At 39.0% G+C, this 69182-nt stretch overlaps 7 protein-coding genes and 1 non-coding gene across 13 annotated transcripts; 2 read left to right on the top strand and 6 right to left on the bottom strand.

Moving 5' to 3' along the window:
* Window positions 1-2599: 2599 nt before the first annotated feature.
* LOC135672461 (beta-galactosidase 11-like) lies at window positions 2600-7090 on the bottom strand. Of its 2 annotated transcripts, XM_065180943.1 has the most exons (19): window positions 6646-7089; window positions 6464-6559; window positions 6271-6383; window positions 6133-6199; window positions 5963-6055; window positions 5701-5841; window positions 5506-5600; window positions 5328-5433; window positions 5169-5253; window positions 4975-5093; window positions 4728-4895; window positions 4466-4647; window positions 4261-4370; window positions 4054-4163; window positions 3870-3977; window positions 3695-3796; window positions 3486-3631; window positions 3057-3402; window positions 2601-2979 (listed from the first exon to the last, which is right to left on the bottom strand). In XM_065180943.1, exons 1-19 carry the CDS (start codon window positions 6838-6840, stop codon window positions 2857-2859), a joined length of 2505 nt encoding a protein of 834 aa, XP_065037015.1. In that variant the 5' UTR covers window positions 6841-7089; the 3' UTR covers window positions 2601-2856. The 2 variants fall into 2 exon arrangements, with proteins under 2 accessions (XP_065037013.1, XP_065037015.1); XM_065180941.1 differs by having other exon boundaries at window positions 2600-2979; window positions 4975-5253; window positions 6646-7090.
* A 1946-nt stretch (window positions 7091-9036) lies between these two features.
* LOC135650140 (synaptotagmin-2-like) lies at window positions 9037-15660 on the top strand. Of its 3 annotated transcripts, XR_010501468.1 has the most exons (14): window positions 9037-9181; window positions 9345-9465; window positions 10682-10780; window positions 10886-10936; window positions 11032-11155; window positions 11377-11495; window positions 11623-11724; window positions 11830-11904; window positions 13342-13418; window positions 13526-13772; window positions 13878-14231; window positions 14327-14455; window positions 15130-15329; window positions 15426-15660. XR_010501468.1 is itself a non-coding variant. In XM_065169310.1 (13 exons), exons 2-13 carry the CDS (start codon window positions 9355-9357, stop codon window positions 15256-15258), a joined length of 1617 nt encoding a protein of 538 aa, XP_065025382.1. In that variant the 5' UTR covers window positions 9037-9181; window positions 9345-9354; the 3' UTR covers window positions 15259-15412. The 3 variants fall into 3 exon arrangements, 2 of the variants coding, with proteins under 2 accessions (XP_065025382.1, XP_065025387.1); XM_065169310.1 differs by lacking the exon at window positions 15426-15660 and having other exon boundaries at window positions 15130-15412; XM_065169315.1 differs by lacking the exon at window positions 15426-15660 and having other exon boundaries at window positions 9039-9186; window positions 15130-15412.
* A 746-nt stretch (window positions 15661-16406) lies between these two features.
* LOC135586882 (grpE protein homolog 2, mitochondrial-like) lies at window positions 16407-21729 on the bottom strand. Its single transcript, XM_065169326.1, has 5 exons — window positions 21510-21729; window positions 20274-20765; window positions 19993-20160; window positions 17420-17548; window positions 16407-16774 (listed from the first exon to the last, which is right to left on the bottom strand). Exons 1-5 carry the CDS (start codon window positions 21654-21656, stop codon window positions 16679-16681), a joined length of 1032 nt encoding a protein of 343 aa, XP_065025398.1. The 5' UTR covers window positions 21657-21729; the 3' UTR covers window positions 16407-16678.
* A 215-nt stretch (window positions 21730-21944) lies between these two features.
* LOC103973824 (replication protein A 14 kDa subunit) lies at window positions 21945-24237 on the top strand. Its single transcript, XM_009388486.3, has 3 exons — window positions 21945-22103; window positions 22941-23199; window positions 23974-24237. The coding sequence occupies exons 2-3, from the start codon at window positions 22944-22946 to the stop codon at window positions 24036-24038; spliced, it is 321 nt and encodes a 106-aa protein (XP_009386761.2). The 5' UTR covers window positions 21945-22103; window positions 22941-22943; the 3' UTR covers window positions 24039-24237.
* Window positions 24238-24342: 105 nt separating this feature from the next.
* On the bottom strand, window positions 24343-30661 carry LOC135586398 (uncharacterized). Of its 3 annotated transcripts, none has more exons than XM_065169293.1 (7): window positions 30527-30661; window positions 29632-29785; window positions 29120-29287; window positions 28964-29022; window positions 27393-28895; window positions 25133-25241; window positions 24343-25054 (listed from the first exon to the last, which is right to left on the bottom strand). In XM_065169293.1, exons 3-7 carry the CDS (start codon window positions 29220-29222, stop codon window positions 24447-24449), a joined length of 2382 nt encoding a protein of 793 aa, XP_065025365.1. In that variant the 5' UTR covers window positions 29223-29287; window positions 29632-29785; window positions 30527-30661; the 3' UTR covers window positions 24343-24446. The 3 variants fall into 3 exon arrangements, with proteins under 3 accessions (XP_065025365.1, XP_065025361.1, XP_065025356.1); XM_065169289.1 differs by having other exon boundaries at window positions 29120-29308; XM_065169284.1 differs by having other exon boundaries at window positions 29120-29551.
* LOC135650132 (ATP-dependent DNA helicase Q-like 1) lies at window positions 30417-38817 on the bottom strand. The gene is made up of 10 exons (XM_065169299.1): window positions 38540-38817; window positions 35724-36106; window positions 34920-35180; window positions 33800-33963; window positions 32847-32943; window positions 32688-32731; window positions 32464-32578; window positions 32034-32387; window positions 31695-31919; window positions 30417-30934 (listed from the first exon to the last, which is right to left on the bottom strand). Exons 1-10 carry the CDS (start codon window positions 38637-38639, stop codon window positions 30818-30820), a joined length of 1860 nt encoding a protein of 619 aa, XP_065025371.1. The 5' UTR covers window positions 38640-38817; the 3' UTR covers window positions 30417-30817.
* Window positions 38818-40575: 1758 nt separating this feature from the next.
* Window positions 40576-40735, bottom strand: LOC135672716 (U1 spliceosomal RNA). The gene has a single exon (XR_010513073.1). It is a non-coding gene; the product is annotated as a U1 spliceosomal RNA (small nuclear RNA).
* Window positions 40736-41183: 448 nt separating this feature from the next.
* LOC135650156 (protein DEHYDRATION-INDUCED 19 homolog 2-like) lies at window positions 41184-55620 on the bottom strand. The gene is made up of 5 exons (XM_065169346.1): window positions 55444-55620; window positions 55208-55353; window positions 53951-54028; window positions 53504-53760; window positions 41184-41590 (listed from the first exon to the last, which is right to left on the bottom strand). Exons 1-5 carry the CDS (start codon window positions 55514-55516, stop codon window positions 41485-41487), a joined length of 660 nt encoding a protein of 219 aa, XP_065025418.1. The 5' UTR covers window positions 55517-55620; the 3' UTR covers window positions 41184-41484.
* Window positions 55621-69182: the final 13562 nt, after the last annotated feature.

A 69182-nucleotide genomic window follows, 5' to 3' on the forward strand; every position in this document is an offset into this window, starting at 1 on the left:
ATTCGCTATGCTTTCCATAGTGATATCTCTATCTATCTACTCCTTATATTTTAGTGCAGATTTAATTTCCTGATACGAAATTATTTCTTTTCCATAAATCATAGTATCACGGAAATGCTTAAAAGATTAGGGAAGAGAACACAAAAGTAACAAGGCCTTATCCTCATCATCAATTTTTACATCTATATTCTCCAAATTTATAACCAAGGAATCAACTTTATCAAGATGTGAGAGTATAGATATACTTTCAATCATTCGAAACATATACAAACTCTGCTTTAAGTAGAGACGATTTTTTACTGTCCTCTTCATATATAAGACTTTAAGCTTGTCCCACATGCTCTTAGTCGTAGTGTCCGTAGCTACCTCCCGTAAAACATTGTCAGAGAGATTTAGAATAATGTTGGATCGGGCCTTTTTATCCATACCCGCAAGATCTTCCTTTGACGTACCATCTAGAATGTTCTTAGCTCCCTATAGTGCCAAATCAACTCCGTCTTGAACCAGAATAGTCTCCATCTTGAGTTGCCACATGCCGTAGTTAACATTTCTGTCGAATTTCTCGACAACAATCTTTGTTATTGTCATCGTTGCCAAAAGATCCCGAAACCAGGCTCTGATACTAGTTTGTTAGAGCTAACCCTAGGAAATTTACCAAATGATAATTTTGGCAACCCAACAAAGACAATAAAGCGAAAAGAATAAAAGCGACAAGAACACCAGATTTATGTGGTTCGGTCAATTGACTTTGACCTACATCCACGGACGAAAGAGGAACAAATCACTACTATAAAACGGACAATTACAAATGCCTTAGGAAGATGTTTGTAAGCCATAAAACACCCGAAAATACTAAATAAGAAAAAACCCAAACTATAAGCCCAAACTATTTAACTGAGTGTGGACTTAAACCCAAAGCAAATACTTTAAGTTTTTCTTGTAGGCATCTGACTTCAAAGCTCAGACCCTTATTTATAATTCTATTAGGAGATAACAAACCTGATTTTCCTGATGTGGGACTATTGGACTTGCCAAACTAACAAAATAAATTATCTTTTGATTATAGGAAAATGTTATTTTTATTTTCTAAGATATCAGTTTAGCTTTGATATGTTAAACGTAAGAATTAATCGATGTGAGTTCAGTTTGAAAAGCACCATAATAAGAGTGCCACACACACACACATCTACGTAAAGATTGGCATATCCGAAAAGAGTATCATATATGCATTAGAGCATCTGTCATTTCGTCCTTGTTGAGGATGGAAACTTACGTTTGTCTTGTATTTTCAGTTCACTTCACTCTCGTTCTTAATCATGTGATATGACTTACCGTGAGCTCGATACTTGACATTCTATTATGTAGTTTCTTAAATTTCTAGCTAGTCTGTTTTTGTGTATATAATTTGGTAGAAACTTCTAAGAAATAGATTATGTGTAAATATTAGACTTTGTTTCTTCTCGACAGCATCAGCAGAAGCATGTAATATAACACATGCTGTGTGAGGAGGAAGCTACAGAAAATGTTCAACATTAGGGTAACTTTGATTGTTCTTGTTTCTAGAATGCTCTCTTATTTGGTAGTTAATAATTTTACTTTTTTTAATCTATTTTTTGAACTTGGAAAACCAACATACGCTTTACTGATTTTATTTTATGGGTGGGTGCCTGTGGACACCTTAAACAAGTGACTTCACATTTGTTTTTCCGATGTTTCATGTTTTTGTGCTTGTCTGTAGCTTATTAGCTAGATCAAGTAAATGTGGCAGTATCTGCTTGAATGTAAATTGATATATAAGAAAGTAACAAAATTGATCAAATTTGTTTCGTATATTTGATAAAGAGATTTTTCCAACTGCATAGCATATGAGATTTTCCTAACTGCACGAGATTGGTGTGCATTTTTTGTCTTTACAATTTCATTCTTCATTCTATCAATATCAAATTATAAATGATAAAAGAAACTATAGAAACTATAAAAGTTGTAAATAGTATATTTTTACTAGCTAGCTTGTGGAACTAGATTTATAAAAAAAATATCCTTCAAGCTTTTAAGGGTTTTGTGTCCTTATTTAACGGACATAGGATCGATTCTCATATATCTTCCTAATTTAGAAAAGTCTGTTTAAAAGTAAAAGTTTGTCCATTAATTTGTGTGCACCAAAAGGTATTGGCATCTATGGGTACGCAAGTGGTTGACAGGGTTTATTTCTGTCATCTTTTCTTGAATAGTATTGGCATTTTTGTTTTTTGTTCCATTTTCCAGTCAGCTTTTTGTAATTTAGCGCTTTCTTTTTTTTTTTCTAATCCTCAAAGAGCTCACTGTACAACTGTCACAAAAATTTGATTCATTCCAAACTATCTTTTTGGTTTTTGGAGTTTGCTGATTTATTGCTCCTTTTCCTGTACAACTTCTCTGACTTCCTTCGACTTACTTGGGTCTTTCAGATCATTGATACTACCTGAGTCAATAAGAGTTACTCGCGCATGTTGTGTCCAACATCCACACGCTATTTATTGAGCATTTAACTTGACATCAGCTTGAGATTTCTGTGCAAAATGCTCAAAGAAGAACAGTGATGATGTTCCGAGTCTACAGTGTCAACAACAAAAGTGGAGATCCATCCAGAAATGCCATTATCTACGTCACTGGATGCAGATTTCATTTCTCACAAAATCATCAGATCCATTATTAAAAACGAAGGTAAGATAAGATTGCGTACATCCATTCTCCTCCTCGTACAAATCAACCTCGTCCTCCTTCCTTTTTTCTATATCTAGTGCTCGAGGAGAGATTCAACTCAATCCCCTTCCAACATCTGGTCTAACGAAGAACGAATCAAACTCAAGCCGCGTACTACTTCTTCGGGACGCACTTGGCCTGCACTGCAAGAGTGGCCATCGTCTCCGGACACCCAACGTCAGCACCGTATGCCTCCGGCGCCACCGGCAACACGCAGGACTCCTTCCCCAAGCAGGCCTACCATGGCAGAACAAGATGAGTCAGCTCGGCATCGCAGAAGCCGTGCAGGTATCAATGTCAGCAGAGAGCCTTACCTTCTCGGCTACAGCCTTGGCCTGCGGCGTATGGCAGCTCCCTGTGGTGAAGTTGCCGCACATGCCGCCGGGGTTCCCAAAGCTTGCGAAATCAATGGACTGGATCACCTTCTTCCCCGTGCACTTCAACCGAGCCTCCGGCTTCGCGTCGTCATCGACGCTTCGGATCTTGCTGTTCTCCCTCGACCATGACCTGACGTGTGCGGGGTGGAGATCGGAGACGACGGTGCAGATGTCGTCCCTCTTCACCGTCATGATCTGTATGTCCTCCGGCTTCCCGCCGTGCTCCTCGAAGACGACCATGAGGTTGTCCTTCGGCTTCAAGAAGGACCGCGGCACGTGATACCTGAAACCTTGGATGCAAAGTTCTCAGAACTGCACTCTTCCAAGGCGGCCGCAGTTTTAGGACGACACTGCCACATTACTCACACTGATTGAGAAGCCTTCCCGAGAGGATTGAGGTAGGAGATCCAGTAACGACCGATGCTTTCGCCGTTGATCCACACCAGTCCTTTCCCCATCGAGTTCATTTCCAAAGCAACTGGATCATGTCCGGATGGAGCATCGAAGTATCTCTGGAACGAAGCTTATTGCAATCAGCATCAGAACACATGGAACAAAGATGACTTCCTCCTCACCTTGTACCACATGACTGGGGTATCACTCTTAGCCTCCTCCCACTTGACAGCATTCACTCCCTTCTCAGAGAAGATGCCCAACGTCTCCCCGGTCAATCCAACCTGTGGGGATGAGAAATGTTCTTAAGTCGTTACAGGACCGTCCAGTTCTTCTCTGTGACAAAACAACAAGCACCTGGTGCCCCCACACGCTGTGCGACAAATCCAACGTTCCGGCGTTGAGACCTTGGATGACGACGGTATGAACGCCGGCAAGTCTGTGTTCCAAGTACGCTCCACTATCCTTCATGGCGGAAGGATCAAAGTTGAATCATTATAACACACGGGAGTACAATCTCTACGGCGATTCAAGTTCTTACCGGCAATCCAACAGTCAAGCCTAAGATTGCGATGTGGTTGGTTCCTGCATTTAGATCCATTGGCTTCTGGAAGACAAAACTTTTCTCGATCTTAGTTCCATGCCCGGATCCTGCAGCAAGTACCGGACACGAACACCACTGGGACGCATCATGCTGTGGCTTCGGATGAACCAACCAGTGGAATCGAACACTGTAAAGATAAGATACCTATGTATTTGCCATTGACGAACGCATGCATTGCATGGCCGAGGTTTGAAACTTGAAGCACAGGTCGGATGTCCTGTCGCCGAGGTAGATCGTCAGCATCCAACTTGAAGCTTCATTTGCATGGAAAGGGGAAGCAACAATGAGTGCCAATTCAAGTAGAATTTAGCCAGCAATCAAGCCCGACGGCATTTCATCAAACACCTACCTTGTTGTGTACCACAGATAGTCCGTGGTGTCCTTGGTCAAGTTCATCAACTCCAGGGGCCCTTTGGATATAACCGAGGCATGGCGAAGCGTCGGGATGAGGTCGCTCGTCATCTGCCATTGGTTCTTCATGCTGGATTCCTTCGCTACATCGAACGTCCTCGCATTGTGCTGAGCGTTGACCTGTGGCAAACGAGCACGAGTTACAACACCTGCAACATCCTCTGTTCTCCAACGAAGAAGGGGTAGAAGTTATACTTAACTCTCTGGCTATTGAACACCACAGTCTTACAGTCCGGCAGAATGCTGATGGAGCGGCGGGGGAGATAGTACTCCTCGCCTCGGAAGCTCACCGTGCCGTCTTCTTTCCTGTTGGTGTTGGTCAAGAAGGCAACGCATACATGGCTCTCCGGTATCTCATACAATCTGGCCTGCAACTCCACAAACTTATCTCATCTTCGAAGGTGATCTCTTGAACTGGATGCTGACAGTGTTTGATCTTCTTCTTACCTCAAAACCCTTGTCAAAGGCTTGGACGGACGGCGTCCCCCAGAGCAGACCCTTCCTGCACAGCTTCAGTGCATGGTGCAGGTCCCTCAGATGCCCCCATTTGGGCTCCTTCTCCATCCCTGGATCAGCATGAAGAACGGATGTCAGTGCGATGACGAGAAACCCAGATCGAAGCTTCCGAGGAGTCTGCCTACCGTATTCATCCAGGGGAGCTTCGTCGTAGTATCTCGTCATCATAAAAGCCGCGCCGGTTCTTCCAAAGTTGGTTCCTCCGTGATACTGAACAGGAGAAGCGAAGGTTAGAAGATCGCGCTGCCTTCCGACATGTCCTCAGGGAAGCAGCAGTTCCATACCATGTAGTAGTTCGTGAGGGTGCCGTTCTTTGAGAAGAAGCGTGCTACGGAGTATGCAATATCCTCTGCTGACCTCTGAGATGGTGGATCACCGAAGACCCTGTACCTGAAACAACCAGAGAGCGTTTGGTAGTGCCAAGAAAGCCTCAAACTTCCAAAGGGACGATTTGCTACTCACTGAGCAGTCCAGTTCTCAGTCCACAGGGAAGGCTTGCTCGGATGGTTCGGCCCTGTAAAGGTATCGCCGCAGTTCCTCCCGTTGCATGCATTGATCTACGTGTGAAACAATGGCGATCGGATCAGCATATTATGACTGTTGTTGTCCGGTATCAATCTAATAAGTTTCATGCAGCTGAATCCAACGTAACAATACCACGGGACCGGGAGCGTCGTTCTGCTTGCACATCACCCACGGCACGCCGGCGCCGAGCCCCACGGCCATGTTGCCTGCCCACTGAATGTATTTTGAGCCGCCCTCGAATGCTCGCGCCACGTTGTTGTACTCGTTCTCGATCTGTCGCAAGAACAGCAAGGTTAGCACTTTGAGGCAAAGAGACACGAGCTTCTTCTTCTTCTTCTTCTTCTTCCTGATATGATATATGCAGCAGGGACTGCAGGGAACAAGATGGGTGAACCTGTAATAGGATGATGGGACCTCCTTGAGAGGCAAATAGCTTCTCGTCCTTCATCATCTGCACAATCGTCCTGGCAAACCTTTCCATATGATGCTGCATGAACCCACAAAACTACCACATTAAGTGTCTTGCTGGAGCAGAAGAGACCATGACCAGGGTTTCCAGTCTACCTTGAAGGGTTCGTTGTCTGTTCGGAAGGTGATGTTGGCGACCTCCCGAAGCCAGAACGGGAACCCTCTGCCATGATCAGAGAAGCACGTCAAAAAACCAGATGCGGAAAACCAGAGCTAGAGCTCCCTGTTACACACCCATGATTCCATTCCGCTTGGATGAAGGGACCGAGTCGGAGGGTCACATACATCCCATTCTTCTGCACCAGCTTTATGAACCCCACCAAGTCATATCTCCCTTGGAAATTGAACTGTGGTAAGCAGCATTCAACTCTCAGCGCTTCCCTTCGATGTTTGAAACCTTCTTTTTGCTACAGGAACGACACCTTACCTGCCCGTAGAGAGGCTCGTGGATGTTCCAGAAGACGTAGGTTTGGATCACGTTCAGTCCCCCATGCTGAGCCTTCTGGATGATGTCCGGCCACATCTGGTCACCAAAAGATCAAGAGAAGAACGAACTCTCGTCAGCGCTTCAAAGTTAACCCATGCGAGTCGATGCAGACGGTTCGTCACCTCGGGTGTGCTTCGAGGGTAATGGACCGACCCCGAGAAGAGAAGCTCTCTCCTTCCGTTTATGATCAGTGACCGGCTATCATAAGTCACTCCTTGTACGCTGCCGCCGCCGTGGGCCGCGCCGGTGCTGGCGATGGCGGCGAGGAGGAAGAGACTGACGAGAGTCCGCGCCGTGGTCTCCGGCGACACCGCCATGGTTCTTCAGCTCTTCTTTCTGCTCCAGGAATGGGATCGATGGTGTAACCCGATCTCTGACCGACGCAGATGCAGATGCAGATGCGATGACAGACTGATAGCTGGATGGGCGTGCTCCTCGTGTTGCTGTTGAGTGTGAGAGGGATGAGATCAAGAGACACGGTTTCCCACTCCAGGGAGAGAGGGGGAGCGGATATTATAGAAGGTTTCGGTTGCCTGTGGCCATGGGGAGCCCCCGAGAAGGCAGGCAAAGGCTTACAGGAATAGCCATTTGCCATTGCATGGGCGTGTTTCGGTCCGAGGGAGAGGGGAGGAGGGTGCGGTGGTGCATTCCGCTGCCTCCTCTTTTCTCTCCCGCCCGCTCCTCTCTCTCTCTCTCTCCCCCCATCTTCTTGCAGAGGGAAGGCGACGGATTTGTCAACGCATTGGGATGAGCTGGAACTTTTGTTGACCAAGTCTCAAATCCTCTCGTCTCTTTTAAGTTAACTCAAGACAAACCATGATTAAATCCTTGCATCTTACAAAAATTAAAAACAATTGTTTTTATATGAGTACATAAACAAGTCATAGTGCAAACAAGAAATGAAAACAAATAGATAAAAGCATTTGCATCTAGACACCCTTTGTTATATATAAATCTTTCTTAGTAATCCATCATCTAGAGAATATAAATATAAATATATATTAATATTATAAAAAAATCCATGCTTAAGTTGTTATCTAATTTGATAGATTAAACAAAAAAGTAAAGATAAGAAGAAAAAACTATATCCAAGAGGTATCAATGGACTTACCAGAGTTTCTGAATGCATGATTTTAATTCGATAATAGTTTCTGAATGCATGATTTTAATTCTATCGAATTTAGAATCGGAATCGAATCGATCCAAAACAGTTATAGTTCTAGTTTCAAAATCAATAATTATGATTATGGATATGGTTTTGAACCAAAATTACTTATTTTAAATTTTTAAATATTTTTAAATTCACTCTAATTAATCATTTATTAAACTATTATAAAAGAGAAATTCGTCAACAAGGGTATTTAGGATTTTTAAATTATTTTTGATCGGTTCATAACTCAATTGAAACCATTGGTTCTAGTTTCGATTTCAAATTCTAATCGTTATAACCTAATTTTTGCTTGGATCAAAACCTTTGATTTGAATCGGAATCGCGGTAGTATCATTATTCTTTGATGATCTATTTATACTAAATTTGCTTTCTTTTTCTATTTAGATCCGAGAATAGAACTTGAAGAATTATAAGGTTAGATCAATGTTAAGATTTATTGATAAAATTATTTTAAAACATAAAATGAGGAAAAAAAGAAAAAGTACATAAGCTTCATCTTAAGACTTGTTCTCCACTCATAACCCCAAGAAATGAACTTGAAGAGACTAACTTCTTTCGGCCTAAACAGCAGCTGAAGAAAGAGAAAAAAATAAAAAAGAACAGATCGATAGATAAAGAAAGGTTGGTTTTAGCAGCCAACCTTTTTTTGAATAGAGAGAGAGAGAGCAAGAGAACCAATTTATTTTCCCTTTTTTTGCATGCTAATTAAAAGTTTTAAATGTTAAAGAAACAAATCAATATATAAGAAAAGAAAAAAAAAAAAAGAAGACAAACATATTCCATAGCATTTAGCTAATTACCTAACAAATAGTTGAGAAAAGTAGGAAAGATAAAAGACTCTAAATCAGTTTCCATCCATGTAGAAAATAATAAAAAATACTTTGCATTTCACAATTCCAAATCAATAATTCTTTTCAACAATAAAGTGATCAGAAAATTTGCAACAGGAACATGTTTTTAGTCTATCACATGCCACGTGGCAAACGATCCTTGCTTCTTACATTTTTCGAAAAAATAAATATTAGACTTTAAAGACAAAGCAAAAAAACACAACAGATACAGTAGTCAATGCAGTAGATAGTAGATTTTATGAGCTCAGACGACGCACTCCGTTTTCACCCTCTCAAGCGTAACGTGGTGACTCTACAGAGACCATCCAATCACAGTGGCGGTAGAGTTTGAGGGTATGAATAGTTATTTGTTTTCGGCATCTGAAACTTCGGGGACGTGTCCCGACGAGACATCGAGACACGTCGTCGTCACGATCAACGTTTTTTTGCTTGGACGGTGATCTCGACGCTCCCCCGTTCTTATTATTCTCCCTCCCTCTTCCTTCCTCTCGAGTCCTAAACAAGTGGAAGACGAGCCGAGCACTCGATCCCATCTTCCAAACCCAAACAAACGCGTCGCATCATTCCACCCAACTCTCTCAATTAGCAGGAAGTAAAGAACACCTCAAGGTCAAGACAGGAATCCGCGCTTTCCAGGTAAGGTAATCTTCGCTCTCTCTTTCTATTAATTTCCCATCTTAATCTCATCTTAACCCTTTATTCCGTCAGGAAGACTGCTTGTAAGAAATCTATTGTGATTGTTATTATTGCTACGGATATCTTTTTGGTATTTGATGATGTGGTTGTTTTTGATGTGAAGGGGGTGGGGGATGGGGTTTGTGAGCACGGCGTTGGGGCTCTGTGGGTTCGGCGTGGGGCTGTCGGCGGGGATCGTCATCGGATACTTCCTCTTCATCTACTTCCAGCCCTCCGATGTCAAGGTATGGCGCCGCTTGGCTGATCTTGTGTCTGGTGGTGGCCTGTTTGATCTAGGTTTTTACCTGCTCTTGCTGTGAGACTTGGTCTTGTTGTTCGTGATGCTGCATTTGACTTGGCATGACTTGCATTGAGATCTTGTTTTGCTGAGTTTCGAGGATTTGAGAAGTTAGTGGGACTTGTTGATCCGTTGTTCTGACTGCAGTCAAGTGTTCTTTAGTTAATTTAATGGAAGGAATGTTCGACGATCAATTTGTGTTGAAGTTTTCTGAATGTAGGAAGCAAAAGTTGGATCTGACATTTCTATGTATCTTAGTTGATTATGGCATGCTCGTCAAACATCTGCATAAACAATACCAGCTATTTCTGTTGGGCGAGAGTATCTTGACATCAAAACTTTACGATGATGATTTGGGTTTATGATGTTTTTTTCTTGAAGGTTTAGAAATTGCTGTGATGTTAAATCAAGGTTGTTATTGACAGGACAGTGTAGAAAAACAAGGATCAACTTTAGGACCCCAATTAACTTTTGGACCAAGTCACATGGACGATAAGTGTGTTTGCCGTTTGCAAGATATAAATATATATAATATCTTTTGTTATCTCATTGTGGATTTTGCATGCATAAACAGTGAGGAACTTTAGAATTGGAAGCTGGATGTTGCAAATTAGTTAAAAGTTATTAACTAAACTTATTATGAAAAGGAGAGAAGAAAGGAGAAGTTATCATCCTCTATTGCTAGATATTTTTCTGTCAATGGTGGTTTTTACTGCCCAATGTCAATGCATTTATTTTCTCATTCTTCCCAACTGCTACTTCTTCATGTCAATAAAGACAAGATTGTAGTTGATTACCTCCAGGCAAGTATCTAGGTGTATAACATCTCAGTCTCTTGTATATATTGGGTTATGTCATGGATATTGGAGAACCTGGTCCACCGTCTGACTAAACAGTTCGACAGATCACCTAGATCTTGCATATAGTGTTTAATCTTCACACTGTCTCAGTTGTGAAGGGGGCTACCTGTCTCAGGTGACTGTCCAGTTAATCTAGGCAGCTGATGTTCAAAGATAATGGTTCTATGCTTCCTTGCTTATTAAAACGTGAAGTTTTTGTAATTCACTTTGATGCCTTCTACATTTTTATTGGTTCTAAATACAATTTAGAAATCAAAATCTGATGACGTGTGGTTACTCTCTTACAAAATTTTGCTTGATCAGGATCCTAAAATCCGTCCACTTGTTGAACATGATTCGAAATCATTGGAACAGATGCTTCCTGAAATTCCCCTGTGGGTGAAGAATCCAGACTATGATCGAGTAACGTATCGTGCTTATTTTAACTGATACTGTGGACTCGAGTACTAGAAACTGTAGTTCTTATTTTTACCTCTTAATAAATAACTTTTATTTTGCTGTTTGAAGATTGATTGGTTAAATAAGTTTCTAGAAATGATGTGGCCTTATCTCAATAAGGTATGTCTTCATTCTGAGTCCTGATTGATGTCCGAGAATGAAGTACCAAACAGTGCCTTTTTTTGCTGCCATATTAATGTTTTTTGCTCTACAAGGCTATCTGCAGAACTGCAAAACAAATTGCAGATCCAATAATTGCTGACAATACCGTAAAGTATAAACTCGATTCAGTTGAATTTGAAACCTTCACTCTTGGTTCACTGCCACCTACTTTTCAAGGTAAGCACTTGTGTGAATCTTATATATGATTTTGGTACATCTATTTGCTGATGAATTTTGTGATGCACATTATTTATTGAGATTTCCAATATTTTTCTCTTTTATGCTCTCCAATAGTTTTTGCTTACTGCATGATTCAAGTTGTATTCCTGGTTTTGTGCATCTACTGATTTTCTGTAATGTTGTCCAATAATGTGCATCTACGTTTGAACCTGTGCCAGGAATGAAAGTGTACATTACAGAAGAGAAGGAGCTCATTATGGAACCATCACTGAAGTGGGCTGGGAACCCTAATGTCATCGTTGTTGTGAAAGCCTATGGATTAAAATTGACTGCACAGGTCATTAATGTATACCTTTTTGTTGGTAGATCCATCATGCAGTTTATGTTTTGCAACAGAGGGTGATGTTGAAGTCACAAGCACAGTTAGCCAATTTGTTAACATTTTGGCAGTTTGAGATTTTCAGGTGGTGGATTTGCAAATCTTTGCCACTCCACGCATTACATTAAAGCCGTTGGTCCCTAGCTTTCCTTGTTTTGCAAAAATCTTGGTGTCTCTCATGGACAAGGTGTGTGAAAATAAAAACAAACTTTTCACTTGACGTACTTAATGAATCTCTCATTGGTAAGCTATTGGCAAGATGTGTAACCATTCAGAATGTTTTCTTTTGCAGCCACATGTTGACTTTGGTCTAAAACTTTTGGGGGCTGATCTTATGGCAATTCCTGGCCTTTATAGATTTGTTCAGGTTGTTTACACCTTACACTTTCTTTTTTTCTTGAGCATTCATGACATGATAACTTTTTGGCTTTAGAAATTGTCAATATGCATATTTGTTTGAGGCTGTTTGGAATAAACTTTAAAATAACCTATTAACTTTATAGAACAGTTTAAAAACTGAATGAAAATTTCATTGCATTTGAGATCAAGATAACATGAGTTAAGAGGTTAGTCCCACATTGCTAAGGAACGAAAGAGTCGGGAGACATCTATTGGTTTTTGCCCACAACTTGAGCCTTTGGGTTGTCTACTCACATTTATGGTAACCCTGACCTGGTTCTACTAAAAGAATTCCAACAACAATGTCTTTGTAGGTAGTCATCCACCACCAAGGGCAGGAGGAAACAAGTGCTTCCAATGCCATAGGGTTTTCAAACTAGCAACCTGTCAACCACCCAAGCTATTGGGCATTAGCGGATCTTTCTTATTTTATCTGCAATTGCATATGATATGACACAAGGTAAGCAATACCGTATTATATATATATATTAATAATATTAATATATATATATATATATATATATATATATATATATATAATAGAAAAAGGCTCGGCGATGTCACCGAGGCGATGCAACATTGCCGAGGCGATTATATTATATATATATATATATATATATATATATATATATATATATATATATATATATAATTTAAATAAATGAGGCGACGTCGCCCCACATGGGGAAGGAAAAGGCGACGTCGCCGAGGCGATGCGACGTCGGCTTTTAAATAAATAATATATATATATATATATATATAATCTTATATATATATATATATATATATATATATATATATATATATATATATATATATATTATTTAAATAAACGAGGCGACGTCGCCCCGCGTGGGGAAGGAAAAGGCGACGTCGCCGAGGCGATGCGACGTCGGCTTTTAAATTATATATATATATATATATATATATATATATATATATATACCGAACGGTATACCACTCAGTATACCGAGCGGTATACCGTACCGTACCGTATCGAGCGATCGTCGAAACTTCGGTACAGTACGAAATTTCAGACCTTGATATGACATGCCATTGAAGATTTTGGATTCACATCCGCTGTATGCCTAGCCACAGATGTCCAAGAATACATGTGGTACATACGTATTTGAAAACACTTCTATTGTGGAGTTAGAAAAAGGGTCTTGGTATGATGATTGTTTTTCTTTGAATTTGTTATCTTTTTTTAGTATTTTTTTTAATATCATACGCTGCCAAAAGCGCCTAGGAATTTCTTGGTTCAGAATTCATTTGAACTCATAGTTTTTATGATCCGATCATCATCTCTTGTTTGACTACTTACTTACCAGAAACAGTGAAGCACTTTGTACGGTTTAAATTCTCAATTCTTTTCCTCTAATGCTGTATGATGGACTATCTGCAGGAAACAATAAAAAATCAGGTTGCAAATATGTACCTGTGGCCTAAAACACTAGAAGTGCCAGTTCTGGATGTTTCAAAGTAATTTGATGCCTATATGTAACATTTAAGAAGCATAATTTTTTTATTCCGAAAAAAGGGGATACCAACTCCAGCATCTGTATCAATGATCCTGTTTATTATTGCAGAGCCTCAAGGAAGCCTGTTGGAATTCTTCATTTGAAGGTTATCAGAGCATATAAGCTAAAAAAGAAAGACCTATTGGGGAAATCAGACCCATATGTCAAACTGAAGCTTGGAGACGATAAGCTTCCATCAAAAAAGACAAGAGTGAAGCATAGCAATCTTAATCCTGAGTGGAACGAGGAATTTAAGTTTGTTATCAGAGATCCAGAAAATCAATTTGTTGAACTTAATGTCTATGACTGGGAACAGGCATGTGATTTTCTGGGTACAATTATTTCCTTTCACATCAGTCATATGGTCTTTGTTGTTTGCTAGTTTTTCCTTCATTGAATGTCTATTATGCTTACTATGTAGGTGGGGAAACATGAAAAGATGGGCATGAACGTCATTCGACTGAATGAACTTGCCCCCGATGAGCCAAAAACTCTGACACTCGACTTGCTTAAGAATCTTGAGAGTAGAGATGTTCAGAGTGACAAATCACGTGGACAGATTGTTGTGGAAGCGTTGTACAAACCTTTCAAGGAAAAAGAGGTACCAAAAGATGTCGGTGAGAATGCAGATGAAGTAGAAAAAGCTCCTGATGGTACACCATCAGGCGGCGGTTTGCTTGTTGTTATTGTTCATGAAGCTAAAGATCTTGAGGGCAAGCACCATACAAACCCTTACGTGCGTGTCACCTTTCGAGGAGAGGAGAAGAAAACTAAAGTATCTTGTGAACTAAATATTGATTTCCGCTGCATTCTGTAAAGTTTCTTTTACATATGACCCACTAATGGATTCTTATTAATTTATGGATGCAGCACATAAAGAAAAACAGAGATCCAAGATGGGAGGAAGAGTTTCAGTTTGTATGTGAGGAGCCTCCTATCAATGATAAAATGCATGTGGAAGTACTCAGTAGGGCACCAAGTATTGGCATACACCCTAAGGTACTCCTTGACATGGCATTTTTGCAAGAAATCTGTTAGTATGTAAATAGGCCAACTAGGAGAGATTCTTAGTGATTAGTGGTGCCTGATTCAAGTTTGCTTAGTTAAGTGTGCTCATCTGCATTTTATAGACACTTGGATTAAGTCTGATGATTGAATTACAGTTCTTAATTTGACTGTCGTTCCTTGAAAAATATACATGTATCTTTGAATTTGATAGGTTTGAGCTGTTGTATCAGGCATGCTCATATTATGCTTAAATCTTTTGTTCAAAGTCCATAAACAGGTTTCACTCTGAAAAGCTAAGGAAATGATCTAATATATTTCTGTGTGTTTCATCTGTTATGATTCATCCTGCTTGCTCAGAAGGCATCGACTATGCAGGTTGATAACTTAGTCTGATAAACAATTTGATAAACCTTTGTAATTTACTGGTTTGGTAACACCTGCTACTGCAAAGACACACACGCCATAAGTACAAGCATCACAAAAAAAGAAGGTTTGTTTTAGATGTAATTAATTGGGCATCATGTTGTAATTTGGATGTGATGTTGATTTCCTTATTTATTTATTGGTTTACAATGATTGAAATTAGTGATATCGTGTTGGTCGTTTTGTACAAATCAGTAGTTTCGAGGTCTTTACATTAGCTGAGACATTCCTTTTTCTTTCAGGAAAGTTTGGGATATGTTACCATTAGCCTCACAGATGTGGTGAACAACAAGAGAACCAATGAGACATATCATCTCATCGACTCCAAAAATGGTCGAATTCAAATAGAACTGCAGTGGAGGACTTCTTAGAGCTATCTAATGAACGAATCCCAGCATGGGAAGAGATTGTACTTACTGAATCAGATGCAACAATGATAAAGGTGGAAACCTGTTTGATATTTCATAAAAGAATCTCTGATCTTACAAAGTTCCTTTCTTTTCAATACATAATAATGTTTGAATTTTTGTGGTATAAGATTTAAAGATAGAAAATCATCTTTGGATTATATGGAGGAAGAAGAAGAAGAAGAAGAAGAAAAATCATCTTTACAGGTAGAAAGTGTTTTTCAATTTTCCTTCTTCTTTCTTTGCCTCTTTCTGAAGTGAGGTTTCATAGATTTTACCGGTTAAATGTAAGTTCCGAGTCTCAACTGGAATTATGAGCAAGCTTACAAGTTCTAATAAATGTAAGTTACCGAGTCTCAACTGGAATTATGAGCAAGCTTACAAGTTCTAAGGCATGTATCACTGCTTAGATCCTCTTGCTTCGTTTCCCATGGATAGAGTAAACTTTTTGCACTTGTGAATATAAAAATTACCAGAGGGAGATTATTTTTCTTGTACTGAAGTGAGAACACTAATTGGTTAAAAAAGACATTCTGGCAACTGTAAGAGAGGATTTTTTTTTTTTTTTTTTGACTTGGTAACCATTTAGGAGGAGGGAGGTCCAAACACTCGTTCGCGTGGTTTATTATTTGTACCACGTGTGGCTTTTGATTAAGACTTAGATTATCTTAATTACACGTGTTAATTATTTTTTGATGGGTGTCAACAGTGTTCCAATTTTTTGATGTTTGTATCAGAGAGTGATGATGGATTTCACACAAAGTTCAAAGCAGAATGGTGTTGAGGAGCTGTCGTGCAGATTTGTGACTTTGGGAATCCTGTGGGTGGGTGTCTTTTTTTTTTTTTTTTTTTTTCTTTTTGTTGTCTGTTTTGACTGCCTACACATTTCGTTGGCGTGTGGTTTCCGCCGTCGAACTCGCCTTTCGTTTTCGAACTGGATGGGAAGGAAAGGGACCTTTTTTTTTTTTAGTGTGTCGATTAAGTTGTCGTCATGATCCTCGACGTGACCAGGGAATCTTTAGTTTTTCCTCGTCGAGATTCGTGCAGATTTATGATCATACAATAAATTATTATATATATATATATACTAGTGTTAGCTCCAACACCTAAAATCCTCTAAATAATGAATGGATCGGATTGACAAACCAACGTCCCAAATACATTTTCTAATCATCTTACCACCAAAGGATATCTATTTCTATTTCGGTAGCTCTCAGATGAAGAACAAGAGTTACAAATGCATCATCGGAATGACAGAACAAGTTCTTCTACGCAAAACTGAACTGTATTAGTCTAATTATTGAAATCAGCTTTATACTATGTAGAGTGTAGCTCGTACAGATTCAGGCATACCAGGTAAAATTTTGCATGGAGCAGCCACAACTCATTTGCTGGTGCTTTGATCTGTACCATTGTCCAAAGCTTCGGTTACACCCACTTCAGCTGGACGAATGACTCGATCATATAACAAGTATCCCGACTGCAACCACATGCAAAATAAAACGAACCCAATTACACCAACTAAAAAGCAAAGACCCATCATCATCACCAGGATTTCAATGATGAGTTCGCCAAACTGATGCAGGCAAAACAATTCCCGACAATAATGGTGGCATCACTTGTTAAAAAGGTAAAATTGAAGGCACAGAATCCCAACAACATTTACATTCTTCATTACATGACGCACAGAGTGGTTAATAATGTTAAATCATCAAAATTAATATATATTTAGCTATATTTAGCTTCATCAAAATTAATATATGTCAGATATCTAGATGAAGAACAAATTTTATAGTATGTCTTTGGTAAGTAGAGATATATAAATGTCTCACTCATGATCACTTCTATTCAAGCCCATCCCATCTAATTAATGAACGCTGAACATACAAGACAAATCTTTAGGCAAAATGACTGTATCATATCAGCTTCACTTATGCTACAAACTTTTTGCTCCATCCTAGTAAGGCAAACTTGGACAAGTGCTTTGCATAGAAACCTAAGAGTAATCGTATTGAACTACGCTTCTGCTTCTTGGCAATAAACTACAGCCTTCTGTCCATTTGTAGAAACTAATTACTAGAATGATATCCCGATGAAAATGAATCTATATACTGCTACTGCATACCTTGAGAACAACAGCCACAGTGCCTGGTGGTTTGGAAGAGTCCGGTATTTGGAAAGCTGCAAGATGCCTGTGTGGATCAAACTGCTCATCCAAAGGATCAAACTTCTCGACTCCAAATTTCCTGAACACCTAAAAGCCAAAACAGTTGTCTTTTCAGCAACAAACCATGCATGTATGCCAAGAAAATCACATTAAAAATAGTGAAGCAAGGAAAATTGAGTACTAGTTATACAAGTTACAGTCAGATATACATTTTAGTACAAAAGATGTGTGGCTATCACTTTGTCAATCCATAACCATTAGTAGTAAAAACATAATTTAGCCGAAGCTAGCACAAACAAATACAGAAAGGTGTTGAGTATACACAAGATCAAAAGGATGACACAAAGGACCTATTTTTGTGAATCGAACCCCCAGTCCAAAATCTCACCATCCAACCCAGAAGAAAATTTTGATCCTAATATCTGATTTTAATACAAGTAACAAATTTGTACATATAATTCTGGCAGTACAAATCCAGACAACAAATGATCCCTCTGTACTGTACTAACAAGTTGCAATCTTGCCCAACGGTCGTGTCCCAGAACTTCTCCAATTTACCTAACTCCCATGAGACTAGTGTACAAGGTTACAAGGCAGAACTTGGAGCAAGCCTTGCATGGAGACAGGCTACCTCTTCAATATGTTCACTAAATTGTGAAATGCAGGTTCCTAACAGTATTGGCCAAAAGATTGCTGCATTCATCGGAATGCCAAGATTCTGAAAATGAAAATTTTGTCCATGAGATCAATATCTACAGACATGTTGTAAGAGAATGTAGTCATCAAAGGGTATTACTGCTGAAAACTCCCACATCAAATCTAAATGACCAAAAAACAGTTAGAAAATTCTTTATTACATGTCAATAACCCTTAACTTTTAGACCCTCTAGCCATTCATGCAAGAAAGGATGGTATAACCATGGTTGCAGCAAATGAAAAAAAAAAAGCATTTGGTTAACAGTGACAGTTACTTGCTCACAGTTTTGCATTTTAGTTCTTGTTCTTTTTAACTTGTAAATCAAGGTTTGTCTGAAATTTTTCCTTCTTTTTGATACATGATTTAATTATCTAGACTTACTTCACAAAAGAAAGTCAACGCCCTGCTTTACTCCATATTTCCAATATGATCGCCAAAAGCAACTATTATATATTCTACACAAATTAGCCCACCACATCTAGTCCCAGTACATCTTCGTCTCTTATTTCAGTATAACTTGTTACCTTTGATGCACTAGGCAAACACTCTTTGCTTTGTGTACCATTGTGCTTTGTCAAAAATCAATTAGTCCAGAGTCAGCTTGCTTCCATCATGTCTTGCTCTCAACATAAAGCAATACCTTGTTCCATAGAAAAAGAAAGGAAAAGTAGGCATACATTTAGCCTACTCCTCTATAGACAGCTTAATATATATATGTGTGTGTGTGTGTGTGTGTGTGTGTGTGTATGTATATATATATGTGTATATACATATGTATATATACATATGTATATACATATGTATATACACATATGTATATACATATGTATATACACATATGTATATACATATGTATATACACATATGTATATACATATGTATATACACATATGTATATACATATGTATATACACATATGTATATACATATATATATACACATATATATATATATATATATATATATATGCTTATTTTTCTATCATATGAGCTGTAACCTTAATTTGATAAGTAAAAGCAAATATGGCAGAAGGGCCACCGTATAAGAGTAAGATTTTTTCAAAAATACATTAGAAAATCCTACTTCAAGCTCAATCTCCCCTCCTGACCAATCTAGTAATAGAGGATCTCAAGACTTGTGGTCATAAGAAAGAGGAACTTCACCAAAACAGAAAAGATGCCCAACTCATTTTCATTAAACTGGGACCTCATTGGCCAAAAGAGGAAAATACAATCTATTGTTTAACCACCGAATACGAAACTATGGAGTAAGACATAGATTTCTTAATACAATCAATTATGTTCATTCTGAGTCAACCAGTCAATTTGCTTTCACTCTCTTTCACTTAATAGGGAAGTCAGAAAGCCAAACATCCAATCTCACTAGCACAGAATTTTTCAGTTTAGCTAGTTGGGTCCTATTATCCTTCACATTCACTTATCAGACAGAATACCCACAGACAGAATGACTTGCACAACTTTTAAAAGGCATATGATCACCCCCAGAACCATCAACAAAACAAGCATCTTAGTTCCTAGACATGCCAAAAGCTCACACATCTGTCTTTCACAACCCCAGATACAAAGACATGCAATGCCTTAAAATGAGACTTTCCTGAGTCAACTACAAAAGAAAGCTCTATCAATTTTAGACAGGATATTACATTTTCATATCACATTAGCAAATGCAAGTTAAAATTTTGTGATCCAAAAGATTTACCAATAAATTACCACTATTGCAAAACGATTGGGACTTGTCTGTTTCTACAAACATTTCACAAAGCCAGAGAGTCAAATATGAAGCATAATTAACTGAGGTCAGTCATGCAATTTACCTCTACAAGTTGTTTATCAGTCATTTCAACACCCTCAAGCAAGGTTTTTATAAGTGGCACAGCTCCAACAGAGTCTTTGGATTCATCTATCTTTGAAAAGCTTTCTTTGACAACAGATGAAGCCCTTCCAAGATTGTCAGCAACATCTAGTAGGCTCTTGGCAAAACTCTGCACAAAATCATATCATATACATAAATTTTAAGATCCAAATTCACCAAAAAGGTCCTGTGCACTGCCAAAGGAAGAATCAGGGAAAAAAGAAGAGGGGAGGGGTGGGGAACCTGTATTGCAAATTTTTTTGAGTTTTCTGCCTCACGTTTTGTCCTGTCAATAACATTTTCAACTTCAGCACAACTGCGAAGAACTTTATCTTGCATTTTTTCAATCTCCTTGTGCTTCAATTTCAGCAACTCTTCCTTCTCTGCAACAAGCTTGACTAGATCATCAATTGATAAATCAGCCTCTGCATCCGAATCAGAAAATTCAGTTCTTCTTGGACTCTTCATTCTTTTACTAGATTGAGACTTGGAATCTAAACTAAAATCTGCTTCATGTGACTGTCCTGTTATAGTAGAACCACTGCCAGTTTTCTCAGCCTCATTACTATTTCTAACTTCCGATGAACTTCCTGGAACATCATCATTGTTCCCAGATTGATTTGCCTCCTTATCAGTATGATTAGGGGACACAGAAGATGAGAAGCTAAAACGATGAGACCTCGCAGTCAAAAAAGCTGAATGCCGTGGCAACAGATCCATTTGGCAAGGAGACCACTGGAAAGTGAAATGCATTATGAGTTGCTAACACAGGAATGACAATGTTTTCCATCAATAAACTTTGCGCATGAAACGCATTACATAAATAAAAACACTGATGCATGAACCATAAAAGTCTACAAAATACATCATCTTGTTTCTTGTCTAAAATATCGATCCATCCATGACATAGACGTCTTTATCATGACCATATCATATCCCAATCCAAGAAGAGAATCAGATACTCCGAGACACTGACGTTAAGATCCTGACAACATTGACATAGCAATAGTTATGGAAACAGATGGAGGTGGGGATGGTGGAAGTGATGAGCAACAGTGATGGTGGCCGTTTAGGAAGGATGAAGATGGCAGTGGTGGCGGAAACGGCAGAAACAGCGGCATAATGATGGCGGCAACAGTGGTAACGAGGAGGTGCCAAACAAGAACAGTATCGACATGGGATCAAGCTGTAATGCTGATGCGACGGAGGTAATGCTGAACGGTGGCGGTGGCTCTAGATTTGTCGCTCGACAAAAAGGATCAGAAGAACATACAGAAGCCCAACTCTTAAAGCCCGCAGCCAAAGAAAGATCAAAGCATTCGACGGTTCACGATACGAGTGAATCAGAACAACCGTCTGACTGAAACCCTTCGATCCATCATCGCCAAAGGATTACAACAAAGCAAGACAAGAAACACTACGAACGCATCTACATAAAACCATATGTGTCTGAGTTCGAGAGCATGTAGAAATCTCCACCTTCACCAACGAGATCGTGGCGGGATCCGCAGGCGACTCCCTCAGGGAACGGAAGCCATCGCCGACCGGCTGCCACCGACAGGACACTGACATCAACCGGTGGGCGATTCCGCTCCTAGCGACACGAGATAAAACCCTAGAAGCCATCGTCACGAGACCACCACCGGGGATCGAGGAAACGAGTTTTCTGGAAGCGGGCGTTGAGCCAAGCGATCGGAGAAGAAGATAGCTTTCGTTGAGGATATTTCCCGTGTTGACTATTATACCCCTGACGCTGGTTTGGATTTTACGAAGAATTGCTCGGCATTGTAGTGTAATTTATGGTAAGTTCAAAGGGTTCATCTGTCTAAATGAAATTTGGGGGTGGGGGGTTGGGGGTGGGCATTGGACTTTGGTCCGGATTTAGCCCAACCAATTAATTGGGCCGAGCCAGAGATCGCGACGGTCGAGCCGCAAAAAGACGCTCGAAGAATCCACATCTTCCCGCGCCAAGGCCGAATCCCTAAAGCAGTGAACCCTAATAAGAACGGCTCCGCCTCTTCGACTCTTCGGATCGCCCAACCCATCTCTTCCCCTGCCGCCCTCGTCCCGAAGGTTTGCCCCGCCGTGGATCGATCATGCTTTTCCATTCCAGTAGTTGTGGGAAATTCTACTTTATCCGAATCAATTATTTCTTCGTCATTTTACTACTTGTGTAATCCATCGAAATGATGTTTTACCGGAACTATCGGGGCAGTGCCTTGATCTTTCCCGTGCTATTTACATCCCCGCTTTTCTCTTTCTGCGAGCCTTGGGTGTTTGATGATTGTACTGGTCCTCAGCGATCTTTTAGTTGGAGCGGATAAGGAGATGCTCACCACATACTTCGATCACGACACTTATTGAAATGAAGTAGCGACTGACTACTAGATCTTAAGTTTCATCTGCTCTGCAACAATCGAGAGCAGCATGTGTGTCATCTCATGATGCGTATAACCTAATTTTTTGTGCTTCTAAATGGTTTGTCTAAGGAGCTTCTCTTAGCATAGCCTCATCGAGGAACAATGATTTGAACAGGAACAACTACTACTCTTAATCGTCTCTTTTTCGCATGGCTGGTTGTCTGGGTAGTGTATACTGGACTTAGATAACAATAAATTTTCTTTTATCCTATGATTTGGACATAATAAAGGATGCCATTGATTCATATTTCACTACCTACGTGTTGGATTTTGTTATTCCTAGCTTAATTGTTGTTGTTTCATCACCACCTTGTTCGAGTAGACAGCAGGTCTGCTTTCTATTATTGATTTGATGATGATGGTATGTGAAGAATGTGAATCAAACTCTAAATTCATGCAAGTATTTGTTATGTTGCAGAAGGATTAGGTTTTCAGCACATGATCATGGAATATTAACTGATTATTGAAACATTTACACATGGTTGTGCAGATAATGGATACATCGAGTCCTGCAGTTTTTGTTAATGCCGAGATTCTGAAAATGTATCTGGGAAGGAGAGTTCGGGCGGTGATTCAAGTGATGCGAAATGACGCTGGGGTTATTGTGGGACAATCAACTGATGGGAATCAAATAACCGTTAAGGGCGCTCAGGCCGTCCCTCCGTCTCATTTTGTGGAGGTCATTGGAATTGCTGATGGAAGTCAGTCGATTAGAGCTGAAATTTGTACCGACTTTGGCCAATCATTTGGTAACTTTGACCTCAGTTTTGGACTTATATCGTAATGATTTACTTCCGTGGTCCCTTCTCTGTTTTTGCATTGCCAGATGTTGTTTATAATCCTATATATATATATATATATTCATTAATCCTGAGAAGAGATTTTTTTCTTTCTTTAGTTATTTGCAGATCATGAAACCCTGGTTAAAGCTGCTGCCTAATTATCACCTATATTTGTAGTTTATACTTTACACATTGACCTTTGTTTTAGATAAGCAAACTTAACAATCTTCCATTGTCTAGTATTGGTCTTCGACATGTATGGATTTTCTTCACATTAACTTTCCACTTGATGTTAGACGATACAAATTCTTATTTGTTGTTGGTGCTCAGACCGATGATATTTGTTCAGCTGGTTTATTCTTTATCAGATTATCTTGAATGGATTTTCTTCTGCTAGATGTATGTCATTGGTAAATCGGTCGGTCTCTGAGCTAACGTATAAGGAGACCGACAAGGTTCCTTTTTCTTTTTTTTTTTCTCAACGTTTTATTTGCATTACGTTCTGTTTCTTTGTATTAATTAGATTGGTCTGAGCTTGAAAGTACAAAAATCTTCTTACTTCCCTCTACTTCATCAGTGAACTACTTATGTGCATGCTTTTATGAAGAGTGAGTTTATAGTGCATGTAATCTTGCTGTGGAAATAGAAACAAACAAATTCAACGCGGATTCATCCTCTACATTTGTCTTGTAATTTCCTTGTGCTGTTTTCACTTATCCTGTAAAAGTTTCTTTCCCACAGATATGTCAGCTTACAATGGGCTCTGCCAGCTTGCAAATGGCAAATTCAAGAATCTATTCCTTTAGTGCAGTGCTGGATGTTATTCAACTGTGCTGCAAACCCAAATTGATCGACTTGTTAGGAAGGATCAGATCCTTTTATGTTGATGCTTCTTTCTTGTAATGTAGGCTCTGTCATCAGAACCTATTGTGAAGAACTCCTATTGTCTTGTGAATTTGGAGAGTTGAGTATTCATACTTTTGCAGTAACATATTCTTCATCTTAGGGATCAAAGGTTGTCTGGTGAGAGTAGTTTGTGGTCAATGAAACGTTATGCTAATGCATTGCACTCAAAAATCTTTTGCAACTTCAAAGTGCCAACATCTGCACTGCAGAAGCCACTGTGATTTTAGTGGACATATGTGTGGATACAGAAAGACGAAAACCCTGTGCAGGCTACATATATCGTAATGGAGATAACCATTCAAGTGTGTTCACGAGAAATCGACAACTACTTCATCAACTAGGGAATTAAAGACCCTTCGTTCCATCTCAACTCCGGCTTCGAATGCTTCAATTTCAAAGCGAGTCCAGCAACCTAGATGAGTGTTCATGCTTTCATTCACTAGTTCATCCACAATCCCATCTCCAGTGCCATTCCATCCTGAAATCTCCTTGTACAGTTCCTCGGCCAACTCTTTCATGGCAACAACCACCCCTTGTGCCCATGAATGATATCCTGCCCGGAAGTAGCGGCTGCACTTGCTGTCCAAACATTCATTCACGGAATCAAACAGCATCTTCCTTCTCATCTTGAGCTTTTTCACCTCTCCTACATTGTGTGCAGTGGAGGTTCTAGTCTCTTCCAACTTGTCGAAAAGAATAGGATCAAGTATCTCGAATGAATGGTCGATCGCACAAGGTATCAAATCCTGGAATGTAAAGCCTGTGTTGGTTAGTATCTCCCTCACATACCCAAGTTCCTGGCTGCATGCATTAGAATGACAACTTATGCCAATTTCTGTGACCATTTGTCCATCTCCATTATGAACAAATGGTGACACCAAGTTGGATAATTTCGAACTGGAGCCCATCTTGCTTCCTGCAGAGTATCAGATTGCATAAATGTTAGGGCAGAAAAATCAAAACGTAAAGTGCTTGTAAAGCAATCTGATCCTACCATGAGCATTATCCCAGCTCTCAGTTGAGTAGCAGGAAAGAGGACTCTGATCTTGATGACAACACTTTTCATCCACACCGCTACTATTACAGTCCACCATTTTCACTTCCTAATAAAATGATAAAACAAGGGTCACTTGGTTAGCAAAAAACTGATTCTGTATAAAAAAAGACTTGAGGTAGGTAGACATGTAGAAGATTATTATTCAGAAATCTTACATACTGAGACTTGCAAATCTACCCCCAGTAGATATCGTTGCATTATCAACATAAGAGTTTCATATTTTCTCTTGAAAGGAGCTGCATGCAATTTATGAACTCTGCCCCAGGAGTTATTCATTCCATATCTTTCTTGCTTAATGTGCTCTATACATATCTAGTCATTTATGATACAGTTGCAACATATGCAATCAGCTTGTAGTGGCCAATGATAATAATCCCATCGAGTACGTATGAACTTCTACAACCATTATGTTTATACATGATAGCATCATAATCAGAAACATGAAAAAAGGAATAGGTTTGAGTATGCTGTTTTTTCTTTTCTATTTTAATTTCAAAAGTAGTGTACAACAGGCACAGCTTTGCCACTAATTCAATCCTGCACAATTTCCTAATTCTCCGAAAGGACAACTGATAATGAGACAACACAAAATAGACTCCAAAAGTATGCTTAAAAATGATGCCACCCAAAAGGATCTAGCAGTGGAAGTATCTGATGTGAAGTTCATACAACTCACTGCAGATTGAGATACAGTCAGAGAAATCCTAAACTTTGACCATTTCATATAACTCATAACAGACAGCAAACATCTGAACAAGCTTTATAATGTTTTTTTTTAAATGATTCTAATAAAAACTGGTAGTTAAAACTTCAAACAAGAAAGCTAATCAATTATAAAGCCTCACTAGGTTTCTTACTCTGAATAAGTGGAAGCCAATTGTTGCCAAATTACAAGCTACTATGTTTTGTATGTATCTGTAGTGTGTATAAATTATTCTACATCGCACCCATGAACTTCAAGGCTGCGGTGGTTTTTGTCAAAACATTGCAATCGTACCATTCTGTCACAATAATTGTTAGCCCATCTTCATGTTCAAACGCAATGAGCATTTCTGATCAAATTATTGCCAAGAGACTAATAGTGCACTCTTTGTTGTCTTTAAGTGTTTGAACAACATTTATATAGTTTGTAGAGATCACGATGTACAGTACCATCTCTCAGCAAGCCCAGACAGTGAAAAGAGCAACAGGTGGAGAATGAAGACATTACAAAACATAAAGGTACCACTTAACGTATGCAGTTAAAGTGGGAAACCTATTTAATATTTATCATGATTTCATACTTCTGTTTGTAGATGACAAGCACACTGGCAAAATGTTTATTGACAAAAATATGATGACTCCAAATTAACTTGTTCCATGGAAACAAAGGATATAATTGTCAACTTTGAAATCTATTAGAAGCCTCTACTTCCTCCATGTAAAATATTGATGCCACAGAATGAAAAGGCCATCCCATCTTCATATAATTTTACCACATGCATACTGAAAAATAACGTTGTGTAGCTGTAACAACAACATAAGAACCTCTCAAGGTATCAAAAGCTGTAGACTACCTCTGTTGCATTAGAATAACAACATGCACAACTTTTAAATGACAAACCCTTCATCATGTCATAAACTGACGAATACTTATGACCTAATGTGACAAAGACAACAGCTATCCTTCATAGGAAATAACTTTTAGCTAACAAGTGATTGTCATTCTTTATATGAAGTTACTGTAGCTGATGAGAATGCCGAGGTGGACATCCAAGGTTCCTAAAAGAATGAAAAATGTTTTCACTGATGAACAATAGGTAATAAGCCCTAACAGAAGATAAAATGACAGGGAAGTGCTTTAAAAAGTATGGAGATGTTCGAAGGAGAGATCTGTAAATACCCCAGTTAGACATGATGAGCCAACTAGAATTAGTAATGATAGGAAAAGTATAGCGAGGCCTAAAAAAAATTTCTAGAAAAAAAAAGAGATTTAATTGTTCTTAGTTATTATCCTATACTGGACTCCACTATGAGAAAAGGTTTTCGTACTCAACCCAAAAGGGCAGGACATTGCAGTTTGCTGTTGTTTTGTTATGATAGTTATTGTCCTTTCAGGCCATGCATTGATAATTTTGCTGAAGTTACTACAGGAACAAATTTGGAGATTGCATGAAATTGAAGCACTCCAACAAGAACATAGGTAAGAACAAACTACCTGCAGCTTATAGCTAATGCTTTCTGCCTGATCACTAGATAATGAGTCTGATTCAAAGCTACCAGATAGTTCATCATCATAGGACCTCAATAATAAATCCATTTTGTGTTCGGCAGGTGCAATACTTGGTTCAGTAAAAGCAGAAATTGAATCACCCAAAACAGATGCATACGCTGGAACACCACCTCCATTAACTAATTTACAATAAGGTGACTGAACCCTTGATGTTAATTCCCACATCTTTCTTTCTAAAATAATACCCAAACAATCAACATCTGCCTCATTCAGTTTGAGATGGGACGATGTCTCCCTGTCTGAACATTCAGCAGCATCACAAGGATTCTCGGAATGGCCATAATTTTTGTCCTGCATCTCCACCTCAAGACTGGAAGCCTGTGATGCAGGCATTGGCTTTCTTATAGGAGCTGTAAATGTAAAGGATACAACATCCACAGAGTTTTGTGTGTTGTCATAGTGCCATCTTAAATGTTCATCCATCACAACATTATGCTGAACCTGTTTTCCATGTCTATCTAGCGATATGTCATGATAGAACATGTTCCTTTGGGAGCAGGAGCTCTGCTTTACCAAACTTTTTTTTCGTGTAATGTTCTTGTAACCTGCTGGCAATCTATCCTTGTTAATGTCAGGAAGTTCTGTATCTTTCTTTGGGTAGCCAACTTTAGCATTGCCAGAATGTTCATTTGCAATCTTATTCTTTTTAAAAGAGGCATCTCCAGGGACAGATTTCGTCCCATTTAGCATGCCTTTAGCAGCAAAAGGATGGGCTTCATTAGTATTTGGAAAGGCTTGACCAATTGTACTATCTTTTAACCCCTTCAAACTTCTTCTCAAGGCCCATTCTTGAAGAGATCCAGGAGCATCTGGCTCGGTAATTCCTTCAGATGATTCTGTAGACATCAATATCTTTCTAGGTAGTGCTATGATCCCATTCAAATTATAATCTTTAGAAGGATTCAAAGGTGCCTTGAAAGACTGAATGCCACCCATGCTACCACCATGAAGTTCTGACTCAAGAACATTTGCTGCTGCTTCAATTATGTAAGATGCACTATCAGAAGAGATGAAACTAGGATTTTTAACAGGAGAAAGCAATTTTTGGTGAGTGATTGCAACAGTTTTAGCTACTCTGCAAGGCATCAAATCTGTTTGGAATTCCTCGATCGGGCCGCCTGGCATATTTTGGGACTTCAACTCTGGTCTTCCAGAACAGATAACCCTTCTTGTAACCTCATGGTAGAAATCATCATTACCATACATTACAGTTCTACTATTGTCATCCCGAATCGAGCTCAAGTCGTGTAAGGGTGTAGAATAAGGCTCAGAAATGCCTGAAGCTGGTATATAATCCAAACCCATAAGCCTGGCTATAACCCCAGGAGTTCTTAATCCACTTCCCTCTTCATTAGTTACCGAAGAAGCACCAGCAGAGCGACTGCCTGCCTTAGTGCTTGCTACTCTCTCAAACTGATTCTGGTCAATCTGCAAAACCAAAAATGTGAGCATCAAAATATAGGAAATTGACACGAAAGTGAGGGTTAAGGAGGTACCAGATGAAACCGTGAGGTTGGCATATTATCATCATGCTTATTCCCTTGGATTGTTTTCTCTGTAACAGAGAGGGTTTACTAAGTCATAACAATTTAACTTCACCAGAAGAAAGGAATAGGATAGATCGATGAGGAGGAAGAAAGAAAAGGGCTTACCAGACGAAGCATTTCCATCAGGGAACAATTTCTTGCGTGACTTCCGGTTCCAACCAAACAGATGAAACAAACCTCCACCTCCACCTCCACCCTCAGAACCCATTTTGCATCATGAGATCAGCATGGTTCCAAAGCTAGAACAGCAACTCACTTCCTGTTCACATCAAGCTGCACCCCGTGGTCCACAGTCTAAATCAAGAGTAATCGTCATCTAACCCCAAAAGGGTGTTCGATAATGCACAAAACAGACACATATATCCGAAACAACAGAGTCAAATTATACGCATCATCCAAATGGTATAGAAGAAGACAGACGAATTGGACAGATGAAACCTCGATCGAACTACCACGGTAACCAATAGCTTGCAAAAGGGCATTGCCAGAAAGGAACACGCAAGAAAGCCACCCGGTCGCAGAGGAAGAATCTACATTCTGCTCTCGTCGAAAGAATCACCGGATTGTAGAGTAAAACCATCTCGGGAACCGAGTGGGAGGGGAGAGAGAACACGGACCGTGAATCGCGAGTGAAGTAAGCGAGAGAGATGCGAGGCTCCGAAATCCCGTCGACCTTTCTCTTGGAGTTCGCCTTATCCTTAGGGCTTGGGGAGGAGCAGAGGAAGGAGAGAAGGGCGAGGAAGAAGCGAGCGGGACGTCATTAATGGGGGACTGCAATGAAGACAGACGGGGGACTATAAATGAGTCGAGTGGACGTCATAAATGTAGCAGTAGCAGAAATGGATTACGCTACCTAAAAATAAGAAATTAAGCTTAACCTTGTGTAAATTTTAATAATAATATGGTAAAATTAATAATAATAATAATAATAATAATAATAATAATAATAATAATAATAAAGACCATAAACGGCTCTTTATAATTGCTATGGTGTGTGTTCTTTGAGTGCAATCCCCAATAATGTTAAACAATAATTGAAACTTGACAAGTTAAATGATTGGAATATTAACTTTGCGAGAGATAACTAAGACTCCTCTTTTTATAATTAATTAGATTGCGGCACAAACTAATTAATTATAAGTTTACTTCAAGCACGTGATACTTGTTTTTATACTAAACTACAACGATGAGATTGACCAAGTCCAATGCATTGCTTGGTATAATGATTGTTTCAGGTTGGAAGTCAATGGTTCGGACACTAGCTAAGACTAAATGCAGCAATGTAATACACATGGTCACATAATTAAGTGGGAAAAAATCCAACCTATTCTTTAGTGGTGGAGACTGCTATGGATTTAATCTGATAAAGCTGGGTCATGTGGCTTCAACAACCTCAAACAGATGATCGAATAAAAGATGAGACTCATGTATTATAATATCAACAAAGGGTACTATGAGAACTATAATATCATTATCTAACAGGAGATTGATTATAGGGTGCAGGATTCAGACCTCGTCATTCAACCTCAAAATGGACTGCTTCAAATCACAGCTCCATTCATGACTCCAGGATTCAATATATAGAATTGTCAGCAACAAAGACTCGTAGATGCTTTATTTGTAGGATAACTTTCAGGAAAATAGAAGATCTATCTGGATGTTTCACTTTGTAGTGAATATTTCACTTCCCTGGCCCTCTGGCCCTGGCTCTGGCATAATAGCTGTTCTAAGGACAAATCCCTTGTAAAGGCACTTTGAAGGCCAAATCAATTCAATCTCCTGACCGGACCAAAGTAGATTTATTTACTCAGATTCATAACATTTTAAGCAGTTATCACAGGGACTCGGACCAGTCATGCAGCCATCCCTGCTAAAAGTCTCTCCGAAATGTTCCAAAAGTGTTTGCCTCCTGCATTCCTTCTAAAACATCCACAATTATTTCATATAGTTAGCTTCACAGACCAATATTATCAGCGCTGCTATACAATAAAGAAATTAATTATTGAGTGCACAATATGGAGTAAGACCGGAAACAAGCACCCACAAATCAGTCTGATTTCAAAATAAGACAATGTCTAAATAATTAGCATAGATATACAAATAAGAATCTTAACAAATTAAATGATCTAACCATCTAAATGCCAAACTCACAAGTACAAGGATGTATCTGATTTCACATTCTTATCAAGTAAGTAAGATGAACATAACAACTAAGCTTTCTCCTATCAAGGTGAGGTTAATCTAAACACAGGACATAAATCTAAGAAATGATTAAAGATTGGTATGAGTGTGCTTGTAGGATGCAACTCGATCTCAACATAAAATTTTCCTACTCTGTAAAGAACTGAAGGACAGAAGATGCCAAGTAATGACAGTGGAAACTACAGTTGGGAAACAAATGATAAGCTAAGGGTTGAACAGAAAGTTTCTAAATAAATGTTCTAAACAAATGATAAGCTAAGAAAATGAATTTCTCATTAAAAGTTCATCAGCTTTTAGCTTCTTGGCTTGTCAGCTATGTATAGTTCATCAGAGATTATGATAAAGTCTGCTAACATCAAATGGAAAACAAATATTTCCAACATGCAAACCAAATTCAGGACCAAATCAGGGGCAAATGTTTTATTCTCTTATGCAGCTTCCTGGAAAAATCATGACAAACTTGGGAGAATAAAAATACCTTCAGTTCACAATATTCTCGCATTTTCTTTGCTTGAGCCATTGCTGTCTTAAACCTTTCACTCTTAAAACCTTCTCCACTTCGCAACATGCACACAACTCGACTGAAGTCCTTTTTTTGGTAAAAAGCAATGCATGTTGCTCGAAGATTATCTCGTCCTGCCCTACCTGATTCCTGGTAGTAACTTTCAATTGATTTTGACATGGTATGGTGAATTACAAAACGCTGCCAAATCAACACATCAGTTCCACCAAGTACGATTATAAAATTGAAATCGGCATAACCAAATTCAGAACTTCACAACATGTGTTCAATGTATATACTTGTTAGTAGACTTACCACATCTGCTTTGTCTATGCCCATGCCAAATGCAATTGTTGCGCAGACAACTTTACCCTCTCCAGTATGCCATTTCCTCTGAACAGCAACTCTCTGACGAGCAGCTAAACCAGCATGGTAGTACACTGTTCTTATTTTACATTTTTCATTTAAATATTTGGAAACTTCAACACATTCATTTTTTGATAGACAATATACAATTCCAGACATATTGTTAAAACGATCTTTCACTAGCTGCCCAAGCTGCTTTAGTGAATCTTTGCTTTTAAATACTACTTCATACTTCAAGTTAGATCTATCAAAGCTTGTCTCGAGAACTAAAGCATCAGGTATTCTTAAAGTGTCCAAAATGTCCTGCAAACCCCATCATCATTGTTCAATCTATTATTTCTGAATATACATAATGAAGAATACCTAACTTCACAATTACCTTTCGGACCGGCCGAGTTGCAGTTGCAGTTAATGCCATAAGAGGAACCCTGGGGAAATTTTGTTTAAGACATCCTAATCCCCTATAATCTGGGCGAAAGTCATGTCCCCATTGGCTAGAAAACAGGAAAAATAGGAAACATAAGTATATACAGAAAACTATCTTCCTTTTACATATCAAAATCTGTTCCACACATACACAATGATTCATTATATGAACATCACCTTACACAATGTGCTTCATCTACAACGAATCTTGCAAGTAGGTCCTGTCATACAGCATAAGCTATGTTATTTTTGGAACCATTTCAACCAAACGAAGTGAAAAAACAATATGACATGATAGCAGTTGGCCACACTACATTTATACAATAAATTGACTACCTTTTGGTATAAGCATCGCAGTATATCCATAAATGACAGGTTTCCAGCTATTCTTTCAGGAGTGACATATAAGAGTTTGCATGAAGGCTTGCCACTTCTGCAAAGAAAAAAGTAATAGGCAAGTGTGACGTTTGATCATTTTAAAACAACTTATTGACTAATCATTAGTACTGATAATGCATTAGACATAAGTTGATGCTTTCCAGTTTCAGCCCCCTTAACTAAAGGGGTATATCACCTGAACTTGACTAGCATATTTGTGGTTATTAAACAATTTTCAAGAGTCATTTTATCACTTAATTTGTGATGGTCAAAGCTTATTGCAGTTTCAAAAGCCATGTGTGCTAAAAGATGCTTGGTATATCACAAAGTTCACATAAGTATCATCCAGTTATTCTATGATGAGTGTGAGTCTTGGCATCATGGTGAGATTACTCCAATATATGCCGGTGATCAGGGTTCAAGTCACAGAAAGAGTTACTATGTTAAGGCAAAAATTGGATCATAAGAAATTAATGAGAATGATATCATGTTTAAGCAGACGTAATACTTGATCATGCAGAACTCATTGTGAGTTCTCAGATTCTGTTGATCTTGTTAGTCAGCTCTATCCATTTCAGTTATACATCCACTGCAGTGTTTATATGACATCTTTAACTTGAAAGGAGGTTGATACATAATATTTCAAACACTTAAAAGAGTAAAATAAATATCAGAACCAAGGAATCAAATATCTGTCAAACTGATACTTACCAACAAGATTCCCTGATTTGAACAAGAACCAGTAATAGCTCATCTATGTTAGTTCCAGTTGGTATTTAATTTTTTATAGTTCTTATGATGATATGGGGTGGTATGGGTCTGACCACTTACCAAAACTAGTAGTGAACCGACATTTAAATCTTTGATCAAAACTAAAGTTCTCATAGTTCAGAGCTGAAACAGAACCTGACCTAAGTTCTTGGATGACCGCCATTGCCTGCGAAGCAGTTTGCTGTGAATTCAGAAAGGTTGCAGGCACTCCATATTTGATGTTGAGTGTAGTGATTTGGTCTTGTATCAATGACAGTAAGGGGCATATAACGACTGTAACGCCTGGATGAAGAGTAGCTGGGAGCTGTAAATACATGCCAGACTCAGCAAAATTTTTCAGATATTTGAGCATAAAAAATGACACAAGACAGCTTAATGATATAGTGGCAAGAAGTGTCAATTGTGTTCTATGACAGACAGGTTTTCCCTGATCCTGAAGCTAGACCTCCATTAGTCCTTCAAAATTATTAGAAAACTCAGAAGACCTCAGTTTTTCATTATGAGATATCCAGCTGCTTCGCTATTATGTATCTATCATAAAAACATTTTATATTTTAAATCTATATATTTCCTGAACTTGCTTTTAGCAGATGAGCTGTTCTCCTTGTCCTAACTTTTCTTATCACTGAGGAAAAATGCCTTCAGAATCTAGTTGTCACAATTACCAAGTGGTTAAAAACCAATACTTTCCACGTAAGCTTGAGCACCCAATAGGATGTTCATCATGACTGCCAAACCTTTAAAACTATAAATTAGAAATGGAGAGTTCAACAAGATTATCTGATAAATTGTCCTAAAAATATATGTATGGTAGTTACCAACTGGATATGTATAATTCTTCAATCTCTAGTTTTTTTATCTGTTAAAGCACTAATTATGGCCACAAAAACAAAACTTCCAGTTACCCTGGTTGACTAAGGCAGTAATACAAGAACCTAAAAATTGCTTGCCTACATAACATTGGAAAGATAATAGAACCAGACTGCCTTATCCTAACTAAAATGTGCAAAGAGAATTGTGAGTACCATTAACACCATAATATATATATATATATATATATATATATATATATATATATATATATATATATATAAGGCAAAAATCCTTTCAAAGATAACAACGTTGTCTCCTTAATATGTGTTAAACCTTTCCACAAAAATCATTCAAAAGCATAGATCTGTAATTATTGAACATACAGAAAAGCAAAAAACATGTAAAATTGTCTGAAGCTCAAAAAAATCAGAAGAGGAAACAGGATACCTGGTAACATAGACTTTTACCACCACCAGTGGGCATAAGGACAAAGCAATCTTTGTTCTCCAATGCTGCCTTACAACCTTGATACTGCAGAGCCCGAAATGTTTTATTACCAAAAATCACGACATTTGCCAATAAAATATCATCCATAGACTGCAATTCTTCATAACTTAGACTTTCATGTCTGTGTTGTGTTGCATATGAGCATGTCCTTCCATTGGCATAGGATGAATCTTCTTCACATGTATTAGTGTCTTCAGAAACCTTCAAAGGTGAGACAGAATAAGTAAATGTATAAGTGAAAGTAAGACAACTCTAAGCAGATCCTGGCCATTGATATCTGAAATCAGGAACAATTGGCAACAACAAAAATAGAAGTACAACATACAACTGACATAAATTGGGATGGAGAAATCAGTGACTTGGTAATGTAGTATCAAAATATTTCTGTGAGAACTTACAATGAGAGTTATCCACTAAAAGGCGGCCTGATTAGGACATTTCAAATCATTAAGAGATCAAATAGCTGAGACATTTCAGAGACAGTTACCTAAGTTAGAATTGTGAACCAACTTCTGAAAGGTTAAAATGTACTAGTACAGACATCTACTGCCACTATCATGTGGCACTAACTTGTATGACAATTAACAACTGGGCACATCACCATTGTCTTTTTTAACAATATCATTCTATTTTTTACTCATCCAGATATATAATTCTAACCTAGTGAACAAGGATAGCAAGACAAGGGAACAAAAAGAAAGAAAAATCTTGCAAAAAATAAATTGTAGGAAACAGGCAGCTTACTGTTGATTTTGAAGGTTGCTGAATTGTATAATCTTCATTCTTGTCAAAGCAGAAAGATGGATCATGCTTGATATCATTTTGGCTGATTACTTCCAAATCTGAATCTTCACTGCTTAAAGAACAAAACCTCTCAATATTTTCATGGTCTGGGTCTCGGAGTGAGTTCCGTTTTCCTAAATCTCGAGTTTCGAAAACAATGGCATTCCCTGCTTCTTCATTATTTGGAATTGTATTTACAAATATGTCATTTAAAGCTCCACAAGCTTCAGATTCAATAGCTTGTAGATCATCCCAGTCTTCCTTGTCTTGGATGGAATCGGCCAGTGCAGCAAGAAAATCATCACCACAGTGTTCCACGGTGACAAAGTCTCTACCATCCTCCCCTGCACCACAAAAGAAGGAATAATGTATCTCCAGAAAATTTCCAAAGCCTGCACTTATGAAGATAACTTCAAACACCAAAAATATAAACAGTTGCCTCTTCCGAAATATCTGCATCTTTGTATTTACATTTAGTTGTAAATTTTCATTTGGTAGTTAGGTATGATTGTGTATATTTAATTTTGAAACTAAAGGTGACATCTATGACTGAAAAGTTTGATTTTTTTGAAGTCTTGACAATAAATATGTTAGGACACTTTTTCTGAGCTTTTGAATAATGTTTATTGACTCTGTTTAGTTCAGTTAGAGTCGAGTAGAGGCTTATTTAATATTTATTTATTATTAAGAGTCCCAAGTCCTGGACTCTAGGTGAAACTCTATAAATAGTGATGTAACCCTTTCTTTTGAGAATCAATCAATCAATGAAATGTTATTCCACTCTGTGGACAAACCCTAGGAGGCCGATCCCCTCGAAGCGATCAAGGAGGGCCGATCCCCTCGAAGCGATCAAGGAGGCCGATCCTCTCGAAGCGAAGAAGAAGAAGCCGCAGCCACCCCTGCTTTCCCTGTCGGACCCCTGCTTCCGGCTAGCCCACCCGCCGCTGCTGCTTCCCGGCCGACGAACCACCACCGTCGCCACTGCTGCCTAGCCAACAGCCGTCGCTGTTGCCCAGCCAACCGTCGTTGTTTCTTGAGTCTATTTAGTTCAGTTATTTATTGAGTTCAGTTAGAGTCAGGTAGAGGTTTATTTAATATTTATTTATTATTAAGAGTCTAATTCTTGGACTCCAAGCGGAACTCTATAAATAGTGATGTAACCCTTTCTTTTGAGAATCAATCAATCAATGAAATGTTATTCCACTCTATGGACAAACCCTAGGAGGCCGATCCCCTCGAAGTGATCAAGGAGGACCGATCCCCTCGAAGTGATCAAGGAGGACCGATCCCCTCGAAGCGATCAAGGAGACCGATCCCCTCGAAGCGATAATTATCATTCCCTTTTCTCTCCTTTCTTCCACGATAAGACTTTAGGGTCTTATCAATTGGTATCAGAGCGACGATAAGACTTTAGAGTCTTATCAATTGGTATCAGAGCGACGATAAGACTTTAGGGTCTTATCAAAATATTAATAATGTAGCAGCTCTATGTAATCATCTAACCACGGGTTCCTCCACGCAATTTCACATGAACCAGAAACCTATCCAACCTTGAAAGCAAACCAGCTAATTGTATCATAAATTAACTCTTTTGGAAAAATTTCACTAAGCAAAGAAGTAATCACCCACCAACGGAAGAACCCAAAGCCCACATCTCCTCTTCCCTAGGGACCGACCATATGGAGTCCTAATGTAACACATCCATCTACTCATCTAAACATGCATTCTCCCCGTCACTCAACGTGAACCAAAAGCCTCAGAAGCAAGCCAGCTAATTGTATCAAAATGAGCTCTTTCTGAAAAATTTCACTAAGCAAAGAAGTAACAACAAAAGGATGAGATTATAGAATTGCATCAGAAGTCAAAGACTAGCTTGCCAGTGAAAAACATAGTCTAGGAAAAAAAAAATTAAGAACTTAGTCTACAAACTTCAGTCTTCTAAATAGTCATTACTGAAGATATAAATTTCCACTGTATGACACAAAGACTTCCAAACCACTACCAAGGACCGCCTTAATGTCTATAGGATTCTTTCTAAACACAATTTTCTTGCAACAAGGCCTCTCGGTACTTTATAAAAATATTTGTTAATAAATTTGTGTCAAACTTACAACGGCCGCTAATCATCTAAGAGCTTAAGTTTATAGATGAGTCAGAGCTTACTAATTTTATAATAAAATATATTCACTTTGTTGACGGCAATCTACAACATCATGTCGCGAAAGCCTATATATTGTTTAAATGGTGATCATGCAGACAGCGGTCCGAGAGTAATAGTGTCAAAATCTTGGAACGGGCAACAAATAGAAAATCAATATCATTCAGCAAAAACCCTACTCGAGTATCACCGATCGCATTAATGCAAGACCAATTAAATAACTAAGAGAAAATTTGTTCTTAGATCAGATCTTATGGCCATTAAGAAAAATGAATTCTCCAATCAGAATAAAAGCGAACATAATATGTCAATTCAAAAAGCACAGGACTAATAAAGATAGAAATTTTAACAAAAGAATTATTAACCAAAATACGCCACCATAGCCCTAATTTGCCGTATCAAATATATATATTACATCTCGGATTCCCAGGCCTCGGTTAGGCCAATGTGACTAAGGATCGAGCCAAAGGGAACAAGAAAGAAACAAACAACGGATCAGATTGTGTGAGCAATTCTGCCTCTGAGGTCAAAAGATAGGATCCGAATCCTCTGAGGACAGAAAGAAAAGACATCGGATGGAAGGGGGAATTAAACACAAGGGTTCGACAGAAAATCTCACCGTAGAGATCGAGGAGGCGATCCAAGCACCGATTCGCGGCAGCTTCGTCGAACCCAAACTCCAACGCTAGGCTCAGAAGCCGCGCCCTCTGCACCTCCATGTCGCACCCTCCCCGCTTTCCCTCTCTGTCGCTGCCCCCGCTCGCCCGGACGACGGGGATAAATGCGTGCAAATTTGCACGCGACTGGGCGGGAAGGTTCAGATTTGGGCGCTGCCATCGAACAAGAAACCCTAACCGTACCTAACATTGATTGATTGATCGATCGATTGATTGAGCGCTAGGTAACGACTTTAAAAGTTTAAGAACCTTCGTATGAAGGAAAAATAAGTGGGAAGCATGAGAATAGTTAATCCAAACAAATATACTAAATTTTAAATAATTAGATTTTAAAGCCCTTAAAATATGAAGAAAAAATAATAATAATAATAATAATAATAATTTAATGATTTTATTTGGATAGATGTCGAGCTCATGACTTTGACGTATCATATTCGATCTTTCAATCGGTAACTAAGCATTCTCGATGACCTATACTTATAATAGTATGGAAAATAATCGCCCCTCACTCCTCTTATAGTATTTCTTTTTTCTCCTCTCTTTCTCTCTCTATAAGCATAAGAATTTTTTATTTTTTTAATTTAGTATAAAATTTATAAGTTTTTTTTTCTTATTATTTTAAAATTATTTCAAAGTATATAGCCCTATATTATTTAGACAGTCGAATGGGACTCAAGAAGCCAAATAAATTTAATATACTTTTATGTCGCTACATATTAAGAAAATGGAGCAAGTTGCATCGTAAGTTACTATAAATATTATGAAATCCCATAATCAATCTATCATTGATTAATTAATCAATTAATGACTTTTGCATATTTGAAAATTTTTGATATTTTAAAATTATATAGATGATTAAAGGTTTGGCCATTTAAAGAGTATTTTTGTGTATCATACATACTATGTAAATAGAATTGTATAAATCATGGACATATTCCGATGTTTTGAGATAGTAAAGAACAATTTCTCTGATATTATACTCTCTAATATGTATAACTGTGAATGAGTAAATATTGTTGAAAAATTAGATAATTTGAGTATGCCATGTTTTATTTGTAATAGTAAAATGGATAATAACAATACATTGACTTTCTTCATTTAGAGCTAAATATCATATACTCACGCATTGTTTTTTAACATTCCACCTTCGACTTATATCCCAAACACACAGTACAAATTTAAGCCTCAAAAAGTATTTCGTAATATGTGATGTACTGTTTTTCTTTTTTGGCTAAAACCCAAAAAACAGTGCATGGCATAGCAGGGCATAGAAAAATTACTTGAAATTTAGAAGATACCTTTGAATTGGATCGGTATGAACATATTCTAGTATCTTTTTTTTTTTATGTTAGAAAAAAATTTCAATATTTTTTTTTCTGAATTATTCAGTTATATTTTTAATTTTCATAAAAATCCATATACTATTTTTTTGACGTTTGAGTTTCCAATTAAGTCACAAACACTTGTAAAAATATGAATCTTTAGAATTAATTTTTTTATATACGATACATTATTTTTTACTAAAAATAAAAAAAAAAACCCTACGGTCACATAGCAATCAAAATGTTCTGAAATTTTAAAGATACATTTGCGAATCCACATTAACTTATTTCGATATTTTTATTTAAAAAAATTGTTTGATATTTTCAGTTATTTAGTTCCAACTTAATGTATTGTTTTTTTTAATTAAAAAAATTCGTGCACTCGTAATATCTTTTGATATTGGAACTTCTAATTACATAAAAAGAATAAACTTTACAAATATATTTCTTGTATCGCATAACCGAAATTATTAAAATAACATTTAAATTCTGAAACTACTTTAAGTTTGATGCACTTGAACATATTCTAAAAATTTCTATTACAAAACATACAAAATTATCAGGATAAAAAAGATGTAATATTTTAAAGATTTATCTATTATCGGGCACAATTTAATGCAAAATAATTCACCCAAAAATTTTACGTTTTGCCTTGGCAGGGGCCGCGCGTACGCGTACCCCCTCTACCACAAATTATGACGTCCACTCTCCCACTTGGGGAGATGGTAAGCCAGCGCGCCTCCCAAGTGCAATGGAAGCCGCTGACCTAGGCCATGAGCCTTCTTGATCGCCCATCGACCCCGTCCAGGTAAGTATGGAAAACAGCCGCCCCTCGCTCTTCTCTTATATCGCTCCCTCCTGTGTTCCCTCTGTGCCGTGGCGATGTGGGACTAAAACCCTCCTCACTTGGATCACGTGCCCGCCTGCCCGCAGTACCTCATCAACTCCATCTTCTTCACGTGGAAACTTCAACAATACTTGTGCATGGAGTAATGATGATGAATGACCAACTCCTAATCGTGGAGTTCCTGTGATTTTATATTTGAATCAGAAGAACATCCATTTGTCAGACTGATGCGTATTGATTGAATCAGAAGCCACTTAGATCATTGAGCAATACCTTACATACACATTGACTGTTCCAGGTTGCTTGATTGATGTTCTTAGCTTGACCGAACTGCTATTTGATCATATGCAACCTGCACCGATCAACTTAGTTCAGACAAGTTAGCTAAAAGAACATATTACAAAAACCTCAGTCCAATATCCAGGACGAATAATGTCTTCAGAAACGAGACAGCAAGCAGCTATTTATATTCTATCATACACAAGAATGCTTGAAAACACCCTCCTTCGGTCCCCTAATATGGGTGATAAAATAGATACTACAACCATTTATAAGACATTCCATGCTTGAATCTTGTATATATCGTGTATAAGAAGCCTCCCCGTCCCTCGAAGAAGAATCTCTTGTTCAATTTTGGTATCAACATGGCAGCAACCACCAACCAACTTGAGATTTTTGCACCATCTGCTGCTCATTCCAACATGAGTGTTAGGTATCTTCATAATGCATCTTCGTCGAATACGGTGGAGATCACAATCTGCCTCACAAACTCACTCCTTCGAGTACTCTCTACCTGATCTTTGTATATCGGAGATGGCACAACGCTGCAAACAAGGTTTAGAAACGTTAGTCAAGGGCAGATAACATGAGCTTAAAAGATCACTAAAAAATCTCCACGGAGGTGCCATGCATTAAGACTTAATATTCTCTTCAAACTCCAATATACCAACAAAAACCATGCAAAGCTTACTTTTGCCAAAGTCATTATGGTAATTTAGAACATACATTTTAGATCATCATAAAAGATAGTAAATAATTGATAAACACCACCGTATGCCCAAGATGGGAACTGGGAAGCTTAATTTCAAATATCTCTAACATTCCCAACAGCATCAAACAGGGCTAAACGATTTCTGATATCAAAATATGACTAACACAGAGAAATAAAATTACCTCATTGTTCAAAGCATATGAAGTTAGCATGCATGAACTTTTTGCCAAATGTACTTGTGGCCCATAAATCTCACATTGTTTTGGTCTTTTCAGCAATATTTTATAGATAGTAGAAGAAGAATCTTTTTTTTTTTTTTATCACATTTCACTTAACATGTGGCCTGAGATGTGTCCAGGTTATTCGCTAATTCCATCGATCTTAAGAGGCTAATATAAGTTTTCCTATACAGTAACCTAGCAGATTGTGTTTCCTGCATAGAAGTCCATTAACAGCCTACGATTTATGTTGGTCACTGTTTTCTTCAGAAGTCGGAACTTTGAAGCATTAACAAGACTCTATCATCTCTCTGAATACTCACATAACAAATAACTGGCCTCAGCCAACTTTCTGCAGCGAGTATTAGCCTATTATAATGATAGTTAACCTATGCCCAAGCTAATGTCCAGGAAATCAACAAAGATCAAAGATCTGTCACTAAAACTCCTAGTTCCTTAAGCAAATGATTATATCATTAATTTGAGATATTGGTTATCATCCTCACTCTTCTGGATACCCAGTAATAAAGCTCAGATGTCCCAAATAAAGAAAGCATGGTGGCACCAAATTGAAATATGACAAATAGTAGCCAATTGATTGCAGATAAATGACAAATATAGTGGTAATAGAAGATAAATGACAAATCATTGTCATGATCAGATATTTATCCATGTAAACTTTTATTGATGCAAAAAAAAAAACCTTTCTGACATCAGAGTTCAAACCAGGATATATATCTGACTGTTTGACAACAAATGGCAATATAAACATTTTGATCTAAAGTAGCATCCTAGGAAAGTTCAAACAATGAATTATAATGGAGATGAAGAGCACGGGTTGGGGATAATGATACAAAATTGCTCTGGTTGGTCACTTTGCCACTGGGAAATCAAATTTGCAAGCTAGATTTGTTGGAATGAGATCAACCCAAGTGCAAACATAACTATAACGGAACTTGTTCAGCACACTTCAAAACTAAAAAAGAATCGCTGAAGAAACCAAATAACCCAGTCATCTTATCAAACCAAAGATCTAACTTGACCAATGGAAAATGGCCAACTAATGATGAGTTCAGTCTACAACTGTAATCACGGATGATTTTTTCTCCCTTAACATAAATCAAATTACCATAAATAACGTATTACCTTATTTAAATTATTAACTTCCTTGTTTGTGTAGTATTATAGTTAAGGAAATGGTTGATATTGATTTTCTTAACCAAGTGAACAAGTTAGGAATTTTTTCAAACAATTAAATTATTAACTGATTAATTTCCTAATGAATGATGAGATTTTTAAAAAGTAAATAGTTTAAAATTTATTTTTGTGTGTGAACCATAAGAAATAAATATTACAATTCTATCTTTATGTGTGAAAGCAAGATAAAAATAAAAATTAAATTATTGCTTATCTTTCGGGGAGAGCTCATTTTCTCTTTATATAAAGAGGGCTCTCCTTCTTTCATTCCTTACTAAGTCTCATGGTAGAAGGATTGAGGAGAGGATTCCTGATGAGAGGATCCCTGAGGAGAGATAGGATCCTCTATTCTTTCCTTATCAATTTTTATTTATATTTTTGAAATTTTTGATGTTAGAATTATTATAATTTGTATGATGCATAATAATATTTTAATTTTAAAATATTATGATTAATAAATAATGATCATTGAATTATGATGTTAGATTGAATAATTTAAATTCATTAAATTAGACATATTTATGTTTCAAGAAATTAAGCATGAATTTTATGATTTAATTAGTTTTAATTTTGGAATCATGAATCTAAATTAGTTAATTTATGAAAAAGAATATATTTGAGGTTAATTATTATTTTATAATATTTTAAAGTACTTATGAAAATATTAAAATTTAATTTAATAAGAGAGGTCAATACGGGGTCTGACCTGAGCTAAGTTGATTGATTAGAACAGCACATGTGAACAAGTATGGTCCAACCCATATGGTTATGTATAACCTAGCCCATATGATCAAGTATAGCTTAGCTCACGTGGTCTGGTACGATGCAACTCATAAGGCCAAGCATGACCTAGCTCATGTGGCCAAACACGATTCAACTCATGTGACCAGGCATGACCCAACCTATATAGTCAAGCATGACCCAAGTCACCCTGCGAACTAAGTGTGGCTCAGTTCAGTGGTAAGGCTCAGCCCAACTCATGAGTAAGGCTAAGCCTAGCCCGTAAAGCTAGGCTTGCCCAATTATGCGACTGACAAGAGACACACCGTCGCCTATCTATCCAGCCTAGCCCGTAAAGCTCAGTTTGTATCTAAGTGCAGTTTGCGTCTAAGCGTAGATTGCGTCTAAGCGCAGTTTGCGTCTAAACACAGTTTGCGTCTAAGCGCAGTTTGCGTCTAAGCGCAGTTTGCGTCTAAACGCAGATTGACGTCTAAACGCAGTTTTACGTCTAAACGCAGATTTACGTCTAAACGCAGTTTTACGTCTAAACGCAGTTTTACGTCTAAACTCAGTTTACGTCTAAAACGTCTAAACACAGTTTGGACAGTTTTACGTCTAAACGCAATTTTACGTCTAAACGCAGATTTACGTCTAAACGCAGATTTACGTCCAAACTCAGTTTACGTCTAAAACGTCTAAACACAGTTTGAGCAGTTTTACGTCTAGATGCAGTTTCAAAGGGAGCTGAACTTTAGAAACTGGTTCGTAAGAGTGCAGAAGACAGTTTTGCAGAATCAAGGCGTAAACGTAAACTGCAATGTAAATATCGTACGAAAACACTGGTTTACGTCTGAAAACAGATTCGGACAGATCAGCAATTAAAGACTTGTTCGTGAAGGCGTAGAAGACAGTTTTGCAGAATTAAAACGTAAGCGTAAACTGTACTGTACGAAAACACCGATTTACGTCTGAAAACAGATTCGGAAAGAACAGCACTTAGAACTTGTTCGTAAAAGCGCAGAGAGCAGTAGTAATGAAGGAGGTTTGCAGTAAGGATAAAGTGCTCAAAACTAAACGCAAACCAGAGATTTAGAGTGGTTCGGTCAGTCTTGACCTACTCCACTTTTGGCTTCCTCCACCGACGAGGTCACCGACGTCAACTAGGGGCCTTCCTTCAATAGGCGAAGGCCAAACTGCCCTTTTACAGTTTCTCTCCTTTTGACAGGCTCAGGAGACAACCTTTACAGACCTTTCTCTCCTCACTTTACAATTGAAAACTTGAAGAACAGAAGGAGGAGACTTAAAGGCTTTACAACACTTTTGAGCTCTTAGAATCACAGAAAAGATCAAGATTTCGGTGTAGGTCTGTATCTTTTCAGTGCTGAATGGGTGGGGAATTTATAGGCCCCAACCCAATTCAAATTTGGAGCTCAAAACAATCAAATCCCGGAATTCTGGGATCAGGCGGTTGCACCTCTTGACTGGAGAGGTTGCACCGCCTGGCAGAGCTCGAAGACCGAGCTCAGGCGGTGCCACCTCTCTGCCAGGGAGGTTGCACCGCCCAGTCTTGCTCGAAGACTGAGCTCAGGCGGTGCCACCTCTCTGTCAGGGAGGTTGCACCGCCCAGTCTAGCTCGAAGACTGAGCTCAGGCGGTGCCACCTCCTGGCTGGGGAGGTTGCACCGCCCAGTCTCGCTGGAAGGCCTAGCCCAGGCGGTGCCACCTCCTGGCCTGGGCGGTTGCACCTCCTGGTGCAATCAGGGTCCGAATGGTTCATTCCATTCGGCCCAATTTCAGTCTTTCAGGGGCCCAATTGCCCCAAGATTAAGCCAATGGGATCACCTCCCATTTTCCAACTTAATCAACGTGCTAACTACGATTAAATCTAAGACAATTTCTGCAGCTTTGCTTCGGTGCGTCAATCGCTCCTTCCGGCGAGTTTCCGGCGAACTTCCGTCGATCATCCGATGAACCCTCGGTGATGCTCCTGCGGACTTCCGGCAAACTCCTGGACTTTGCGACGATCCACTTGGCAAGTTCCGACGAGCTTCGCTTGGCAAGCTTCTGGACTTCTCGGATCTGTTCTCGCAGAACCTCCGACGACCGTCCGAACTTCCGTCGAACTCTCGAACTCCCAACGTGATCATGAACTTGACTCCGGCGCAACTCCTGCTGCTTGTATATCTTTCATCGTAGTTAATCCTGCACACTTATCTCAACACATAGATTAGACAACAAATGACAATTGACTTCATCATCAAAATCCGAGATTCAACACTAGCGGGGCTGCGTTGAGGGCAGTCAGCACACACGCGACCGTTTGGGAGAAAACGGGCATGGAGATGTAGGGAAAATGTGTCGCTCGAAGGAGCGAGCATCTGAGATTGGCATTCAGAGGAATGACCAACTCTTCGCGCAAGAGGCACCACGAGAACAAGCAAGCTTGAAAGAATGTAGAGCACACAAAGGTTGGGGTGGCTGAGTTTGAGCTATGGCTCAATGTTGACAACCATACTTGATGGTGCTCAAGGCAAGTGAGGCGCTTGGTAAAGGATGAGACCATGCAAGGTGGAATGAGTTGCTTAACGACTGAAAGAGTTGTGCAAAGCTCATAGAGGTGAGGGGAATTACTAACTCGAAGAATTCGGTACTCATGCATGGGCTTGTATGTGGACGATGGAATGTTCGCGGTCATCCCAAGGAGACCGAAACTCAGTGCCATAGAGCATTGAAATTTTCTCTTCGGCATGTGAAGGATATGTCCGTATGAGGTTGAAGTGTGCAGCGAGTTCAGCATGTTGCTAGGCCTTGAGTGGTGCAGCGGGGGCTGTATTGACGTGGAGTCGCAATCTAGCAAGTGCATTTGCAGGAGGCAGAACAATGCACAGTTTGTTCAGCAAATCTGGGTAGTCCGAAGGGGATGGTGGTCTCCGAAACTTTCAGAGAGAAAGAAACGAAGAGAAATGTTGCTCCAACGGGACAGTTATCCAGGAGGGATAGATCCTGATTTCTCCAAAGGGAGAATCATGTGCAACAAACAGCACATGTTGAGGAGGAGTACCTCAACAAACAACAACTCCACGAAGCTCAATGGACCGAGCGAGCGGCGAGGAGTCGTCGCATGATCTCGCTTGAGAGAATGCATTGGTGGATGTATTGCGAGATCAAGTGGGGGAGCGACCCAAAGCAACACAAATGAAGGCACACTTGGAGTCAATATGGAGATCGGACTCAAGGAAGGGCTAACTCGTGGAATGGTGGGCGCGAGGGCCACAATCAACTCAATGCAAAAATGAGGAGCGGAGCAACTTGGGTGTAACTTGGCGAAGTACCCAAGCCGCATGAAGGGAGCCAGCATAGAAGATGGAACATGGAGCGGAGGCACGGTGCTTTCCTTGGACAAAGGTCAAGGACATAAACTCTTGCAGAGGCAGGAGCAGGATTATGTTGTTCCATGAGTCCTTCATTCTGACGGAGCGGACTCATCTTGCATGATGCCAAAGACGAAGGGAGCTTCTGGGCACATGCACCTTATCTCGGAGAAGCATTTGATGGAGGAACTAAGGCGACTCAACTTGCAGAGGCGAAGTTGGGTTCAGAAGGCCTTGGCAATGGGCAAGAGGACGCGAAGGCGGGTACTCTTAAAGAATATGCCACAATGTTGCCATGAAGGAAGCGGTGCGCAGCGGAGATTGTGCTGGTAGGGGCAGAGGCCCAGGATCCAGACAATGGTGCACCACTTTCAACGAAGTCGATGGACTTCGGGAGCTACTAGGCGACGAACTGTCCTAGAGTGGTGCTTCATCTAGGTGTGACCCAAGAGCGGGTGGATGAAGGTCGATTGCCAAAGGAACAAACAAAATCGAAGATGGAAGAGACCCTGCGATGTATTGGCAAAGGCCACACATGGAGGGATCACAATTCGAGTTCATCCCACAAGGATCAGAATGCAATAGAGATGTCACTAGGAGGCGACATGGTGCAGCGGATCATGGTGGAATAGTTCGTGGCAATGCGATACACACGACATAGTCCCGTGAGGGACTAGATCATACAGAGGTATGATCGGGAGCTATTGGAAGCTCCACTTCGGTGAACAACACGACGGTAAGAAGGGCTATGGATTCAAGGAGTGAAGGCCATGGTATCGCAGAAATAGGCCTTTCGTGAGTGCATCGAATTTTGCATCGGATGAAAGCCTTGGTCATCAGCATATGGGAGCTGTGTTCCACTAAGGAAAAAGTTTGAATGCAAGTACTAGTGAGTCCCATGGGAGAGACTTGATCATGTAGAGGTATGATCGAAGCAGCTGGAGAGTTGGACTGCTCCAGAGACCATATTCGCTTAAGGGAGCCCGACAAGTCATAGGACAAGGTTGAGTAAGCGAACGTTGCTACCAAGGAAGCTAAGAAGAACAGAATCGGTGCAAATCCTACAACGTGATGGCGGGAGGCCATGCATGGGAGTTGCAGTCTGTCTTTCTATCGACCAAAGGGAGCTGCTTGGAGAACACAGAGGTGTTGAAGCAGGGGGTCGAAAGGGGCGAGGAAGCGACGATGAGTCCAGAGGGACTTAGCTGCCCAAAATCAAGCATCAGTTAGAATGGAGGTGGACTCGGAGGAGTGCCACAGAGACATATCTACTGATCGTGAAGAAAAGGGATGCAGATGCGAGGCGACAGATAGTAGGGCCATGGGCATGGCAGCGCCATGGTACCGCAGAGGCGAGACTTCCGTGAAAGTCATTGATCCCTTGCTCTCATGGAGGGAGAGCGCTTGGTCGTAAAAGGGGCCGAGAAGGAGGAGCATGCAAAGGCAAACTCCAAGTACCGAGACAAGGTTGAAGGGCAGAGGCCAAGGAACTTCGTAAGACCGGTGTCAACGAGCTTCTCATCAAGATAGCCGAAAGTGAAGGACTTCGGGTCATGCAAAAGTGCACGACCAAGGAACGAAGCAGGCAGTACGCGGTGCTGTACCTTTGCTACTCAGTGGAGTAGGCGACAGGGTTGATGGAGAAGACAGTACAATCCCAGAGACGACCAAATCTATTAGAGAATTACTCCAAGTTGGGGTGAAAACTTCCTGCATTCTAGAAGTTCAATGGCATTGAGAAGGTGAATCACAGTAACTAACTCAACGCAAGGAGTGCAAACACTTCAAGTGCTTCAGAAGTGTGAGCAAAGAGCAGGCGAAGGTCAGTAACCAGCTCGATGCATGGAGTACAACCTCGAGGAGGTGGGCGAAGTCAAGTAACCTTTGCCTTCTCAACTCTTAAGAGAATGGGCGAAACCGAGTACCCCAATTCTCTTATCTATCCAGCAGAGGAGCTCTGCACAGGTTCAAAGACCATTCGAAGATAATATAAGACAATAGTTGTCAAATCCTCACCAACGGTGATCAATGCTACTAAGAGTAGATTGTCCGCTTCATTTCCCAACGAAATGCCAATCGAAAGCGAAAGTGATGCGAATCTACTTGCAAGTGACAACTAAATGAAAGAAGAGTCAATGGGCAAATTTTGTGGAGGAAGGACCCAAAACTTCATAAGTTTGCGAGGCGATGCTCGTTAAAGCTCCAACAAGCATCCACTCAGTACAAGCAGCATGAGGCATTTGAGAGACTAACGCATAGTAAGGATGATCTTTTCTTTCATCTGGAGGATCCGCAGGAACCAACATGGATCAACACAACTCAGCCAACCCCACACTAGAGTCAGAGTCGTTGGCGAGTTGAAGCAGCATGGCGGATCAAAGGTTTGACTACTCAAAAACAGCAGCAGAGAGCAGCTAGGAGCCAGGAGGCGTATTGCAGTTGGAGCAGAAAATTGAAGACTAAGCAAAGGCAAGGAGTTGCAGTGTCGGCAAAGGCTTCGACGAGGATATCAAAGGAATAAGTGGGGGAGAATGTCACGGACAAACTTCTAAACAGGATGTTTGATGTAATGCTTATGTATGTTCGTGTCTTTTGGTATGTTCATACTTTGCACAACATGTAGAGGGATGACCGAAGGCTTAATAGTCCTATTTTAGTTGGGTTGGTGGCCGCTTTAGACTTGTAAATAAAGGTTGTGTCATGTGGACACTTATGAGAGATTTTCGGTCTGTAGTGGTCTGTAGTGGACCATTATGAGAAAACTGTTCGGTCTGTTTGTAATTTGCATTGTTTATGAAGTGTTTATGAAAATGTTTGCTTGTGGATCCTAAGTGAGGCATTTTCTCTAACCCGTTTTCTCTTTTGTGGGTCCTAAGGGACCATGGGAGGCTTCGGGGAGGCTGACCTTTGCGGACGAACACGCAAGGGTGCCGCACGACTTAGGCAAAACCAGCTAAGTCCGTGACACTAAGGCACAAAATAGAGCATTCATAGCTCTAGCATTTAGTGAAAATGTGTTCTTCTCCAAATCATTCCAATCGTTCATTGGAAGAGAAGACATTTGAAATCTGTTTTCGACCATATTCCATAAATTTAAATCAATTGAAAGCAAGAAAACACTCATTCGAGTTTTCCAATAAGTGTAGTCCGTCCCATTAAAAAAGGGAGGACGAATAAGAGAAAGTCCCTCTTGAAAGCCGAAATGAGCCATTTCTCTTAGGTGTTAAACCAAATGAGAAATACAAGGCTCTGATACCAACTGTTAGGAACGAGTCGGCACTAAGAGGGGAGAGTGAATTAGTGCAGCGATAAATACGTCTTTAAATCGGTTCCGAAAAATCTCTTCGTACGATAAAACCGATTTCGGAAATGCTTAACTTTGAAAGCAAAGTAAGAGTGTATTGAATGTAAAGCAAGTAAGGAGGTAAAGTGATTTGCAGTAAAGATAAATTGCTCAAAGTAAAATGCAAACCATATTTTAGAGTGGTTCGGTCGTCGTGACCTACATCCACTTCGCCGATTCCTCTTCCGTCGAGACCACTGGCATCCACTATCGATCTTCCTTTAATAGGCGAAGATCAACCTCCTTCTTACACCCCTCTCCTCCTTTAATCGGGTTTAGGAGACAACCCTTACAAGCACTCACTCCTTTCTCAAACTATTCTAACACTTAGACTAGAAGAGGAGGATTCTCAAGAGATTACAACAGAGTTTTTCCCTCTTTAAATTCTCTGTGCTTGTGTATGTTAACCAGGGATGAGAGGGGTATTTATAGGCTTCAAGTTGATTCAAACTTGAGCCTAAAAAGGTCTCATCCTAGGTTTCTTAGGTACTAGCGGTACCACCGCCGTTCCTGGGTGGTACTACCGCCGCAGGATCTGGTACTAAGCGGTACCACTGCCGAATAGGGGTGATACCACCGCTGGCAGCATTGCTGCCGACGGTACCACCGCCCAGGAATCCTGGGGTGCTGTTCCCCAAGCGGTGCCACCGCCGACCAAGGTTTCAGCACCCTGGTTGGGCCTTGAATCCGGCCCAAACCAATCCAACTTCGGGCCCAATTGGCCCATAATAGAGTTGATAGGATTACCTCCCAATCCCAACTCCAATTATGTGCTAACTATGATTCCTAAGACATAATCTAAGCAACATAAGTCCGATTTCTTCCGCGCGAGCTTCCGGTGAACTTCCGACGATCTCTCAGCAATATTCCGGCGGACTCCCGGCAAGCTCTTGGACTTCACGACGATCTTCTTAGCAAGTTCCGACAAGCTTCTTTGGCAAGCTCCTGGACTTCTCGGTTGGTTCCGGCAGAACTTCCGACGAACTCTCGAACTCCCAACGAAATCACGTTCTTGACTCTGGGACTTCATTTTGCTTTATACCTTGCTATTGTAGTTAATCCTGCATACACAAAAATACACTTCGATCCAGACAATTATTACTAAGCATGAATCATGTTGTCCGACATGTCATTGGTCCATCGACGCTTCGTCCGATTCTTCGACGCATCGTTCTATCTTGCGGCCTATTGCCCAATCGACCAGTTGACCTCCGCAACTCCGATATCCTTGGCGCAATATCCGCTCTTCTTGGCCCGATGCCCGAATCTATGGCCCGAAGCATTCTGTCGATACGTCGACCGATCCTCCGGCCCGACGTCCAATCTTCTGACATGTTTTCCTTCGGCCCAACATGATTCTTCCTGCTTTAATTGTCTCTCCCTGATCAAAACATCCAGCGTCACTCAAAACGCAAATTAAATCATAAACACTTATCAATTGGTTTTATCATCAAAATCCGAGATTCAACAATAAGAATTATAATTGTTTTTCCAATACATGAGTTTCATAATAAATTGATATATTATCATTTCATATTAAATTGTTGACATTTACATATATTTCACGAATATTGAAGATTATTTTTAATTTTTCGAATGTTCCTACTAACATGTGTGGTTACTGATATTTTTTTATCCTATATTTATTTTCAGAGTAACCTACCACTTTGTAATAGATTCGAGGCGTGGGTGGAGGAGACTTTCTCATCACTTATGGTCCTACTAAGAAGATGTGATTCTTTTTATCAATTAAAAAAATATTTAGTGCTATAAAGACAACGATTTAAATTTAAAGATAAAAAAAATCTTATGTAAATTATGAATAACGAAATGATGGTTTTTTTTTATAAATCTAGGATGTGACAACAACTATCGTAGACTAGATCATAACAATCAAATTATATCTGGCCTTGTTTCCACTTTTCTAGTTATTCTAGATACAATTGTGAAATATTGGATCTTCCTTTTTCTTGTATCGTAAGTGTATCTCCTTCGTATTTAGTAATTTATCACTCAGTGAATGAATAAAGAGTGCATTTGAGCTTATTATATCAATCAAGTTAGGATCTACCTCCACGTATAAAGAAAGTATTAAAATATGCCTTAATTCTTTATATTCATATCTTGAAGTATAATTCTTCCACATGGTTACATTCGGTGAGAATATGAAGAGCATGTATATAAGAGTTAATCAGTGTAAACAACTACTTTTAAGAACAAAAACTAATATGGTAACTCATGACATTGTCTCATAGAATCCCTGCGATAGAAGAATTTCATGCCTCTCCCTCTTTCACCACCTTTTGCCCACCCAATATTCCAACAAAAAATAGCTCTACTTGAGTCTAGCTGTAAAAGGAGTATAGCCATTCTCAATAAAGCAATGCAATTTATGAAAATTATGAACTAAATATAAAATAAGAGAGCACTTTAGTACTTTTCAGCATAACTGCACCATATGTCAAGTAGCCAAAAGAAAAAGTGATTATGCAGAAATCACAGTACCCAATAACTTTATCACACAATTTAATAAACTAAGCTAAGGAAAAATAAATTATTCTACACATATCATGGTACCCAATATTATACAATTTAGTAAATTAAGCTAAATAAAAAATGATAATATACAAACACCATACTACTTAACATTTCTTCAAGACTATAACAATATAGTCCATTTGCTTCTACAAACAACTGAATTTTGAAGCACAATAGGAAGTAAATCTAACAGATTACTTAGTCATCTTACAGAATCATGTAAATGAAAATATCAAGTGTGAGGCAGCAAGTCAGAAAAAAAAAACCTATCTAAAAACCTCATACAATGTGACAAAATAAATGGGTTACGTCGAAAACCTCAAACAATAACTCATTTGATGGCAACGAAATGTACGATACCTCTGAACCAATTTCTCATCTGAAGTTTTGTCAACCATACTTCCTTCATCCAAGGATTCAGGTCGTGCATCTTTTGATGGATCGATGTCAGGCAAATTAAAAATAAATGATGACAGTAGTGGATCAGGTGCCACGTTGGATGGAGCAAAAGAACCCCCAAGTGACTGAAGAGTGCCATCACGTAGATCCTTTTTCAACAATAAGAGTGTGGAGTAATGCCCCAAGGAACCTTTGCAAAACCTCCTCCTATGCCGTACTTAAGTTTTTATCAAGGAATCCAACCAATTTAGTCAGATTTACAACATCGTCATTTGCAAACAAGTACACAGAGTAATGATTGCTTGACAGGAAACTTCTACTACTAAAATTAGCTTTAAATAGAATGAAGTATAGCATATAAGGAGACAAACAGTCAAATCCAGATAACTAATGAAAATAGAAGGATATTATTAATAAATTTGCATGCTCTGTCATTATGTGGCCAACCATGTCCATGCCAGCCCTAGCTGCACAAAGAGGACACACCTGAAAACAGGCGATTCAATACATAAGCAACAAACTGTCTCGTGCAGGACAAAATGCAACATACAGATGTAGTAATTTTGCTTCGCTCTGATTGCCATTGCTGGTTCTACAATAATAATAATCTTGCTCATGATAAGCAAGAATAGAAAGGAAAGAGGTACAAAATAAAGTAGTTACTGAGAAGTACTCAGTTGGAACATATTTGTCATAATAGTGTGGTCGTCAAGTGGAAAGTCAAAAGGCACCAGCAGATTTGTTGCATTTCAACTTGTAAGATAAACAAGTGGTACATCATTTCTAGATGCAAGTATTAAAGAGGATGGGCAAAAAAAATAAAGCAACAATTTTGCTGACTTGTAGGACAATCTGATGAAGGGCTGAACAAGGAAATCAGGGTTTCACAGTTTTTCTTTTCTGTTATAGTTTCAATTTTGCAAAGGTTAATATACAATGGTAAACATCCAATTAATTTCAGTTGCTGGAATTCACTGAATAAAAACATAAAAGAGTATATAGATAATGTTTAGATATCTAATACAGAGAACCCAACATGCGAAATACATTTCAGATTTTCGCACAACCTACCTCATCTGACTTGAAAAATCAATCAATGACGGGAAAATCATGACCAGTTAAAGGCATTAGCTGACATGTACTCAATTTTATACTATTAAAAGACAACAGACCATACATTTAAAGCTCCTATGTCCAAATTAAATCGACTGTTGGAAGGATATTAAATTCAAGTTTTACAAACTTTTAGCAAATACTAATAGACCGTGAGATATACTCCAAAGCCACCTACAAAAATACAATCAATGCAAATAAAGGAAACCTACACTTGAAGTGAGATTCACGGAGGAAAAAATGATTCTTTAGTGGAAAAGATCAAACCTTTTCTACCCCTAACAGACGCAAAAAATTCAATAAGAGGACGCATTTTTCTTTTCTCTCCTACTTAAGGTAAATTCTTCGCGTAATATCAAACGATAACAGAATTTTAAGAACAAAGTCGGAGCCAGTTCTTAAAGCAAGAGATTGGAGAGAGATAGAGAGCAATTTTGGCACTACGAAAAACCCATCCAGAAACCAAACCGAGATCTAGAAATTCTCCTCGGGAAACTCCAATTGAAGCACAATTTTCAGCATCTACAAAGGACCCGAAGAACGCAGTGATACCCCGTTCCTAGCCTCGATCGGGTGTTCGTCATCGATGTGGCAACACAGTCCCACGATATCGAAGCCCTCGGAACAGAACGGGCAGGTGAACTCTGGCCGTGAGTCGTCCTCCCCGCCATCCATGTCCTCCGACCCAAGGTACACATCTACCGACCATAGAAATCACAATCACAACCTCAAGTAAACGTACATCCCAAGCCCAAAATAAAAGCAGGAAAAGGGACCAAATTCCCCACCGTATCGGGACTGCAGAGCGAGCTGTTGGTGCTTGGAGGCGTCGTACACGCGGCTCCGGGTGTCGTCCTCCATGAATCCCTTCCTCTTCTGCGAAGGAGAACCCCTCGATCCGAGCTCTTGCGAAGTGAGCCGACTCCGGGAAATCGCGGGAGAGAAGCACTAAAGAAGGAGCAACAGAGATCGCCAAATCCATCTATTATATAATGATGAAAAGGCCCTCTTCCTCCACGTGTCTTCCGTTTGTTCGTCGACATACATGAACGATATTGGCATGGTACAGATGATCGCTGGACTGAAGTCAATGGGTGGCTGTTATAGTTGAGGTATGGCCATTTACTCCACGTGTCTTTCTTTCGTTCGTGAAAGCACGTGAACCAAGATGACATCGGACAGGCGATCCCTAAGAGTACGGTTAATTCGTGCGAAAGTGTGGTGGACGTGGTGAGATTTGCGGGAGAAGGACACCGGTCGTTCTGAGCGAGCGAAAAGCCTTCGTACATATGCGCGCACTGGTAAACGCACCTGACGATGCTTTCTTGTGCGTCGCAACATGCCCTGTTCGCGATGACTAGGCTATGACTCATCAGTGCATTGTGACCACCTAAAAGGCATGTGCTGCAGAACTATTTAAGGTTTAAGAGGGGGCCCCGCCCTTAGGTACTGATGGTGCACCGAATTGTTGGTCCCGGATCTCTTTCTATGTATATAAATGAAAATTTGATATATACTCTTAAAAATAAATGAATTTTAATTTATTTTTTCTAAATTTAAATTTAAATTTAGTATGTATGTTTGATCTCCATCGATCAACTATCATATTTTAATTAATATTATAGATAATATTAATATATAATAATAAAATATAATTATTGATGGTGTCATAAGTACCATTGATCTATGAGTTGACACAATTTGTCCATCGTCGAATATATAAGCTCATCCAAATGTCTCTTCCTAGTTTCCTAGTTGACATGAGAGATTTGGTGAGGTGAAACCACATTGGTGGTCTGATCAAAAGCAACCTTATTAGTTCGGACCCGGTTCGGGGTGATCGAGTAGGTTGTTTGGGATCTTCTTAGCTACAAGGTTCTCTCTCAAGGTCGAGTCATCCGAGTGTCCCCGAGAGTTGGTTTATCTTGTGGTTGCGTAGTTGCATCCTGATAACGGGGTCATCTCCTAATCGTCGGTGATCTTACTGTTGGGAAATCACAGGTCGACATCTCATGCGCAGTGAAAAACAAAAACAAAACCATATTTTTCAAAGTTAAGTACTTGATCATTGTGCGACGATTGGTGAGCGAGAAGACCGCAAAACTGAAAAATCGCATGTATCATGTTAGAAGTGTTGCTTAGGGAGATCATATATCCTCGAAATTTTCATATCCGATGGAGTGGATGAAGGAGAACTCGTATACTCATCTCTATGTCCAGATCCAATGAGCACATACACTGTATCTCTAGTGTCCCCACACGAGCGATTATGAGACCAACAACATATATTATATGGATAAGTATATAGCGTATTAGTCTATCAAATTATCTTGATGTCCTTCTCGAGTAACCTATGACCGAGATGATTTAGGATATGTATTTAAAGGTGAATCAGTCTTATTATCGTGATCTCATCACGATCCGATTCTCGTTATATAGATCCAAGACATTACAATATATATCCAAATAATATGTGATAAAATACCAATAATAATAAGCAAAGAGATCGTCGTAGCATGTCACAAGTGCCATCACTTATGTGATTGACTTGGAGGGCACCTATAGCGAATAATGTCCCATTTGACCTAAACCCAATCACCTACATGTCTGATCCCCATCAGACCTCTGTGATGCTCAAATACAATTTAAGTCAATGGCTTGTCAGTAGATCTACAATGTTATCTTTGGATGAAACTCTTTCCAATGCTACATCTCCTCGGGTCACGATATCTTTGATTAGGTAGAACCTCCTTAGAACGTGCTTATACTTCTGATGAGACCTAGGTTCTTTTGCTTGAGTGATCGCCCTGTTGTTGTCGCAATATATGAGAATTGATTCTATATTACTCATTAGAACTCCCAGATCCGTGATGAACTTCTTCATCTAGACTCCCTCTTGTGCTGCTTCCGTTGCAACAATGTATTCTGCCTCTGTGGTCGAGTTAGCAGTAGTATCTTGCTTGGAACTCTTCCAACTCACTACTGTCCATTCAGGGTGAACATATAACCTGAATTCAACTTGCTATCATCGACATTGGACTGGAAGCTCGAGTCCGTATAGCCCTCAACCTGAAAACTATTTTCTTCGTATACTAGTAAAAGATCCTTAGTCCTTCTCAAGTACTTAAGGATACACTTTACTGCTTTCTAGTGCTCAAAGCCTAGATCTGCTTGATACCTGCTCGTGACACTTAGAGCATGCACTATATCAAGCCTGGTACATAGTATAACATATATGATAGACTCTATCACAGAGGCATAAGGTATCCTATCCATGTTTGTCTTTTTTTCAAGAGTTTTTGGGAACATACTATGAGAAAGTGAAATTTCATGTCTCATTAATATGAGACATCTCTTGAAATTTTTCATGTCAAATCTTTTGACAATGGTGTCTATATACCTGGACTAGGATAAACTAAGCATCCTCTTAAATCTATCTCTATAGACTTGAATCCCAAAAATATAGGATGCTTCCCCTAAGTCCTTCATGGAGAAGTGTTTAGATAGCAAAGTCTTTACTATGGAGAGTATTCCTATGTCATTCTCAATAATTAGGATATCATCCACATATAATACCAAGAAGGTGATAGTATTCCCACTTACCTTCCTGTATACATAAGGCTCATCTTCATTCTTAACGAAGCCATAAGATTTGATCACCTCATCAAATCTTATGTGTCAACTTCAAAAAGCCTACTTTAATCCATAAATGAACTTAAGCAACCTGTACATCTTATCTGGACTTTATTTGGACATGAATCCCTCTGGGTGTATCATATATTCCTCCTCCTCAAAGTTGCCATTGAGGAACATGGTCTTTATGTCCATCTGCAAGATCTTATAGTCATAATGTGCTGCTATAGCCAACAGAATTCGGATGGATTTTAGCATAGCTACAGCTGCGAAGGTTTCATCATAGTCAACATATTACTTTTGATGATATCCCTTAGCCACTAGCCTTGCCTTATATCACATTTCCATTTACTCCGATCTTCTTCTTAAAGATCCATTTATAGTCGATGGATAAGATACCCTTAGGTGCATCAGCAAGGTTCCAATCCTTGTTGGAGTATATGGATTCTGTCTTAGAATTCATGGCTTCTTGCTACTTTCCGGGGTCTGTGCTCATAATAGCCTCCTCATAGGTTTGAGGATTAACATCCTGAATATTCTCTCCATTGATATGTCCTACATATCTCTCAAGGGGGTGTGACACTCTACTAGACCTGTGCAAAGTTGAAACTTATGTGTCAAGTGCCTAAATAGACTCAGTCTCTAAAATGGTGCCTGAGCCATGTTCTCTAACCTCGCTTAACTCTATCGTGCTCCTACTATCTCTCCAAGAATATGTTCCTTCTCAAGGAACACTGTTCTCTTAGCAACAAAGATCTTTTTGTTGAATCTTGTATTTTGATGATGAAACCAATTGATAAGTGTTTATGATTTGATCTGCATTTTAAGTGACGCAGGATGCTTCGATCAGGGAGAGACATTTAAAGCATGAAAAATCATATTGGGCCGGAGAAACATGTCAGAAGATTAGATGTCGCGTCGAAGGATTGGTCGACGTATCGATAGAAGGCTTCGAGCCACGATTTCAGGGAAGAGCGGATATTGTGCCAAGGATATCGGAGTTACGGAGGTCAACTGGCCGATTCAGCAATAGGCCGTAAGAAAGGACGATGCGCCGAAGAATCGATCGAAGCATTGATGGACTAATGACATGCCGGATAACATGATTCATGCTTAGTAATAATTGTTTAGATCGAAGTGTGTTTTGCATATACAGGATTAACTATGATAGCAAAGCATAAAGCAAAATGAAGTCTTAGAGTCAAAAACATGATTTTGTTGGGAGTTCGAGAGTTTGTTGGAAGTCCGGACGTTCGTTGGAAATTCTACCGAAATTGACCGAGAAGTCTAGGAGCTTGCCAAAGAAGCTCATCGGAACTCGCTATGAAGATCGTCGTGAAGTCCAAGAGCTTGCCGGGAGTCCGTTGGAACATTGCCAAGAGATCGTTGGAAGTTCGTCGGAAGAAACTAGACTTACGGACTTGTTTAGGTTAGTAAATGTCTTAGAATTCGTAGTTAGCACATAATTAGTATTGGAATTGGGCCAACCCAATTAGGAGCCAGTTGGGCCCATATATGAACTGTGTTGGGCTCAATAAAAAGGTCCAAATAGTGACCCAAGAGGTGACACCATCGTGGCACAGTCTCCGAGACTATGTCAAGCGGTGGTACTACCCAGACACAGTCTCCGAGAGGCTATAGGCGGTGGTACCACCCAGTGTCAGACTGACACTGGCGGTGGTACCGCCCAGCACAAGCTATGGTACTTGTTGAATCTCAGATTTTTATGATGAAATCAATTGGTAAATTATTTGATCTAATCCATATGTTGAGATAAGTGTGTAGGATCAACTACGATAGCAGTAAGGCATAAAGCAGATGATGGGCCGGAGTCGACGACTTAGACGATATACTGGGAGCTCGCCGAGAGTTCATCGTGAGATCACCAGAAGCACATTGGAAGACTCGTCGAAAGCTCGTTGGAAGATCGTCGGAAGCATGCTGGAAGGCTAGTTGAGATTTGGTCGGGAGTTCACCGGAAGATCGCTGAGTGAAGAATCGACGTACCGGACCATGCTTGCCATAATCGTAGTTAGAACAATAATTAGAGTTGATTTAGGAGGTAATCCCATCAACTCTATTAGGGGCCAATTGGGCTGGTTTGGGCCGGAGTTAAGGCCCAACCAAAATGCTGAATTCCTGACCGGCAGTAGCACCACTTAGAAAACAGCACCCTAAGTGGTCTGGGCAGTGGTACTGCCTATATTGGGCGGTAGTACCGCTGGCAGTTATTACTGCCAGCGGTGGTACTGCCGGTAGTTATTGCTGCCAACGATGGTACTGTCGACAGTTATTGTTGCTAGCGATGGTACCACCAGAGCTCGGTCTCCGAGCTCTGTCAAGCAGTGGTACCGCCCAGACTGAGCAGTAGTACCGCCCAGTGTCAGGTGTCAAGTGATGGTACGGCCAGGACCTCAGAGTTCTGGGATTAGACACTTTTTGGCTCTATTTTTGAAGCTATTAGGGCCTATAAAAATCCCACACTTTTCTGGATGAAAGGGCACGAAAGTATTGAGAAAATCTTAAGTTGTTGGGGTGTAAAAGTGTTGTAAACAAGTGCTAGAGTTCTCCTCCTCCCTTTTCAAATTTTTAGATCATTCTAGAGAAGTGTGAGACTTGTAAGGGTTCTCTCCTAAACCCGTGAAAAGGAGAAAGCACCGTAAGAGGTGGTTGGTCTTCGCCTATTGAATGAAAGCCTTTAATGGATGCCAGTGACCTCGACGAAGGAGGAATCCAAAAGTGGATGTAAGTCACAAAGACCGAACCACTCTAAAATCTGGTTTGCCTTTCAATTTATGTAAGTTTCATTACTGCAAGCTACATTACCTTCTTGCTGCCTTCTCTACACTCACATATGCTTTCAAGTTAAACTCCTTACAAAACGATTTTTGTTAGAATCGGTTCTAATCGAAACGTAGACATTTGAAATCGAGAAAGTTTTCCGCTGCACTAATTCACCCCCCCACTCTTAGTGTCGCTCTTGATCATAATAATTGGTATCGGAGCAAGGTTCACTCTTGTTTGGTTTAAAACCCAAGAGAGATGACATTTATCGGCAACCAAGATGGTCATTCAATTACACGTCCGCCCATGTTCAATGGGACGGATTACATATATTGGAAGAATAGAATGAGGATCTTCCTAATTTTAATGGATTTTGAGCTTTGGAATGTTATCGAAAATGGTTTTCAAAAGTCTTCTCTTCCAATGAACGATTGGAATGAGTTTGAGAAGAAGACTTTTACTTTAAATGCTAAGGCTATGAATGCCTTGTTTTGTGTATTAGATAAAAACGAGTTTAATCGAGTGTCGATTTGTGAAACGACTTTTGATATTTGGTACACACTCTAAGTGACTCATGAAGGCACTAGTAGAGTGAAGGAGTCGAAAATTAATCTTTTAGTGTACACTTATGAGTTATTTCGGATGAAACCAAGTGAGACCATTGGAGACATATACACCCGATTTACGGATGTCGTCAATGGTCTAAAAGGATTTGGTAAAGGTTTCTCGGATTTTGAACTCGTTAATAAAGTTTTAAGATCCCTTCCAAAGAGTTGGGACCCTAAAGTCACTATCATTCAAGAGGCCAAAGATTTAAATAATTTTCCTCTCGAAGAACTAATTAGGTCACTAATGACCTATGAGATGACTTGTAAAGCTCATGAAGAGTTTGAGGATACCCTTCCAAAGAACAGGAAGGATATGGCACTGAGAACCTAAGAAGACCACTTGAAAGAAAGCTCAAGAGATAAGGACCTTGATGAAGACTTGACACTTTTAACAAGGAAATTTAAAAAATTCATAAGAAGGAATAAATTTAAAAATGATACTAAAAATAAATATGAACCCAAGAAAGATCAAGTAATATGCCACGAATGCAAGAAGTCGGGACACTACAAGAGCGAATGTCCCTAAGCTAAGAAGAGGACACCAAAGAAGAAGGCTTTCAAAGCAACATGGGACGATTCAAGTGCATCCGAAGAAGAGGAGCCAATCAACACCGAGCAAGTTGCTCACTATGTACTAATGGCCATTGGAGATGAGGTAACAAGTTTAATTGATGCAAATTTATTATTTGATGAACTATTAAATGCTTTTCATGATTTATTTGATGAATGTAAATCAATTAGTAAAAAATATAAATTATTAAAAAAAGAGCATGATTCTCTTATTAGTGATTACAATAGATTAAAAGTTGAGGATAATGATAGTTTAGCTCCATGTACGAAATGTCATGAAGTAAAAACACTTAGAAATGAAAACTTACTACTCAAAGAAACTTTAGAAAAATTTAAGGTTGGTAGCAAGTCCTTGAACATGATCCTTGCCAATAAGGATCATATTCATAAAAGAAGTGGAATCCGATTTGTGAGCAGCTCTCACCAAAATCCAATCACCTTTGTTAAAGGCCCTATCTAACATATTTCACCCCAAAACAAATACAACTTTTGTTACAAACTTGGATATGTAGCTTATCATTGTCTATTTAAGAAGTGTAGCCCATACAAATTGATTTGGGTTCCTAAAAGAACCATAAAGAATTCTATGCAAAATGATAAGTTAAGCTGATCGATTTTTGTGGAACCCGAGGTTAAATAGGTAGCTAAAAATCATCCTCTTTTGTAGAAATATATACCATCACAAGCTAGGAGCAAGAGATAGTATCTTGATAGTGGATGCTCAAGGCATATGACCGGAGATCCATCTCAATTCTCTAAGCTCACTAGCCTAGACGAAGGATATGTCACCTTCGGAGACAACAACAAAGGTAAAATCATTGGCAAAGGAACTATAGATAACACATCCAACTTTTTTATTAAAGATGTGTTGTTAGTTGATGGCTTAAAGCATAACCTTTTGAGTATTAGTCAATTGTGTGATAAAAGATATATCGTTAAATTTAAATCTAATGCTTGTATTATAAAAAAACCATACAAAAACACATATATGATTGCTCTAAAATAAAATAATGTATACACTATCGACATTAATGATTTTTATAATAAAATATATTTTTCAGTTTTAAATGACGATGCTTGGCTTTGGCATAGGAGATTAGGCCATGCTAGCATGAAACTAATCTCTCAAATTTCATCTAAGGAACTTGTAAGAGGAATTCCTCATATCAAGTTCGTCAAAGATAATGTGTGTGAGGCATGTCAACTAGGAAAAAAATAAAATGTAGCTTCAAACCTAAGAACCAAATAAGCATCTCTAGACCTTTGCAATTGATCCATATGGACTTGTTCGAACCAATTTTTACACCAAGCCTAGGAGGTAGCAAATACGCATTTGTCATCGTGGATGATTATAGTAGATACACATGGACTTATTTTTTGACACACAAAAGTGAATGCTTTAGGTATTTCTCCAAGTTTTGTAAACTTATTTAAAATGAAAAGGGTTTTATGATTTTGTCAATTTGAAGTAATCATGGTGGTAAATTTCAAAACCGTGATTTCCAAAAATTTTGTGAATCTAATGGAGACAACCACAACTTCTCTACTCCAAGAAATCCTTAACAAAATGTAGTAGAAAGAAAGAATAGAAACTTACAAGAAATGGCTAGGACCATATTAAACAAACATAGACTACCCAAATATTTTTGGGCCGAAGCTGTAAATACGGTATGCTACGTTATGAATAGAGTTCTAATAAGACCATTACTTTCCAAAACTCCTTATGAGTTATAGAACAACAAAAAGCCCAACGTTTTATACTTTAAAGTTTTTGGGTATAAATATTTTATTTTGAATGAAAAAGATACCTTAGGAAAGTTTGATGCAAAATCCAATGAGAAAATTTTTCTTAGTTATTCTTCTATTTCAAAGGCTTTAAGAATCTTCAATAAACGAACTTTAGTTATAGAAGAATATATTCATGTTGTTTTTAATGAAATTTCTAAAGTTAAGAAAAATGATTTTGATGATGATATTAAATTTGATACCTTGAATTTAAATGAATCCCTTTCACCATCTAGCAACTTGGATGCATCTTCTTCCGAACCTTCTTTGCCGAAGGAATAGAAGTATGTAGATGCTCATCCTAAGGAACTAATTATAGGAGACACATCGAAAGGGGTTCAAACTCGTTCTTCTTTTAAGAATTTTTGTGCCAACACTGCTTTTCTATCCCAAATTGAACTTAAATGCATTGATGAAGCCATGAAAGACGATTCATGGGTCATCGCAATGTAAGAAGAATTGAATTAATTTAAGAGAAATGAAGTATGAAAGCTTATTCCTAAACCAAATGGCCATTTAGTTATTGGTACTAAATGGGTCTTTAGAAATAAGCAAGATGAATTTGGTATCGTGGTTCGAAACAAGGCTATATTAGTGGCTAAAGGTTTCAACCAAGATGAAGGTATCGATTATGAAGAAACATTCGCTCCTGTGGCACAATTAGAAGCCATAAGGATGCTCCTTGCCTATGCTAGTAGTAATAATTTTAAGTTGTTTCAAATGGATATTAAAAGTGCTTTTCTTAATGGCTTTATCTCCGAAGAAGTTTATGTTGAACAACCTCCCGGATTTGAGAATGATAACTTTCCTAATCATGTGTTTGAATTGATAAAGCTCTCTCTATGGATTGAAACAAGCCCCAAGGGCTTGATATGAGAGACTTAGCTCATTTCTAATTTATAATAATTTCTCTAAAGGCAAAGTCGATACTACATTGTTTATTAAAAATTTTGAAAATGATTTTATTATTATTCAAATTTATGTCGATGACATTATTTTTGGTTCTACAAATGAATTCTTATGTGAATCATTTGCCAAAAGGATAAGTCTAAAATTTAAAATGAGCCTAATGGGGGAACTAACTATCTTTTTAGGCTTACAAATTAAACAACTTAGTAATGATATTTTTCTCAATCAAACAAAATATGCTTTAGACTTGCTAAAAAGATTTAACATGGATAGTTCAAAAGTTATCAACACTCCTATGAGTATCTCCACTAAGTTAGACATTGACGAAAGTGGAGAAAACTTTGATAAAAAAACTTATATGGGTGTATGATAGGTAGTTTGCTTTACCTTACCATAACTAGACCAGACATCATGTTTAGCGTAGAACTTTGTGCTAGATTTCAATCTAACCCTAAGCAATCTCATTTAAAAGCTGTTAAAAGGATATTTAGATACCTAAAAGGAACTCCTAAACTAGGATTATAGTATCTTAAATCTAAGAACTTTGAATTGCTTAGTTATGCTGATGTGGATTTTGCTAGATATAGTTTAGATAGAAAAAGCACATCCGGAATGTGTCAATTTTTAGGACACGCACTCGTTTCTTGGTCTTCTAAGAAACAAAACTCGGTTGCATTATCTACAACTGAAGCTGAGTACATAGATGCAGGTGCATGCTGTGCTCAAGTTATATAGATGAAAAACACTTTAAAGGATTATGGAATTGACCTAAAAAACATACCTATAAAGTGTGATAACACTAGTGCAATATACTTAACTAAAAATCCTATTCAACACTCTAGAACTAAACACATTGACATTAGGCATCACTTTATACGAGATCTTGTTAATAATCATGATGTAATATTAGAGTTTATTAATACGAAACATCAATTAGCCGATATATTTACAAAACCCTTAAATGAAAAACAATTTGATTTCATTAGAAGGGAATTAGGGAGGTTAAACTTTTCGAATTCATGAATTTGTTAAAATTTCATTTTCAGACTTTCTTGATCACTCACCTGAATCATGATTTTATAGTATGCGCAATGAGCAATATGCATTATTCCATATGAGTTGTTACGATGCTTGTGTACAAATTTTATATGGTGAATCATGAAATTACAATATGCATTTTCGAGTTCTATACAATGTTTGGGTATAATATGCATTTTATACGATGAATCATGAACGTACAATCTTCAATATGAATCTTCTCCTCTTATGATACGAATTTTACATAATGAAGTAAATAAGATTGTGTGCTTTGCAACAATAAAAATATTACAAAATTTAAATCACCTGTGATAGCACCACACATCAATGTGAGCAGTGCTCACTGCTTGTAGGCGGTGGCACCGCTTAGCTGGTGGTAGCACCACCAGCTATCACGAGTGGTAGGTGATAGCATCACCTAGCTAGCGGTGCCATTGCCCACAACCTCTACCATATAAAAAGGCACTTAGGGCCGGCGGTAGAACCAACCCCAAGCCCTCTTACATTCCTCTAAACACCTCTCCACCCCTCATTCTCCTTGATCCTCCTCTAGAAACTCAAGGAAACCCTCCTCTTCTTCAAATTCAAGGATCAATCTCAACCTTTCAAGAAGATTACTGCAAGGGTAATTCTCAAACCTCTTCTCTTAATTTATTAATAGATCTTGCCTCTTATGTGTAGTTCTTGGTATCATTTATGTGTTTAGTCTCATGGCTTCTAGAAGATCCTCTAGGGACAAAGGGAAGAGGAGATTAGATGAAAATTATGACTCCAAACTTTTCGATTCTAATCAACATGCCCTAAAATTTTCATCAATAGAGTCTAGACATGTTCATAAGGGTAATTATATTGATTTAGATGAATTAATTGATTTGGAACCTATTCAATGGTTTGCTAATCTAGACATTCTCCCAATCCTTCAAATGAGTGAACTTATCTACCCTAGACTTGTTAGGCTATTTTATAATAATTTACATATAGATGAAGATGAAAGGGTATTTACCTATCTATTAGGACATCATATACCCATTACGGATAGAACCATTTGCAACATCATAGGAATTCCGGTAAAAGAAAGAGGGTGTTATTTTAGAGGATAATGGGATGATGAAACATTTAAGACTACTTACGTTGATGCTTTAGGAATAATTTTTGGCAATCCTAACTTAACGATTCTTCCAAAAAGCTACGAACATTTACTACCTTTAAGCACTAAAATACTTCATCATATCTTGATAAGTATAATTCTCTCTTAGCAATATCATCATGATGAAGTAAGTCAAATGGAACTAGGTACCATGTCTTAGATTATGAAGGGACATAATAATTATTTTGGTTACCTAATCCAACAAAACATGATTGAACTATCAAAAAAGGATATGATGCTTCCATATGATGGCTTAATCACAAGACTACTCTATGCCTATGATATTGTCATTCCACCCAATAAAGAAGTTATAAAACTAGACATATTTAGTACAATAAATAGAAATCTACTTCGACGAATGAGATGTATATGTAGAAATGGTATATGGACTAGACTGCCTAGAAGGACTGATCCCCTCCAACCAGAACCAGAACCTGAAACACCAATTTTTAGGGGTAATCTATCTCCTCCAACTGGTCCCTTTGAGGAATCAGCTCCAGTAGAGCAAGCACTTCCCTCATCTATCGACGACATAGGGACTCAGATGGATCGATTTGAACAACGTCAAGATCGACTGAGCTGCAGCAGATTCATTAACAACTCAATACCCTATTTAGATATTTTGACTGGCCACCACCTGAATAATTAATTGTCACTTTTTGCTGATGATAAAGGGGGAGAAATGGATGAAATCCCCTTCTTTTATTCTGCTTACCTTGATGTTGTAATCCTATGTTGTTTACCTTGATGTTTTAAACTTAAAATGCTACTTACCTTGATGATTATAATTCCGTGCCTTGATTTCCATGTTATCTCTTCAAATGATAGTATGATATCATGCTTACCTTGATGCTTTCTGTCGATATCATGCTTACCTTGATGCTGAAAATTTCTGTCAATATCATGCTTACTTTGATGTTGAAAATTTTTATGATTTTGACTCGAAAATGGATGTAATGTCTTGACATCATTTCTATCGATGAATATGTGGTATTATCAATTTGATGCTTGAATTTAAAGGCATTGAATTCAAAAGTATCTTTTCTCAATTATGGCATATAGATAGGGGGAGTTAAGATTAACTCCATCACTGATTGGTTGTCATCCTAAAAAAGGGGGAGATTGTTGAATCTCGGATTTTGATGATGAAATCAATTGGTAAATTATTTGATCTAATCCATGTGTTAAGATAAGTGTGCAGGATCAACTACAATAGCAGTAAGGCATAAAGCAGATGATGGGCCGGATCGACGACTCGGACGATATACCGGAAGCTCACCAAGAGTTCATCATGAGATCACTGGAAGCACGTTGGAAGACTCACCGAAAGCTCGTTGGGAGATCACCAGAAGCATGCTGGAAGACTAGCCAAGTGTTGGTCGGGAGTTCGCCGGAAGATCGTCGAGTGAAGAATCAACGTACCGGACCATGCTTGCCTTAATCGTAGTTAGAATAATAATTAGAGTTGATTTGGGAGGTAATCCTATCAACTCTGTTAGGGGCCAACTGGGCTTGAGTTGGGCTGGTTTGGGCTAGAGTCAAGGCCCAACTATGATGCTGAATTCCTGATCGACGGTGGTACCGCTTGGAAAGCAGCACCCCAGGTGGTCTGGGCGGTGGTACCACCAGCAGTTATTGCTGCCAGCGGTGGTACTGCCCCTTTAGGTGGTGGTACCGTCAGAGCTCAATCTTCAAGCTCTGTCAGGCGGTGGTACCATCCAGATTGAGTGGTAGTACTGCCTAATGTCAGGTGTTAGGTGGTGGTATCGCTAGGACCCCGAAAATCCAGGATTAGATACTTTTTGGCTCCATTTTTGAAGCCATTGGGGCCTATAAAAACCCCACCCTTTTTTGCATGAAAGGGCAAGAAAGCATTCAGATAATCTTGAGTTGTTGGGGTGTAAAAGTGTTATAAATAAGTGCTAGAGTTCTCTTCCTCCCTTTCCAAGTTTTGAGATCATTCTAGAGAGGTGTGAGACTTGTAAGGGTTCTCTCCTAAACCCGTGAAAAGGAGAAAGCGCTGTAATAGGTGGTTGGTCTTCGCTTATTGAAG

Source organism: Musa acuminata, chromosome BXJ1-4 (genome assembly GCF_036884655.1).
Source record: "Musa acuminata AAA Group cultivar baxijiao chromosome BXJ1-4, Cavendish_Baxijiao_AAA, whole genome shotgun sequence".
In the NCBI taxonomy this organism is placed as follows: Eukaryota; Viridiplantae; Streptophyta; class Magnoliopsida; order Zingiberales; family Musaceae; genus Musa; species Musa acuminata.

What these genes read in the sequence shown, in the direction of transcription:
- LOC135586398 (XM_065169293.1), bottom strand. Translation starts at nt 29,222, where the DNA reads ATGGGTTCTGAGGGTGGAGGTGGAGGTGGAGGTTTGTTTCATCTGTTT. An exon ending in CAACCTCACGGTTTCATCTG is followed by an intron (nt 28,896 to 28,963) that starts GTACCTCCTTAA and finishes TTGGTTTTGCAG; the next exon opens with ATTGACCAGAATCAGTTTGA. An exon ending in GAGCTGGGATAATGCTCATG is followed by an intron (nt 25,055 to 25,132) that starts GTAGGATCAGAT and finishes GATACTCTGCAG; the next exon opens with GAAGCAAGATGGGCTCCAGT.
- LOC135650156 (XM_065169346.1), bottom strand. Translation starts at nt 55,516, where the DNA reads ATGGAGGACGACACCCGGAGCCGCGTGTACGACGCCTCCAAGCACCAA. An exon ending in CGATCGAGGCTAGGAACGGG is followed by an intron (nt 54,029 to 55,207) that starts GTATCACTGCGT and finishes GCCTGTTTTCAG; the next exon opens with GTGTGTCCTCTTTGTGCAGC. An exon ending in GATGAGAAATTGGTTCAGAG is followed by an intron (nt 41,591 to 53,503) that starts GTATCGTACATT and finishes CCTTGTTTGCAG; the next exon opens with CGTTGTGCCATCTCCGATAT.
- LOC103973824 (XM_009388486.3), top strand. Translation starts at nt 22,944, where the DNA reads ATGGATACATCGAGTCCTGCAGTTTTTGTTAATGCCGAGATTCTGAAA. An exon ending in CGACTTTGGCCAATCATTTG is followed by an intron (nt 23,200 to 23,973) that starts GTAACTTTGACC and finishes TCTTTCCCACAG; the next exon opens with ATATGTCAGCTTACAATGGG.
- LOC135672461 (XM_065180941.1), bottom strand. Translation starts at nt 6,840, where the DNA reads ATGGCGGTGTCGCCGGAGACCACGGCGCGGACTCTCGTCAGTCTCTTC. An exon ending in GTCCCATCATCCTATTACAG is followed by an intron (nt 5,842 to 5,962) that starts GTTCACCCATCT and finishes TTCTTGCGACAG; the next exon opens with ATCGAGAACGAGTACAACAA. An exon ending in GGGAAGGCTTCTCAATCAGT is followed by an intron (nt 3,403 to 3,485) that starts GTGAGTAATGTG and finishes CCAAGGTTTCAG; the next exon opens with GTATCACGTGCCGCGGTCCT.
- LOC135650140 (XM_065169310.1), top strand. Translation starts at nt 9,355, where the DNA reads ATGGGGTTTGTGAGCACGGCGTTGGGGCTCTGTGGGTTCGGCGTGGGG. An exon ending in AGAATCCAGACTATGATCGA is followed by an intron (nt 10,781 to 10,885) that starts GTAACGTATCGT and finishes TGCTGTTTGAAG; the next exon opens with ATTGATTGGTTAAATAAGTT. An exon ending in GTATTGGCATACACCCTAAG is followed by an intron (nt 14,456 to 15,129) that starts GTACTCCTTGAC and finishes TTTTTCTTTCAG; the next exon opens with GAAAGTTTGGGATATGTTAC.
- LOC135650132 (XM_065169299.1), bottom strand. Translation starts at nt 38,639, where the DNA reads ATGGAGGTGCAGAGGGCGCGGCTTCTGAGCCTAGCGTTGGAGTTTGGG. An exon ending in AGCAACCTTCAAAATCAACA is followed by an intron (nt 35,181 to 35,723) that starts GTAAGCTGCCTG and finishes TCACCTTTGAAG; the next exon opens with GTTTCTGAAGACACTAATAC. An exon ending in GCATAGACAAAGCAGATGTG is followed by an intron (nt 31,920 to 32,033) that starts GTAAGTCTACTA and finishes TTGATTTGGCAG; the next exon opens with CGTTTTGTAATTCACCATAC.
- LOC135586882 (XM_065169326.1), bottom strand. Translation starts at nt 21,656, where the DNA reads ATGGCTTCTAGGGTTTTATCTCGTGTCGCTAGGAGCGGAATCGCCCAC. An exon ending in CCACGATCTCGTTGGTGAAG is followed by an intron (nt 20,766 to 21,509) that starts GTGGAGATTTCT and finishes TTCACTTTCCAG; the next exon opens with TGGTCTCCTTGCCAAATGGA. An exon ending in CTGTGGCTGTTGTTCTCAAG is followed by an intron (nt 16,775 to 17,419) that starts GTATGCAGTAGC and finishes ATGTGGTTGCAG; the next exon opens with TCGGGATACTTGTTATATGA.